The sequence below is a fragment of the Haliotis cracherodii genome, unplaced genomic scaffold, assembly GCF_022045235.1.
Source record: "Haliotis cracherodii isolate W230 unplaced genomic scaffold, xgHalCrac1.p SCAF_21, whole genome shotgun sequence".
NCBI lineage: Eukaryota > Metazoa > Mollusca > Gastropoda > Lepetellida > Haliotidae > Haliotis > Haliotis cracherodii.
In genome coordinates this window covers 14,908,937-14,981,025 of record NW_027266277.1, presented here as the reverse complement: position 1 = coordinate 14,981,025, position 72,089 = coordinate 14,908,937, and the positions used below count along the sequence as shown (strand labels likewise).

The 72,089-nt window shown below is 40.7% G+C and overlaps 5 protein-coding genes across 5 annotated transcripts in view; 2 read left to right on the top strand and 3 right to left on the bottom strand.

Moving 5' to 3' along the window:
- The window catches only part of LOC139470715 (protein lev-9-like), a 1,701-nt gene extending 165 nt beyond the window's left edge, over positions 1 to 1,536 (bottom strand). Inside the window, exon 1 of the mRNA XM_071252981.1 lies at positions 1 to 1,536. This exon is cut by the window's left edge and continues 165 nt beyond it. Within this exon, the coding sequence (XP_071109082.1) occupies positions 1 to 1,536 (1,536 nt within the window).
- Positions 1,537 to 25,641: 24,105 nt separating this feature from the next.
- Positions 25,642 to 27,342, bottom strand: LOC139470978 (complement component receptor 1-like protein). Its single transcript, XM_071253294.1, has one exon. The coding sequence runs from the start codon at positions 27,340 to 27,342 to the stop codon at positions 25,642 to 25,644; it is 1,701 nt and encodes a 566-aa protein (XP_071109395.1).
- A 12,207-nt stretch (positions 27,343 to 39,549) lies between these two features.
- LOC139470797 (uncharacterized) lies at positions 39,550 to 41,478 on the top strand. The gene has a single exon (XM_071253088.1). The coding sequence runs from the start codon at positions 39,550 to 39,552 to the stop codon at positions 41,476 to 41,478; it is 1,929 nt and encodes a 642-aa protein (XP_071109189.1).
- An 8,639-nt stretch (positions 41,479 to 50,117) lies between these two features.
- LOC139470696 (uncharacterized) lies at positions 50,118 to 50,711 on the top strand. The gene has a single exon (XM_071252938.1). The coding sequence runs from the start codon at positions 50,118 to 50,120 to the stop codon at positions 50,709 to 50,711; it is 594 nt and encodes a 197-aa protein (XP_071109039.1).
- An 11,850-nt stretch (positions 50,712 to 62,561) lies between these two features.
- LOC139470796 (ras-related protein Rap-2b-like) lies at positions 62,562 to 63,197 on the bottom strand. The gene has a single exon (XM_071253087.1). The coding sequence runs from the start codon at positions 63,195 to 63,197 to the stop codon at positions 62,562 to 62,564; it is 636 nt and encodes a 211-aa protein (XP_071109188.1).
- Between the last annotated feature and the right edge of the window lie 8,892 nt (positions 63,198 to 72,089).

Below are 72,089 nucleotides of genomic sequence, written 5' to 3'. Positions count from 1 at the left end.
ACTACCAGCCAACCACTTCTGGTTTGGGTGAACTATTACTCCAGTTCCTGTTGTATTGATCTTAAACCTACGGGCACTGACGCCAGAACAGCCACCCGAACAGTCGTACACCCAGCCCATTCTTATATCATCGCAGCTTGGTTGGTTGATAAATGTTGTATCCATTAGCTGTGGACTGAAACTCTTCATGTGCCATACATGTACTTTGGCTCTGTTGAATATTGTAGTTTTACATGCTTCAAATTCCATATGGCCTTTGTTCCGCTCACAGTTTGTGTTGGAGTAATCAACGGACGTCTCACCTGGTAAGGTGATGTATTCCTCTGGGGAGGAGGCCATTTGATGACAGTAGATTTTTACGGCCGTGGAGCCAAAGGCTGTAGGATACATCCAATATTCCCCATCTCCATATGATGAGCGACACGTTCTGACGTGTCCACAGTTTCGTATGGGATAACAGCTAGGTCTGCTCCACTGACCAGTGTCTAAACACTCGACCTTGTGCCCAATACCACCAAACTTGTAAAATATTTGATCGCATTTATAGTTGACGAGTGTTCCATTCAGCCACGGTCCTTCCCCGACATCAATAAAAGTTCCATTTCCTATGCTTGGAGGGTCCATACATACTTTAATACAGTCCATGGCTGACCATGTATAAGTTGATTGACATTTAACTTGACCACTGGCAATGTATCCACGAATGCAGCTGTAATCAACGACAGTTCCCACTGCAAACGTGGCAGATGAATCATTGATATTGGCATTTACAACCGACGGTGGATCAGTGCAACCCTGTTCACAGTGAACTGAGGACCAGGTACCGTTTGTTGTACAAACCAGACTACCACTTCCAAGATAACCTTCCGGGCAAGTATAGTTCACAAGTTTTCCTGAAGGGAAAGGAGGGCTGGCCTGGCTCGAAATGGTGATGTTTGGAATCATTGGTAAGGGACAAGCAGGTCCTTGAACACAGGAATAATTAGACCATGAACCATCAGACCGACAAACAGCTGATCCCATCTTTTCATATCCAGATGAACACGTGAAGTCGATGACGGAGTCAACATCATTTGATATAGTGGTCGTTGTGATTGCACCATTGGTCAGACTTGGCGGATCACTGCACTCAACTCGACATAAAGTAGTTTCATCAGTACGAACCTGACACACAGAGTTGATTGGGCATGAATGGTTCTGACAGGCTCCGGTTACCCTTCCTGGCCATTGGTCAATATCAATGACAACACTGTTCTGGACATTTACGATGCTGCTAGACACAGAAACGGAAGTAGATAACTCATTCAGTTCACATTCCGACTTGTTCAAGTCAAAGTTGAAGGACTTACAACGCCGTCGTGAAAGACACTCCTTAGCACACCCCATGAACCCTACATACCTGAAAACCCGAAACGTTGAAGACAAAAGCTTGGTGTCATGTTGCAGTCCAGAAATCCTCGAGATGTCTGTACATTTGTGTCCTTCACCAGCAACAACAAGTGATGCAACAAGGAAAACAAGTCCAGTAGCAGACATACCGTGCAACTCGCTTGGTCCACAATACACAGCCACAACTGTATTCCCAACATGCAACAGACTTGCAGTTCAAGTATAACTGCCTGCTCCACCACTACCGCTGTTCATGTGACGCTGCTGCCGTCTCCACAACGATTAACCTTCAGGGTAGTGCCAATCACATGCTGACGCATTAACGTTGCTATAGTTTCTGTATCTGTTTAGAGGTTCAACGAATAGCCATTCGAAGGACTTATTCATTAGAGACTATCTTTTTTAGGAATCGATTCTCGTCATCAAGCAAATCAATACAAGAAACAACACTATTGTATTCTGTTAGGGAGCAGTTTATAACTTCAGTGTTTGATATTCATCGTAAGTATTTAATCAATTAAAACGACGAAAGCATCATCACTTTTTTATTGTATTATGTCAGTTAAAATCTTCGAATCTCACCCGGCGTTATCTGTGACATACGTACACTCACATGCAGAAACAATGCAACATATGATATTAAAGATTTACACGGTACATTTTATGATAAAATATCGATCAGAAGTGACCGCAAACACAATAGATCTAGGGAAATGAAAAACACAGTTTGATGTTTTAAGAATGGAGATATGAAGACATTTACCCCAAACAAAGTAAAATGCACTCTGCCAAACCCGTGACCAATGACCGAAATCAAACGGGCAAAATATATCTCTTTTAAAGTGATAATATAATATGTTAATAATCTGCTATATCATTCTTGTGCCTATGGCCTATACTCATATAACAATGGGAGATCAACAGACAATTAAGTAGAGGACTGTATAACAAGAGGGATGACTTTCCAATAGTCGACTTTCTCTTTAAGTCGAGCAATATTACAGCTCCAGCATATGGTGTCTACATTTCACAACACAACACAACGATCGCAAAAACTGAACTGTAATATGGTGTTATATCAACTTTTGTCTCGACTCTAAAACCTGAAAACATGTCCATTCCTCATTTCTTCTGGATTCAACAGCTCCGTAAAAATCCGTACAATGAGAGATATATTGCTGTGTCCAGCAAAAGTGCCACCAAACCCCTGTCTTAAAGATGAACAATACTCCTTAATACAACCAAGAAAGGACTTTTTTATATTCACAGAAAGTGTTTGAGTGGAATCACTATCATGTGGATTCTAAAACAACTTAAAGGGTTTGCATGATTTTTACAATCTCAGAAAAGAACCAGGTTCAGTGTTTTCAAAACATTTGATTTATCAACTTTGTACACCACTATCCCAAATGACAAACTTTAGGAAAAACTTCATTCCTTGATCCATGGGGCTTTTTTTACTACACGTAGTGACCACAGATATAGTGTCTCCGTCACGCTATGAAGTGATGTATTGTAATCGCTCTGTAAAGCGCTGTATATGGTCATGAAGAAACACGAACAAAATAGTCAGAATCAATATTTAGAACCATGGATATCAGGACAGCCAAGCAATCTGATGTTACTTCCTTTCTTTCTTGGGTCATAGATATTGGAGACCACGGAGTAACACGAACACTTCTCATCTCCAGGTTGCCGTTCAAGCTGATGGAAAAAGTGTCTTTATAGATGTGAATACTTCAACTATTTGTTTAACGTCTCTCGAATATTCTGATAACCCTTTTGTCACACGCAGAAACAAAACTGTCATTGCTTTCACGCTCTTCTGGTACCCTGTATGGGATGAAATACTGGTGATGCAAATACACAGGGATGAAATACTGGTGATGAAAATACACAGGGATGAAATACATGTGATTAAAATACACAGGGATGAAATACGTGTGATGAAAATACACAAGGATGTAATACTGGTGATGCAAATACACAAGGATGTAATACTGGTGACGCAAATACAGAGGGATGAAATACATGTGATGAAAATACGCAGGGATGAAAAAACAGGTGACGAAAATACACAGGGATGAAATACATGTGATGAAAATGCACATGGATGAAATACATGTGATAAAAATACAGAGTGATAAAATACATGTGATCAAAATACAGAGGGATGAAATAAATGTGATCAAAATACAGAGGGATGAAAAACATGTGATCAAAATACAGAGGGATGAAATACATGTGATCAAAATACAGAGGTATTAAATACATGTGATCAAAATACACAGGGATGAAATACATGTGATCAAAATACAGAGGGATGAAATACATGTGATCAAAATACAGAGGGATGAAATACATGTGATCAAAATACAGAGGTATTAAATACATGTGATCAAAATACAGAGGGATGAAATACATGTGATGAAAAAGCAGAGGGATGAAATACATGTGATCAAAATACACAGGGATGAAATACATGTGATCAAAATACACAGGGATGAAATACATGTGATCAAAATACACAGGGATGAAAAACAGGTGACGAAAATACACATGGATGAAAAACATGTGATGAAAATAACCCAGTGGTGAAATACATGTGACGAAAATACACATGGATGAAATACATGTGATGAAAATACACATGGATGAAAAAACAGGTGACGAAAATACACATGGATGATAAAAATGTGATCAAAATACAGAGGTATTAAATACATGTGATGAAAATACACATGGATGAAATACATGTGATCAAAATACAGAGAGATGAAATACATGTGATGAAAAAGCAGAGGGACTAGATACATGTGACGAAAATACACAGAGATGAAATACATGTGATCAAAATACAGAGGGATGAAATACATGTGATGAAAATGCAGAGGTATTAAATACATGTGATGAAAATACACAGAGATGAAATACATGTGATGTAAATACACAGGGATGAAATACATGTGATCAAAATACACAGGGATGAAAAACAGGTGACGAAAATATACATGGATGAAAAACATGTGACGAAAATAACCCAGTGATGAAATACATGTGATGAAAATACACAAGGATGAAATACATGTGATGAAGATAACCAGGTCAGAAATACATGTAAGGATAATACACAGGGACGGAGTACGTTATGTAAATACACAGGGATGAAATACAGGTGATGAAAATACTCTCATATCACTTATCCTCATCCTATACAGTCACATGTCTCCCATCCCCATCCTACACATAGCCATCTGTCTTTCATCTCTTTCCTACACACAGTCACATTTCTGCCATCCCCATCTTACACTGTAGTATACCAGCAAAGGTAGCGTGTATGTCATCAGAGAACATTTTTGAAAACTTGTCTAGGTCGATCGGAAACACAGTCACGTGATCACCAATCCCCATCCTACACACAGTCACATGTCTCCCATCCCCTTCCAACACATAGTCACATGTCTCCCATCCCCATCCTACACACAGTCACATGTCTCCCATCTCCATCCTACACACAATCACATGTCTCACATCTCCATCCTACACACAGTCACATGTCTCCCATCTCCATCCTACACACAGTCACATGTCTCCCATCTCCATACTACACACAGTCACATGTCTCCAATCTCCATTCTACACACAGTAACTTGTCTCCCATCCCAAACCCTACACACAGTAACATGTCTCCCATCCCCAATCCTACACATAGTAACATGTCTCCCATCCCCGATCCTACACACAGTAACTTGTCTCCAATCCCCAATCCTACACACAATAAAATGTATGCCATTTCCATCCTCCACATAGTCACATGTCTCCCATACCCATCATTGACATAGTCACATGTCTCTCATCCCCATCCTACACCTAGTCCCTTCTCTTTCATCCCTTTCCTACACACAGTCACATGTCTCCCATCTCCATCCTACACACAGTCACATGTCTCCCATCTCCATCCTACACACAGTCACATGTCTCCAATCTCCATTCTATACACAGTAACTTGTCTCCCATCCCAAACCCTACACACAGTAACATGTCTCCCATCCCCAATCCTACACATAGTAACATGTCTCCCATCCCCGATCCTACACACAGTAACTTGTCTCCAATCCCCAATCCTACACACAATAACATGTATGCCATTTCCATCCTCCACATAGTCACATGTCTCCCATACCCATCATTGACACAGTCACATGTCTCCCATCCCCACACAACACACTCACGAGTCTCTGTAGGCTGTATACCATCACAACTACAAGTTGTATACAAGTCTTGGTAGGGTGTATACCATCACAACTACATGTTGTATACAAGTATTGGTAGGGTGTATACCATCACAACTACATGTTGTATACAAGTCTAGGTAGGGTGTATACTATCAAGGCTACATGTCGTATACAAGTCTTGGTAGGGTGTATACCATCACAACTACATGCTATATACAAGTCTAGGTAGGATGTATATCATCAGAGCTACATGTTGTATACAAGTCTTGGTAGGGTGTATACCATCACAACTACATGTTATATACAAGTCTAGGTGGGGTGAATACCATCACAACTACATGTTGTATACAACTCCGGGTAGGGTGTATATCATCACAACTATATGCTGTATACCAGTCTCGATAGGGTGTATACCATCACAACTACATGTTGTATGCAAGTCTATATAGCTAGGTAGGGTTTATACCAACACAACTGCATGCTATATACAAGTCTAGGTAGGGTGTATACCATCACAACTACATGTTATATACAATTCTAGGTAGGGTGTATACCATCACAACTATATGTTGTATACAAGTCTGGGGAAGGGTGTATACCATCACAACTACACGCCGTATACAAGTCTAGGTAGGGTGTATAACATCACAACTTCATGTTATATACAATTCTAGGACGGGTGTATACCATCAGGGCTACATGTTGTATACAATTCTAGGAAGGGTGTATGCCATCAGGGCTACATTTTGTATACAAGTCTAGATTGGGTGTTTATGGGGGCTACACGTGGTTTCCGTTCGGCGTATCCCATCCGGGTAATATGTTGTTTATACGTATCTAGGTCGACAAGGTAACATGTAGTTGTCTTGTCGATTCGGGTTGTGCAGTGCATGTCCGTTGGCTTGGATACAATTGATATTCAGTCCGGTTGATGGGTGTTGACGATTTGACACCTAGAAAGCACTTGCATGCCAATGTATGTATAGTTTCCATTTCATCAGTCTGGTGTAGACCCCAGACTCCGGAACCATAGAGCAAAATTGGGACTATTTTCGTATCAAATATTTTAAATCATAAGTCATATCGAAGAGGATGTAATTTTATCAATGACTTTAAAATTCTCAAACATTGCTTTTTTCCCCTGTAGACCAGCATTAGAAAAATGACTTGACCAGGACAGGCTTCTCGTAAAAGTAACGCCCGAATATTTATAGGAGGGCACACTCTCCAACTTTAGACCTTTATAGTACCAAATCTCTTTTCTTGACAACACTCCGCCTTTCTTAAAAACAACCACCTTGGATTTATCCAAATTTACATCTAGATCATAATCATTACAATATTTTTCTAGAACATCAATACGCTTCTGAAGTCCACCTATAGTATCTGCGATTAAAATAATATCGTCTGCAAATAATAACAGGAATAGCTCTGTAATATCAGGATGAAGTTGTATTCCTGGTCCAGAATTCTGTTCAACTTCAGCAGCTAGTTCGTTAATAAACATCGACAATAAAAGGGGGCTTAACACACAACCCTGACGTACTCCTTTTGGACACTGAAACATTTCAGAAAATGTATGTTTAAATTTAACACTGGCCTTAACAGCTGTATAAATATACCGTATAGCTTATATCATTTTGCCAGCGACACCTCTATTAGCTAGTACTGACCATAATTTCATCCGGTTTACACTGTCGAAGGCTTTTGCAAAATCGACAAACAAACCATATACCCTACCCTAACGCTTACTAATATATCTCTGGATAATAATACACTGTAATATAAAGATATTATCTTTGGTGTAGTAATCATAACGGAAACCGCCCGGGACTCTGCAATTTTACCATAGACCTCACACCAAGACGTGACCCTTCTGTTCAAAATAGAAACACACAACTTACTCAGTGCACTAAGGTCTGATATACCCCTATAGTTGGATGGGGGAATGGATGTCTCCGCGCTTATGTATCGGAACAATAATTCCCAAAGACCAAGATTCAGGAAAGTATGCATTATCAAACAACTTATTAAACAACACTGTAAGATACGGGACAAAAATATCATTCGCATATTTAAAGAATTCTGAAATGAGGTGGTCATTTCCTCCGGATTTATCAATTTTCAAAGAGTTGATGGCACAAAGCACCTCCTCCTGTGAAATGGGGGAGTCCAGAATATAGCAACTCATATCATCATGACTATCATTAATAGTCGTATCGGTGTTAACTATATCTTCATCTCTCGGATTGTCAAACACATCTTTAAAATGATCGACCCATTGTTCTAGTAATATGTTAGGTACACGAGTTGCCACACTCTGAGATAATCCTGTTATGGTAGACCAGAAACATTTACTATTTGGAAGACTAGATAAAACCTTATTACGCATATATTCATTATAACTTTTCTTTTTATCACCTAATAAACTTGTATAAGTATTTCTTGATTTTAAATAGCTAACTAAGGTGCTTTCATTTTTAAGATATCTATATATTCTGAGACACATCTCTCGCTCCCACCTGTAGTACCGACACACGCTATCAAACCAGGGTTGTGTGTGACTGTCGCGAGACGTACAAGTCCTTTTCATGCATTGAGCAGCTGTACAAATGGCGTCCGTGAATGAGTTAATAGCGCCATCTATATTAACTGGTAGTAACAGAGTACATTGTTCCAAACAATCAACCACATGTGGCAGTACAAGATTATCCCTGAACTGTTGTAGTTTCGCCATGTCCCACACATAGCGGTAGTTTTCACGAGGCGCACGTGCGGGCCCTGCTGTATCAACGGGAATCTCCAGGTCACGTGCTTGAAATGAACAAGATAGTGGAAGGTGTGAGGATTCTGCCCTCGACACAATATCAAATGTGTTACAGTGGAAGAATAGACTGTTGGATACAATAATGTAGTCAATTACACTGGAGCCTGAGTGACCGATGTAAGTATAATCACCTATACCTTAATCCATACCACAGCGACCATTTAGAATAGACATATCGAGAGCGGCACACATATTGACAAGATATTTTCCGGCATTGTTTATAATGTTATCACATGACACTCTATCTATGTTGATACTATCGGACATAACTGACCTATTCTCGTCACCTAAAACCTCGGCGATATCATCAACAATATGATCAGACAGTGTCCCAGTCCGGGCGTTGAAATCCCCGCCTATGAGAATGTGTATATCTCTGTTTAGTGACCCAATAACTTCTATAAGTGAGTTGAAGAATAAAGTCAAACCACACTTAGTTTGTCTGTTATTAAACCAACTTGTTCCTGGAGGATTGACATTTATCATATAATGGGTAGGTTTCTCAGCAGGATAAAGCCAACGGATAAAAACGATATCCGTTGGGGTCATATGCGGATAGAGATGCAAATATCAAAGGTCAAGTAGGACTACTTTCACTGTTTATAAACAAACATGGCGTCGCCCTCGTCATTCGGCAATCGAATCAGAATTAACCATCGGGAATCTGGATAAACTACAGAGATAACTTTTATCATTATCAAATGAACAGTCTGATATACTTAAAATCAGTGTCTAGCTGTGACGTGGCTAGGGCATTTTATAAGTTTAGGCAACTTTGGAGATATAAATTTCGAAACAATTTTGCGAGGGTACGAAGCCTAGCCAAGCGGGATCAATAGCCATATCTGTGCTTGTAGTCCTCTGCGGCTGGAAACCTCCACAAATTAAAATAGTTGGATTTGGTCGAAATATGTTTGAATTGTAACCTTGTTTCTTTTTGTCGCTGTGTGTACATCTGATTGCGCTTCTTAACGTTTTGACTGGACAGGCCGACTGTCAACAACGTCTGAACGTGGCCATGAAGTCTCATAAACTAGGGTTAGAGTAGCTTCCCTTTGACAAAGGGCAGTTACTCTAGCGGACAGACTGATGGATTGCCGCGAAATGCAAGTAAAAACCATTGTTGATTTGCGTATATGTTGCTTCGCCACTGTATAAAAAACAGATTTTAGTTGGAACTATATTGGCTACGGTCACTGTCCGACTGACACATCACTATCCCTGTGACGTAATAAATATTAATGCGCGCATTCCAGGAAAACTCGCAATGTTTCGGTAATGTTTGTGAGTGAGGGAAAGCGATTTTGAAGCACAGAATTAAAGAATGACATTATATGATAAAGAGGTTATCATGCTTGTGTGTTTGGGGATGGTAAATATCCTGTATTAGGAATAAACACTATGTATTTATACAATGTTTATTCCAAATGCGGGATATTTACCATCCCCAAACACACTCGCGTGATAACCTCTATATACACATCAAATAAGAATTGCTTTCTCAAGATTAAATGAACTTTTATCTAAAAGTAAAAATATAGCATTGTCTGCAATTCTGGACCATTTCACATAGACACTGATGGATTTTTTCACAATCACGGTTAAACCTCCCGAGAATCGTCCTCTGTCTGCTGTTTTAATTGCATTTAGGCTGTAGGCTGTAAAGTTGTGGAATATCTGGTCACAAGGGAAATCAATTGGTCATGTCTCTATTAATCCAACAAGATCTGCATTAGATAAAAAATGTATAAAGTTTACGTCGGAAACTTTATTTACCAAACCAGATATATTCCAGAAGAGAAGCTTAGTAGATAATACTTGTTTTGGACATCGACGAGAATTTGCTTTGACTGGACCACACCCCTATTTGCCAGCACTGGACGTGTTATGACCAGCTTGCTCGGTATCATCCGATCTCTCACAACCGTATGCAGCATATGCTGCGTCTTGGTTGGAGTCAGTAACAATAAGTTCGCCATTCTTGAAGTATCCTCGTTTGTTTTGTACACGTAGTTCTTGTAGCTTATTCCGCTGTCTCTGTGTGAGATCGCTGGCTATTCCATATCCTGAACTTTTGATGTCACTACGTCGACTAAGGCAACGTATTTTTCCAGTCGACAGTGAGGAATTGGATAATAATTGGCCTTGGCCGCTTTGAATGTGAAGAACGATGCCCAAGTCTGTGAGCTTCGGCAATGTCATGTGGACGTATCTCAACGATGTCATCTGTTGTATTACCTGAGTTTAGAATGTCACAAACAACATCTTTACAACTAGTTTTGTTTTCGTCACTGTTTTCCGAACCTCCAAATAAGAAAACCTTGTTCTTTCTGCTATATTGTCTTTCTTTACTTCGTTCTGTGACTGTATCACTGTAGCTGTGGGTTCTGCAGGTATACTGTGAGTCTGCTCTATTTGGTCCAAACATTCGTTTACTGCCTTAATATCTAAACGTACTATAGCCTGTTCACCCTTTAGGTCTTCCATATTTCGCTTAATATCTTCCACGGTAGCACTGAGTTTGCGAGTTTGGGTTTTAATGTCCCTAGTATCACGTGCAAGCTCACTTTTCATTGAACGAAGTTCCTGTATAATCTCTGACTTTAACGCAGTAAGTTCAGAACTGTCAACACCTTTACCATTAGGTCCAGGATTAGTTTCCACGTCCCCCGAAAGTAGAATATTATCCCAGCAGGTACTGATGATACAGCTCGCGTTGTACATACATGTCAGTAACACCCATGTAGCAAGGACCCGATAGCCCACGTCAACATACGGCGACCAATTCGAGTAAGGGGAGTAGGGCTCAAGATGGCCGATTTGAGTCCCTCGTGGTTGAGAGAAATTACCAATTCTCACCCTCCAAAGTTCCAAACAGATGCCCATTCTACAGCTGAACTGTTCAGCAACTTTGTGGAAACCAATTTGTATTGTTTGTTGTTACTTACAGCTTTTGGTTTCATTATTTATCTTAAAGTTGGGCTGCTCTGTGTACACACACGTCTTGCCTGTAGGGGCGGTAACTCTGATAATTGATAAAATAAATTCGAGTACATTTTATCGATCATAATACACTTACTGGGTGTGTTGATGGCCCTTTATAAACAAACATAGCCATGGTCAAGAACAAAAGTACTTTTGCTTGTGTATGATCGTATCTTTTAACGAAAAAAATACCAAATCACTCGTATGCAAATACTATATTTTGCTATTATCAACGATTTCTCAATGTCACCGTAGCAGAAGAATATATTCGTAAGTCTTCTGGGCCTTTGCAAGCTCAAAGCGAGGCGTCGAATCCGGCTTGCGCCAGACATTTGTCGTCATTTTTGTTTTATCTGTAAATTATATCATAAAACAGTTGTTTCGCCATCACCAAGTGGGATGTAACTAACAATGTAGTTTAAGTTGTCTTAAACTCAATTCAATTCAATTCGGTTTATTTCGTAAGTGTAGGCCATCGGCCCATAGTTACATTTGTATTACAATTGACGTGATGTACACAGCTGTTATTGTTGTGACAATAATGTACTACGAAGTGAGATCGCTTGATAGATGTAGATTTGTGATATGTTTGGGAAGGGGGATATGCTGTTTTGTAATATTCTTCAGTTCATTACTACCTAGGCCGTGTGTAGTTTTCTGGAGCTATAGATAGTGGTATGTGTGGGAAGGGGGAAATGCTGTTTTGTGATATGGTAAGGGTCATTCTTCAGTTTATTACTACCTAGACCGTTGACCAGGGTGCGATCCCCCCACTCGTGACGTCCTTCTTGATGTTCATATAGATATATGTACTGCTAAAAGCGGCCTCACACCCTCAGATGTATATTTTCTGTACAGTGCCTCCATCTGGATGATTGTACATCACCCTGTTAGTACAAACCTGATCGAGAACAATGTTTAAAAAACACGGCTGTTTAAATATCTGATACGCTGTTTTTGTTCATAATATTCGAAACTTTTTAAAATAAAAAATATAAATGAACTAGATTGTGTCATGTTGTCAACGTTAAAGGAAAACCAGGGATATTGGTCATCTGAGGCATCGCAATTGGCTGATGCGTGCATTCGCCGTACCAGGATGCGCTGATCGTGGGTTTGAATCCCAGATTCACCCTGATGACGATCCATGGTTTGTCAACACCTTCCGGTAAACCTCTTGAATATTCCCATTTATAATAAACGATAAACATTAACTCCCAACGTTATTTCCCTTATACGACGGAGATATTGTGCAATGTACCCATCTTCAATTAAGTATTCTTTTCATGTTAACAACTCACTTAAAATCAATTTCGGTCTCAAAACAAAACGCCTTTCCTCCAGACACGACATGCAAACAATATGAACACATCTACAGAAAAGGCACAGAACACGGTAACCAGCACATACAAACGACCTTTCAAGTATCTTTCATCATAACACTGAAAGGATGCACCTTTTGATGTGATATTTGCAGAGGCCCAAGCAAGTAAATTATGCCACAGGCCCATTCTCCACACGATGGCAAAAGTTCTCAAAGACAAACAAAATATTTTTTTTCATTCTAAAAGTTTCAGCGAGAGTGTGTAAAGTAAAACCAGAATACTAGGTACAGCTTATCTTAAATCAGTGGAAAAGAGATTTGAAAACCTCATGGGCACCGATTGTACTCCCCTCCTGGCTGATCTGTTTCTTTATTCATACGTGTCAGAATACTGCTCTAATGAGCAGAACAAATAATTGAAAGAAGTTCAACTTAAGCATAGGTATATCTACATTTTTCAACATTGGTGAAATAGTCAATTTCCTTCAAATGAATTACCCACCTGGACTAGAAATAAACGATACCAGTGAAATCTCCTCATCTGTTTTATATTCATAGATCTGTACTTACAGATGCAGAGTGACAATACAATATTCAAAAGGCTGTATGACCAGAGGGATTATTTAAACTTTCCAATAGTCAACTTTCCCTTCCTGTCGAGCAACATCGAGTATTTTTTGCATTGTACAATGAAGGATTTGTCTGTCATCTTGCATATCTAGACTCAGAATGTGCACATTTTAATTAAGAACGAGAATAATTGATTATCTTGAATAAATATTATGCAGTTAAAAGTAGCAGTTAAAATGAAAATGTATACACTTTAAGTCGACCTTGGAGAGCGAGTTGAATGGTCCAGGTCCATTGGAACGAAATGTAAAACGAAATGTAGAACGAAATGTAGAACGGGTGTATAAGTTTTTGAATTTGGTAAAATACATGTAGTTTTGTAAAACATGATTATAAATGTGAAATGTCCCAGCAATTGTAGATATATATTGTATCCTGCTTGTGTTGTATGTGTAGTACCCCAGCAATTATAGATATAATGAACCCTGCTTGTGTTGTATGTGAAATGTCCCTGCAATTGTAGATATATATTGTGTCCTGCATGTGTTGTATGTGAAGTGTCCCAGCAATTGTATATATATATATATATATATATATATATATATATATATATATATATATATATATATATATTGAACCCTGCATATGTTGTATGTGAAGTGTCCCAGGAATTGTAGATATATGTATATATATATATATATATATTGTACCCTGCATGTGTTGTATGTGAAGTGTCCCAGCAATCATAGATATATTGTACCCTTCATGTGTTCTATGTGAAGTGTCCCAGCAATTATAGATATTTGGTGTACCATGCATGTGTTGTATGTGAAATGTCCCAGCAATTGTAGATACATATTGTACCCTGCATGTGTTGTATGTGAAGTGTCCCAGCAATTGTAGATATATATTGTACCCTGCTTTTGTTGTATGTGAAGTGTCCCAGCAATTGTAGATATATATTGAACCATGCATGTGTTGTATGTGAAGTGTCCCAGCAATTGTAGATATATATTGTACCTTACATGTGTTGTACGCGAAGTCTCCCAGCAATTGTAGATATATACTGTATCCTACATATGTTGTACGCGAAGTCTACGAGCAATTGTAGTTATATATTGCATCCTACATGTGTTGTATATGAAATCCCCCAGCAATTGTAGATATATATTGTACCCTACATGTGTTGTACGTGAAGTCTTCCAGCAATTGTAGAAATATATTGTATTCTGCATGTGTTGTACGTGTAGTACCTTGGTAATTGTAGAGAAATGTTGTATCCTGCATGTGCCAGGCATAGTGCAGTACTTGAGAAAGAACAATATCTGTGTTTAATATGCCTGTAACTGCTGATGAGAATCTCTTGTAGAAGTTCGTTGACACAATGGATGAGAAGTTGGAAAACTTTGTGAAAGTACAGGGAGTCTGTTGGGGCAATACACAGGATCGCTCAAATTATAAAACTGTTATCAAAAATGAAAACAATTCGTGCAGGAAGACCAAAGCTTATGTTATGCTGATAAAAAAACTTAAAAAACAACCGTCGATCGAAAACTCGTGGTGTTGAATAGTTGGGTGTCTGGGCAAGACAGACTAGACAAGAGGTACACACCCATAGGACAACATCGATGCGGTGTTTTAAACAGATGAAACAAGCTCCATCGTGCTTCTTCTGACAACCAAGGACACTGCCAGAATTCGAAATGGACTTTCTCGCTGTCAGATAACAGTTTTCAGCTGTCACACTATGGCTTGATTATGCTATTGTTGCTGTTTCCCCTCATGAGGATCCAGACTAAACAAATATGTCGACGTGGGCGGTACCATGGTTAAAACATAATATGGTTTAACTCCGGGAAAACATACAGAATTGTACCCTTATTACGCTGCAAAAAAGGACATTAAAATGCATGTGTGTGCAACTGAAACATAAGTGTCTATATTGTATATGTTTATCTACAACTTCAAGGAAAAACGTCGCACAAGTCAATGCATGCTTTTTGTTGTCAGCCGTTTCGGTGACTATGGGATCATTAAAGCAAAACAGTTTCACTAGATAGAAGTCATTTGCTAAACCTAAGCCTCAGCGATGCAATTTTGTCAACAGAAAGCAGCAAGATTATGTAAAAACTGAATGGGGAAATGTTGATAGAACAATTCAACGACTGCTGAGGCAAATGTGTTGAATCAGTATGAAAATACACCACGTCGGTGTGAACTTGCAAATATATATTGTAGCGTGCTTCAATCACTTATAAACCAAATGCAACTCTTACTTTTTATCATGCAACTCCAGTGAACTTACCGACTATTAATATTATTATTTACAGATTAAAATGAAAAACGCAGCAAAGAGGGTGTGGATCATCCTGGCACAATCAGGCTGGGAAGGCTCGTCATCAGCTCAGGTCCTTGCCCCCTCTACACACAGCCGAGACAACGAATGGGATTTGTTCCACGAAGAGTTGCCTTGTCAAACCCACCCAGATATTTTCGAAGAATGTGATCTCCCCAAAACTGCAGCCTTCTGCATTATCCAGATTGTCAGAATGGCTGTATCCCTTGCAGCAAACCCGGGTACACTCCCAATGTCAGTCAACAGATTAGGAGGTACAAAACACATAGCACCGATAACAATGGGGTGTCGGACAACTTGGTACTTGGGAGGCAAGCGTGACATTTCGAAAGCAAGGTCTGCATATTTGCCACGTTTTTCCTGAATCTTGTCAATCACATTAGTGTGAAAAGGGACAGACAATGCAATGATATAAATGATTTGGATTTATCCAAAAGGACAAGATCAGGTTTGTTGGCCTGGATAGATGTGAGGCTGTATACGGGCCTATTCCAAAGAATTTCGTATTTATCATTTTCCATGACACCCTCTACATATTCCGGGTAGTACCATGGATGGACCTCTGTGTCAAAACCACAAATATGGAGAAGACGGTAATAAAATCATCGAGCTACGTCGTCATGTCGCTTAAGATACTGTGTTTGTGCCAAAGCTGGGTATCCACTGACAATGTGTTGGGCAGTCTCATGAAGTTCATTGCATAATCTACATTTCATATTTTATTTATATTTTGATGCAAAATCAAACATTGACGGTTTCGAGTGGGAAGTGACTGGTCTTGCGTCGCAAACAGAAAACCTTCCGTTTCACTTTTCAGGCCAGTCTACCTCATCCAAGCAAGGACTCCAAGCTGATGCACTCGGTCAATCAATCAATCAGGTTTTTTTCAGTACTTAAAAGGCACAGGCCTATAGTACAATGCGTATTAACATGTAGGTGACGTGGTTGTTAACTAACAATTCTGTTTCCATGTGACATCGCCTGATAAACATATATTGACATGTTACATAACATAGTATCATTAAATGAAGTTAAAAGATCTACAAACTTATGGACATTCGGGTGTACAGAGTAGAAAGATGGCAAATATTTATCCACGTAAATATTTGTAAGCTTGACATACCAGGAGAAAGTGAAACTCATCTTCAATTGAATTTGTGTTACACAATGTGCATATTCTGTCTCTTCTATCAGTGTGATTATATCTACCAGTCTCTATATACAGGTTGTGAGAGGAACATCTAAATCGTGCTAGTGCAATTCTAAAAAAAATATACTCAAGTTTACAGAGGTACGCTTCAATTTCAATATTACTTTTCATGATTCTTTAATATAAACATATGTTTGATTTGGACATTAATTCTAACCATTTCTGCAAATGCATATCTTTTAGTCTCTGGGTGAAGGACATTAAAAAGAGCGGTTCTGATTCTACACACTGATAATACCACACATAATTAAAACCTGTAATAAATCATAATTCTTTTACGTTTGTTACCCAATTTCGTTTTCCAGTACTGTCGTAGAGTTTTAACATAGCATAGCACTTCCTAGGGTTTCTATCATTAGTAATGTTTATCAAGCGAAGCCAGTATTTAATAACTTTTAAGTTGGATTAAATATACAGCTGATATCGTTCCGTTTCTCCATATACCATTATGCCGGACGTACTATTTTTAACTCCTAAATATTTCTTGCAAACAAACAAATGTACTTTTTCAGTTTGATCATGAATTTTTATGCCCCAGATTTCAGCACCATAGTGTGGTATTAGAATTATCTTTGCATCAAAATTTAAAAATATGATCTAAATGAGATGTCTCTTAGAAATGAAGACTGTCTAAATATACCAGTCCAAACCTTTTTAGCTTGTATAGCAGCTTGATTGACTTGAAATTGGCATGAAAGTTGATTTGTGAAATAAACACCAAGATATTTATAGGAAGAAGTGGTTTCCAAAATTTCTCCGTTGTGAAACCATTTTTCAGTTGATGCTAGATTTCCCCCATTTTTAAAGACTACAACTTTTGTTTTTTCTCTATTTACAACTAAGTTTGATTCTTTACAGAATTTTTCAAGTTCATTAATTTGCCTTTGCAAACCAATCACTGTCGTGGAGAAATGTATGACATCATCTGCGAACAGCAACAGAAATAATTCTGTAAGATCTGGATGTAACTGTATACCATGGGAGCAATTTTCTTGTATTTGAGTAGCTAATTCATTAATGAAAAAGGAAAATAGAAACGGACTCGTTATACAGCCTTGTCTAACACCTAAATCAATAGTAAAACTTTTTGATAGTTGGTTATTATGTTTCACGCAGGCTTTGACATTGGTGTATAATACTTCTCAAAAGATTACTCATTTTCAAGCTAATTTCGTGCGATTCTAACAGTGTCCATAGTTCTATCTACTCTCTCAAACGCCTTTGAAAAATCAACGAAAAGTGCATAAAATTTTCCATCTCTTTTACGAGGACATTTCTCTATTAGACTCTGTAGTGTAAAAATATTATCGATGGTAGAATATCCCTGTCGAAAACCAGCTTGTGCTTCACCAATTTTCCACATTATATCTGCCCAATTCTGAAATCTTTTATTTATAATGTATATGAACAATTTACTAAAGACGCTTAAAAGTGTTATACCTCGGTAGTTATTGGTATTGATAATATCACCATGTTTATGGATGGGGACAATTATGCCAACCGTCCATGATTCGGGGAAATTTCCACTCTGTAGAATATGATTAAAAACAAGTGATAAATATGGTATTATGATATCTGCACGGTGTTTGAAGAATACCGGTAGCATTTTGTCAATTCCTGGCGATTTATTGTTTTTCAAATTATCTATGCTATTCATTATTTCCTGTGAAGAAATTAGAGAATCTAAAATGTCAGTTACGACATCATCGGTTTCACGAATTCGTTCACACTCTGTAATAAGTACATGGTCCATATCCATATCATTACTATTTGATTCGAAAAGAGTTTTAAAGTGAGAAACCCATTCACCTATGCTGATATCATTGCCTTGGGGATATTTTCCTCTAAGTTTTCTTAATATTGACCAGAACTGAGTTGGGTCATCTATACTGTTTGCTAAGAGTATCCTTTGTTTTTGGAAGTAGTTATTTCGTTTTTGTCTACAAATGGCATTGTACTTATTTCTTGCTGCATTATAAAGTTGTAATGAATCCCTGTCTTTAAGTTGTCTAAACCTATTAAGGTACTTACACCTCTGTCGTTTCAATTCTTCGATCCACTCAACACACTGCATATAAACTCGATGCAGTGGTCGTTAAGATAGCCTCTCCTTGAAAGGCTGGGCCGATTAAATATTGTACTTCGCTTGGTTGACACTCATGTCTGTACCGCTCAGCAGTGCAGAACCATCAACCACATCAACTATTAACACTTTCGAGACCTATGCGCCAATTTACATATTTTATTTTTATACGCTTTCTCTTTCTCTTTCATTCCCTGTCTTTTCACCCCTCTCCTCTCATATTTTCAACACTCATGACCACTGTATGTCAGTCAAGCAGTTTCATCAGCCCAATGTATCTCGAGAGATATATACTCTCTAAACACTAGCTATCTTATCGATCAATGCCAGGGGTTTACAGTCAGATCGAATTAGCGAAGAGACATTTTCAATTTTATGCGGGGTATAAAGTCATAAATTATTTTTTGCAAGAGACACACAGCACAAGTAACGATGAACAAATATTGGAAGCAGAACGGGATTTTCGTTGTTATTTCTCCCATGGCAGCAGCAACGGAGAAGCCGTGATTATCTTGATTAAATATAACTTTAATGGGTAAGGAGGTTGAATTCAACAGGTATATGGAAAGTACTTGCCAAATCTATTACATTTCCCCATGGCGACAAAAATATATTTCACTTCCAAACATGTTACCTTCATAAAATCGCTAAAATGATTGATAACAAATTTTGGAAAGACGTGATCTCAAATTTTTACTTTGTTAATGAAGAAAACATCGATAATACTAATCAATTTTTAATGCTTTCTTCTTTGAATAACGTATTGTTGAAAGATATGAAGCTGGTTTAAACAAGGCATTCATACTATGATCCACCGTCTTAAACCGAACATGAACCTCAAACAAATGTAGAGTTACAAAGAGAATTTGCATTGCAAGTGAGTAATAGAACACATTCCGGGGAAATGGATCGACGCATTCAGGATACAACATGTACAAACATCGAAAATTGATCAATTACCTTATTACCGTCTTTGCGACACAGACGACTGTGAATGTGTATAGAAACTGTTTCAGAAAAAGGAGAGTTCAAATTTAAACTACCTAGGTTCAACATAGGAAACACAATTAGAAAACTACGTAACAAGTGAAAACTTATGCAGATGTTTCGAATGATTCGACATAAGCGCCCCGCCCTAATAAGCGCCCACGGCGATATTTGCTAATATAATGGCTAGTGAACAATCCCAATTAGCACCCCTTCCGATTGATCAATGTACACGAGACTTTTTTATTCGCGTATAATACGCACTCGTGTGTTATATGCACCTTAAATATACTACTCAAAATTTGATAAGGATCACTAGGTGATATGTGTGTAAGTTACCACAAACATAACAAAAGACATGACTCTGACTCAGAAACGTGTTTAATCATGTTATGAATGAAAATTCATGAACGGCATGAACTTGTATCAATATGGAATGTTTGAAATCTGCAAACACCAAAAGGCATTTCATTAAAAAATGTTAACAGCAAACAAGAGAAAGAATTACACAGTTATGAGGGATAGTCCATCATTACACTTAGTCGATGAAGTGACAATATCGAGTATGACCTCCCCTTGCATCAATGACGGCCTGACAACGTCGAGATATGCTGTCAATAAGCACCCGGATGTTCCCAATGGGAAGGTTGTTCCACTCTTCCACGAGGGCATGTCCGAGCTCTGCCAAAGTCGTGGGTTGTGCTCTACGGCGTGTAAGGGCAACCTGCAGCATGTTCCAGACATGCTCAATCGGGTTCAAGTCCGGCGAGCGGTACTGCTCAACCTCCCTGGCGCGATGAGGACGGGCGTTATCATCCATCAGGATGAACTCAAGGCCAACAGCACCAGCGTAGGGTCTGACGTACACATCGAGGATCTCATCCCGGTACCTCACCCCCGTCATTGTTCCTCTCTCCAGGACATGAAGATCTGTCCTTCCATCTCTGTTCATTCCACCCCAGACCATGATGGAACCACCACCATAACGGTCATGTTCACTGATGTTGGCATCATGGAAACGTTCACGTTGTCGTCGCCACACCCGCTGCCTCCTGTCTGTAAAGTCGAAACAATACCTGGACTCATCGGTGAACAGAACTGGAACCCAATCGTTCCGTGTCCAAGTGACATGATCTTCAGCCCATTCCAATCGCTCCCGCCGGTGTCGAACAGTCAGGGGGATTCGGACACATGCCCTTCTCGAGTAGAGAGACCTGCATTGTGAAGACGATTCCGTATCGTCTGAGTGGACATTCACCCCCGAGGCGTTCAGGAGGTCGTTACGTAGGCTGGTTGCTGTCCAGAAGGGATGACGTCGTGCCTGAAGAGCCACAAAATGATCTTGGCGTTGGGTTGTCGACCTCTGACGACCACCCCCATGTCGGTGTGCTGCTATACCAACATTTTGCTGTCGGGACCAGGCCCTGCTTACAACGCTCTGGCTGACGTTTAGTGCATTGGCAACGTCACGTTGTGAATAGCCAGCATGAAGCATTCCAATACATCTGCCCAGTTGTTCTGTTGTCAGGCGACGCCTTACACGTTGTGGGGGCATTGCGTAGATAAACGTAGTGTAAACACTCAATTGAGTTTACAGTTTCAGAATGAATCAGACACCGTTGCCTCATTGGAAATCGTGCAATGGTAGCAAAAGCATGAACAGTGATGTGAAACGCATTTCCCATGGCATGAAATGCACGTGCACGTGTGTTGGAGACGTTTTTGATTTCACTTGAACACAATATTGCCAGTTATGCAGTTATTTTGTTTTTTTATTAAGAAAAATATCTACGATCCTTATCAAATTTTGAGTAGTATATTAGCAATTAAATTCTGGAAAAATATATCTGTCGTATATAAACATTTCAGGCTGTCAGCATAAACAACGAAATTTATCTTTCAACTCTGTTTTTTTTTCACCAAAATAATATTCTAATAAGAGCCCCCATGTTTCTAATTTTGAGAGCGCCCTGGGCACTTATTATGTCAAATACGGTAAATCAAGAAGCAACCTGGGACGTAATATCAATGACTGGTCTGTCTGGTTCAGACTCGATCACTTACAGGGCACTGTCATATAGCTGAAATATTGCTGAGTGTTACGAGAAGGTTTCCAAATTGAAAGTGAGTGAGTTTGGTTTTACGCCGCTTTTAGTAATATTCCAGCAATATCACGGCGGGGGACACCAGAAATGGGCTTCACACATTGTACCCAAGTCGGAGAATTCGAACCCGGATCTTCGGCGTGACGAGCGAATGCTTTAACCACTAGGCTACCCGACCGCCCCCCAAATTCAAAGACAGATCTAGAGGTTGACCTAGAAGTCAATACACACAGATCTAAATTCAGTAATAATCAGTACATGAACACACAAGATCAATGAATAATCAAACGATTATATTGAAACACTCAGTTTTAGATTTACAATCAAAAGGCAAGGCAAATGGGTGGCAGAAGCTATACGCATTAGGCTCCAGAATTAATGTGATGACACCCACGATGTCTCAGGTCTTGAATCCCTAAGAGTGTTGGAAGCTGGCATGAATGATGTGTTTTCAAATAGGCATTCAAACTGCACTTGGCAAGAAAATAAAAAACAATTAAGATCGAAAAAGGCCTCGATTTGCCCTCGTGTCGCCGCTCTTATGTCGGTACAGCCAGCGTTTTAGAAACTTGTAAAGTGGTCACATCAGCCATGTTAATGTACACAACAAGGGGAGATAGTTCCAGTTCTGGTACAGTTTAACCATTCTGGAAATCTATACTAGCTGCTGTCAATCTCATTAAAATCAGACCTTAGCTCTCGCTACCGCTAAAGAAACATCTGAAGACATCCCATTCGGGGACACGTCAGAACGACCTTTCATCCGACCAATCAGTGCGTCGCTTACCAGATTATGAAAGTGACAGTCGGAATGTAATTTCTAATCATACAACCTCGAAAACTTCAACACGGGGTATTCCGAACGATAGTTACGGGTTTTAACGACTGAATCCTTACAATCTAGACCATCTATTAGCCATTCCAGAATGTTTTTTGTTCAGGTTTCAAATTTGTAATCGAGAATTTGTCAAAATATGTTTCGAAGCGTAGTCGCTAATTTGAAATTTGTGCCGTAATGCACGAGAAAGCTTCCTTCTGATTGGTCATTCCATTGGTCGGTCAAAGTTTGCGCGAGGTCGGTCTGACGTGACCCGTAATGGGATGTCCTCAGATCTTTGTTTAGCGGTAGCGAAAACTAATCTGATTTTAATGAGATTGAGCTGCTGTTGACTGCGGTTCAAATCGGACCACGACCATTTCATATCTTATACTTGCAGTTCAAGCAATTGATACCACTGACAATTAATACAAATATATTTACAACAGTTCATACCGCCACTAAATTTACCAGCACATAACACTGTGTGTGACGTTTAACAAAAAGTGAGTGAGTGAGTGAGTGAGTTTGGTTTTACACCGCTTTTAGCACTGTTCCACTAATATGAACACCAGAAGTAGGTTTTACACATTGTATCCATGAGGGGAAACCCCACCGCCCCTTCACCCCTTCAGCACAGGTGCATTCGTGATCAAAGGCGTCTCAAACTTGGTATCAGATGACCCAGGTGTATCTTGTTCTGATTGCATGGCAACGTGCCCCGGTGGCGTGCATCGCTGCTTGTATTTTCGGCCAAAGATTTGACAGGCCCAGATTCAAGTATTTTCAGGCAGTCCTGATACAGCAGGAATATTGTTAATGCGGCGTAAAACAAAAATCACCCACTCCCCCGTGATTCATACACCAGTGGCACGCATCACAAACACATGCAAAGACTTCTTCACCCGAAGAAACACATTAAATTAGGGAATTGCATCGGACATCATGTTTGTCAAATGATACGTCAAATTTGAAAATATCCTCAACATGTCTACCGTGAACATTGTTAAAGCTTTTCTAATGCATTGAACAGTGTAGCCCTGCATGATATATTAAACAACATTTAGGCAAGAGTCGTACGACGCTCTTTGAAATCTACTAAGACAGGGCATGCTTGATTGTACTTCAAAACTTGTGAAAAGGGGAATATTACTATGTAATGTTTAAACATTAAAGTCAAATATAACAATATACCTAACTTAATCCTGGAATTGCTTTTAGCAAATAATATGTTCCGAAAATGCTCGAAAAATGTTTCATGGGTCCAAATGTTCGATTGTGTCCCACACAGCTGGCTCAAATTCAGACTGATGGTTACATGTGCATTGACAGGCGTAATTCCGGTACACACATAAATCACCATGTCGTATACAGGGAGTTAACTATGGTACAATGGTGGTGAAAGCCGGATTGCAGCTCAATACTTACGAAATGGCATTAGACTCCAACTTGATGATGGTCTAAGGCGCCGCGATTCGCTGTGCAGAGTTGGGTCCCGGGGACACGCCAGAAACCTGTGAATGTGGGTTCGAATCCCGGTTTGCCCTTATTATGTTTCTAGGTTTGTCAGCACCATACCCGTGCTCGTGGGTTTCACCGAAGTGGTAAACGTCTGAGACCTGCATCACTTCGGGCTTTCCTCCCACATTAAGCTGACACGCCGTGATATAACTGGAATATTGTTAAAAGCGGCGTTAACCCGAACTCACTCACTCACTAATTGATGTTGATACTTTATATTCTTATTTATGCTTTAATGGCAGTAGTGTTATGGTAATTACCAAAGCAAACCATGCAATCCGTTCCTGCATCTCAGTCCAATGTAAATTATCCTTTGGATGTAATGACTTATCAACCTATAGAACTGCGAACTTTGCATCCTGGAAAGATTGACTGACTGATATCGTACTGCACATATCACTTATCGAGCCGGTGTCTGCATGAAGATTGTCAAAGATAAACCCCAAAGAGAAAGGAGTTAAAAGAACCCTGATATTATGTCAGTTATTAATAGGATTATTTTCACATTTCCATCAAGAAAGATTAAAGTGTTGGTGTTTTGCGTGTAGAATGACACGTGTCGTTATACTGACAGGGTTGGTGGGATATCCAAGTACATGTAGTTCATCACGCAAATACCGGGTTCGATTACAGACATGGAACAATACAGGAGCCATTGTTTCTGGTGTCTCCACGCCGTGATATTGCTGGATATGCCTTAGATATTGCAAGCAACAACGCTCCTAATGTCAAAAGTATTAATAATACAATTTAATAATAATAATATGAAAGTCAGTTTCCATAATGTGCATTCTATTGGTCAGAATATGTATTTCCATGTAGCTCCGGAAGAGGGATGTATACTCAGAGGGACCACTAATATTAGTTCGATATAAACGAAGTTCGTTATAAGCATACATACAAGAAATGGCCGGGACAAAAATTCAGTTTGATATAACCGTCAATTCATTATCAACTTGTTCATTATGTATGTCTAGAGATAGTGTGTGTGTGTGTGTGTGTGTGTGTGTGTGTGTGTGTGTGTGTGTGTGTGTGTGTGTGTGTGTGTGTGTGTGTGTGTGTGTGTGTGTGTGTGTGTGTGTGTGTGTGCGTGCGTGTGTGTGTACGTATTTAACCAATGTACGTCTGATATATGCACCAAACAAACTTTGGAGCATGTCAGGTTCCAAGCAAATGTTGTGTAAACATAATAGAAATAACCATTGTGTTGTGCGATTGAGGTCGGAAATGTCTCACCAAACACATTCTGGTTTTGTGGCAGATTCAGTCGGCGGGAGATACGCAGGATCTATGATGTATTTAATAGTGGAGTTGAGGGGAGTGCACCATCCACATTTCCTCTCGCAACTTCCCGAAACAACCCTGTTTGACGCTGTTCGTGTAGTAACAACCTGTCTGCTGCCAGCCAACCACTTCTGGTTTGGGTCTACTATCACTCCAGTTCCTGTTGTATTGATCTTAAACCTACGAGCACTGGCGCCAGAACAGCCACCCGAGCAGTCGTACACCCAGCCCATTCTTATATCATCACAGCTTGGTTGGTTGATAAATGTTGTATCCTTTAGCTGTTGACTGAAACTCTTCATGTGCCATACATGTACTTTGGCTCTGTTGAATATTGTAGTTTTACATGATTTAAATTCCAAATGGCCTTTGTTCCGCTCACAGTTTGTGTTGGAGTAATCAACGGATGTCTCTCCTGGTAAGGTGATGTATTCTTCTGGGGAGGAGGCCAATTGATGACAGTAGATTTTTACGGCCGTGGAGCCAAAGGCTGTAGGATACATCCAATATTCCCCATCTCCATATGATGAGCGACACGTTCTGACGTGGTCACATTTTCGTATGGGTCGACAGCTAGGGCTGCTCCACTGACCAGTGTCTAAACACACGACCTTGTGCCCAATACCATCAAACTTGTAAAATATTTGATCGCATTTATAGTTGACGAGTGTTCCATTCAGCCACGGTCCTTCCCCGACATCAATAAAAGTTCCATTTCCTATGCTTGGAGGGTCCATACATGCTTTAATACAGTCCATGGCTGACCATGTATAAGTTGATTGACATTTAACTTGACCACTGGCAATGTATCCACGAATGCAGCTGTAGTCAACGACAGTTCCCACTGCAAACGTGGCAGATGAATCATTGATATTGGCATTTACAACCGACGGTGGATCAGTGCAACCCTGTTCACAGTGAACTGAGGACCAGGTACCGTTTGTTGTACAAACCAGACTACCACTTCCAAGATGACCTTCCGGGCAAGTATAGTTCACAAGTGTTCCTGAAGGGAAAGGAGGGCTGGCCTGGCTCAAAATGGTGATGTTTGGAATCATTGGTAAGGAACAAGCAAGTCCTTGAACACAGGAATAATTAGACCATGAACCATCAGACCGACAAACAACTGATCCCATCTTTTCATATCCAGATGAACACGTGAAGTCGATGACGGAGTCAACATCATTTGATATAGTGGTCGTTGTGATTGCACCATTGGTCAGACTTGGCGGATCACTGCACTCAACTCGACATAAAGTAGTTTCATCAGTACGAACCTGACACACAGAGTTGATTGGGCATGAATGGTTCTGACAGGCTCCGGTTACCCTTCCTGGCCATTGGTCAATATCAATGACAACACTGTTCTTGACATTCACGATGCTGCTGGACACAGAAACTGAAGTAGACAACTCATTCAGTTCACATTCCGACTTGTTCAAGTCAAAGTTGAAGGACTTACAACGCCGTCGTGAAAGACACTCCTTAGCACACCCCATGAACCCTACATACCTGAAAACCCGAAACGTTGAAGACAAAAGCTTGGTGTCATGTTGCAGTCCAGAAATCCTCGAGATGTCTGTACATTTGTGTCCTTCACCAGCAACAACAAGTGATGCAACAAGGAAAACAAGTCCAGTAGCAGACATACCGTGCAATTCGCTTGGTCCACAATTCACAGCCACAACTGTATTCCCAACAAAGAAACAGACTTGCAGTTCAAGTATAACTGCCTGCTCAACCACTGCCGCTGTTCATGTGACGCTGCTGCCGTCTCCACAACGATTAACCTTCAGGGTAGTGCCAATCACATGCTGACGCATTAACGTTGCTATAGTTTCTGTATCGGTTTACAGTGTCAACGAATAACAATTCGAATGATCAATTCATTCTCATCATCAAGCAATTCAATATGAGCAACAACACTATTGTATTCTGTTAGGGTTTAGTTTGTGAGTTTGTTTGTTGTTTAACGCCGCACTCAGCAATATTCCAGCTATATGACGGCGGTCTGTAAAATAATCAAGTCTGGACCAGACAATCCAGTGATTGACATAATGAGCATCGATTTACGCAATTGGATTCGATGGCATGCATCAACCAAGTCAGCGAGCCTGACCACCCAATCCCGTTAGTCGCCCCTTACGACAAGCATAATCGCCTTTTACGGCAAGCATGGGTTGCTGAAGACCTATTCTACCCCGGATCTGTTAGGCAGCTGTTAAAAACTTCAATGTTTGATATTCATCATAATTCCTTATTCAATTAAAACGATGAAAGCATTATCACTTTCTGTTTGTATGCTGTTAGAGGAGGGCCAGTTAAAAAGTTCAATGTTGGACTAAAGAAACGCCTACAAATCCAGAACCGGATCATCTACCTTATCTCAGGTTCATAAACCGGCATAATATTAACCAAGAAAGGTACAAAATGAAAGCAAATGTCATCTCAGGAGAATACAGTATGTGAAATGCTTGAGTTCCTCATAGATGACAAGGGGCACGAGTGGCACAGTCGTCTAAGGCGCCGCGATTCGCCGTGCAGAGTTGCGTCCTTTGCGCGAGCCAGAAACCTATGATTATGGGTTCGAATCCCGGTTCGCCCCGATTATGTTTCTAGGTTTGTCAACACCATACCCGTGCTCGTGGGTTTCACCGAAGTGGTAAACGTCTGAAACCTTCATCACTTCGGGCTTTCCTCCCACATTAAGCTGACACGCCGTGATATAACTGGAATACTGTTAAAAGCGGCGTTAAACCCAACTCACCCACTCACTCATAGATGACATCTGTATGAAGTTAGGGGATCGGACATTAAGGCAGGAAGTGGGCATCCCCTTCAGCACCAAGTGTGCTCCCCTCCTTGCTGATCTGTTTCTTTCTGTATACAAGTCACAACTTTTGCTCGGATTGGCAATATCAAAACAAGAAAAATCTATACATCAGGTATGTCGATGATCTGATGTCATTTCATGATGGTCAAACAGACTGTTCCCTTCCACTGATGTACCACCTGAGACAGAAATAAAGAGGTCAGTGAAGCCTCCTCTTTTGTTTCTTATTTAGATCTATGAAAAACGATAATGTCTTCCTCAGCACTGTATGACAAGAGGGATGACGCGAACTTTCGAATAGTCGACTTTCTCTTTATGTCGAGCAATGTTACAGCTCCAGCCAATGGTTTCTACATGTCACTACATTTTAGGTACACTTGAGCATGCTTTTTTAACGACAATTTCAAAGGGTATACCGTATTCGACGTAATAAGCTCCCCGCTGTAATAAGAGCCCACGGCGATATTTGCTAATATATTGGCTAGTGAACGATCCCAATTAGCACCCCTTCCGATTCATCAATGTACACAAGACTTATTAATACGTGTGTTATATGCATCCTTAATTGTGGGAAATAAGATTCTTGAAAAATACATCTATCGTATATAAACATTTCAGGCTGTCAGCATAAACCACGAAATTTACGATCTTTTAACGCTGTTGTTTTTCACCACAATAATATTCTGATATGAGCCCCCTATTCCTAATTCTTAGAGCGCCCATGGCGCTTATTATGTCGAATAAGGTAATACGACTCTTGCTCAATACTTGCTTAATAAGAGTTGCAACATTAGTAAAACATTCAAAATGTTTCATTGTAACCATGTGGAGGGCGTTTTCAAATCTGACACATCAGTGACAAAAATGATGCAATTCCCTTTTTCACTTGTTCCCAATACGCCGTCTTGTCTTCAGTTGAACAATTGCCTTGCCTCTGGGTTTTATCGCTTTTATGTTAGCAATGTGAATTTTGTATGACTATCAGAAGTAATCACCGTCGTAGTTTCATACGCCCTTTTATACAAATATTTGATGCATCCTTATTTCTGCGTTGCATGTTGTGTGAATGGTCAATACTTGTAGGCAGGCTTGATACTACCATTGAATGTTGCCACCAGATCCATCTCTGTTTGCTTGCGGGGCGGTCGGGAAGCCTAGTGGTTAAAGCGTTCGCTCGTCACGCCGAAGACCCGGGTTCGATTCCCGACATGGGTACAATGTGTAAAGCCCATTTCTGGTGTCCCCCGCCGTGATATTGCTGGAATATTGCTAAAAGCGGCGTAAAACCATACTCACTCACTCTGTTTGCTTGCACATCCATACCGCATGGTAGAATCAAACTGAGTGAAAAAAGATAATAGAGATGTTTCGAATTGCCGTATTGTCGTAATGTGCACCGGTAAGGTGTATGTAATTACATGGAACTAAATAGAATGTTCACGATCGAAACAATAGAGCGGAAATGTGGTTTAATTAGCATTCAAGGTTATTGCACTCACATTGCGACGTGCATATATGTGTGTGGTTGTCTGCTTATACTATTCCAGATGTGTAGCATACCACAGTTTAACATGGATTCCCCACTCAGATGATGTGACGGTAAACGGTAACTTAATTACTCACTCATTATTTACACTCCGACGTCTTAATTTATAGCTGGAATATTGCTGGGTGAGGCATTAAACAAAAAACACAAAGACATAGGTACCTTCATGCGTTCTCTCACTACTTGATAGAAATGAATAGCAAATTAATATTGATCAAGCATTTGATCACACGCAGTGAAAGGTTGCACAACAAAGATGTACAACAATGCAGAAAGAGCGGTTAAGCTCTGAGGCGGTATTCACAAAGCTTCTTAGAATTGTCTTAAGCCTTACATAATAAGCATTCTTAAATCAACAAAGAAATCTTGGTTTCCCTAACAACCAACTTAAAATTGAAGTCATAGCTTCTTAGTGCTTAATTCTTTGCGTAAGATTAAGATACCTCATGAGTTCACTGAGGGGCACGCGTGGCCCAGTCGTATAAGGCGCCGCAATTTGCTGTGCAGTATTGCGTCCCTTGGGCACGCCAGAAACTTATAATTGTGGGTTCGAATCCCGGTTCGCCCAAATTATGTTTCTAGGTTTGTCAGCACCATATCCGTGCTCGTGGGTTTCACCGAAGTGGTAAACGTCTGAGACCTGCATCACTTCGGGCTTTCCTCCCACATTAAGCTGACACGCCGCGATATAACTGGAATATTGTTAAAAGCGTCGTTAAACCCAACTCACCCACTCACTCATAGATGACATCTGTATGAAGTTAGGGGATCACTCACTAATTGATGTTGATACTTTATATTCTTATTTATGTTTTAATGACAGTAGTGTAATGATAATTACCAAAGCAAACCATGCCATCCGTTCCTCACTCACTCATAAGCTCACTTAAGTCCTTAACTCTTGGTGCCTTGGGACCACATACAGTCCCGTGAAAATGTCGATTTTCAACTGTGAATTATGATGTCAAAATTATGAGTGCGAAAATTATAACCATCATCACCCCCAGTCATCTCACCTTTAACATCGTGTAACTCATAGTTTAAACCGTTCAACGGATTGCGAAATATGGTGAAATTAGAAAAGTGGTTACCGCGCTCCCTGGCCCTTTTCTGCCATGTTTGAACTTGAAGCGAATGACGGCGAATGTTGATTACGCAGCCATTCCATATACTCGTAACTATTTTAGTATCAGTGACAGCCAATTTGAAAAAGAAATCTAATCAGACTGGTCAGAAAGATTTACTTTTCCCCTTAGTGCAGTTATTGGCATAAGGCTACGTTTAGTCCGCTACGGAAGTGTTTTGTTCAAGTAAAGCATATTTTTCGACCGTGTGTCGTAGCGATTTAGCACGGCGCTAGACGAAACGATAGTGGAGATTGTCGTTCTGTTTATGATGCTGATTGACAGAAAATATTCAAAGCTAAGAGTCTTAGAACCTTCTAAAAGGATGACAGTAATACCCTTTCGATTTGAGTTAACCGGTTATGGATACGACGAGCTTTAAAGTTCGATTTCGATTTGGTTTTTTTTAATGAGAATATTATATAGGTTCTTTTTCACTGAGTTGCGAACATAAAACTAGCAAAATCGACAATAATTTTTTTTTTCAGTATTTATATTTGTGTTATACTTTTGCCTACCTAAACTAGAGCATAGAAGGAACATATATGATTCTGAGTAAACACAAAAATGCATTTACCTTGATCCTTGACAAGATATATTATTTTACAAATTTTATTTCAGAATAGGTGCTACAAAATAAATTAATATGACGAAAATACGTATGTGAATCACGTGGCATTGGTCGAACTATTTGATGATATATATTATGCATATATATATATATATATATATATATATATATATATATATATATATAATGTATACTCATAAAAACATAAAAACATATTCACGTTTACAATTAAAAATCAATTTTCCATATTGTGTGTAGTTACAATTACTGGGTTATGTATTGAACCATTCGAGATTAATACGCGTAGCCATATTATTAAAACGGCTGTTTAATGTTATACCCATTTTGACAACTTCATCACTGCATTTCTTACGCTTACTCAACAATATATACATAAGAGTCTTGGAATATCACGCCTTGAAACAGATATGTCAACATACGAGGGGATATAAAAAAGTTTTGAGCCTGACACAGTATTCCTGGTCTAATGGTATAATGCGCTACACCTGATGTACATGAATGTCTTAGCTACTGATGCTATGTAGAAACATATTGCTGGCTGCAATTATATTTCTGAGTACAGAGCGGTGATAAAGTTCCTTGTCCTAGAGGGTCAATCTGCCAAACATGTGGAAGAGCGATTGACTGCAGTTTATGGAGAGTCTTCCTCATCGTCTGCAACTTTCAAACGATGGATGAAGGAATTTCAGCGTGGCAGAGAGAGCTTAGAAGATGATGCCCGGTCCGGACGGCCATCAACCAGTACCAGCCCTGAAAACACTGACACTGTACACAAACTAGTGATGGAAAACCGCCGTATTACTCTCCATGAGCTAGAAGAAACAACAGGCCTATCATATGGATCCATACATAATATAATTCATGGCAAACTCCACATGTCCAAAGTGTGTGCCAGATGGGTCCCGAGAATGCTTACAGATGACAAGAAGCTATCAAGGGTCACCATAATTGGAGCCTTGCTAACTCGGTACAACGCCAACCCAGATGATTTTCATTTTAGGATTGTAACACTTTTGTTGAAACCCGGGTTTATCATTATGATCCGGAGAGATAACAGGAGTCGATAGAATGGAAACACGCCACTTCTCCAAAGACAAAGAAGTTCAAAGCCACCAGATCCACCAAGAAGGTTATGATGACCATCTTCTGGGACTGCAAAGGAGTGATTCACATCGATTACCTGCCCCATGGCACCACAATGAATGGGGAGTATTACGCCAAGTTATTGAAGCAGGTACGCCAATCCATCAAGGTGAAACGCCGTGGAAAAATCCGTAGTGGGATTCTGTTTCACCAGGACAACGCACCAGTCCACACGAGTCGTGTTGCAATGACAGCTGTGCAAGAGTGTGGCTACGAACTCCTGCCTCGCCCACCCTATTCTCCAGACCTAGCCCCCAGTGACTTCCACCTCTTTCCCAGGCTGAAAAAACACCTCCAGGGCCGAAGATTTGAAGATGACGATGAGAGCTAACTGCTGCAGTGGAGGGTTGGTTAGGGGACCAGAATGTTGACTTCTACCGATCGGTCATCAGTGACTGGCAAACTAGGTGGAACAAGTGTGTGGAGTTGGGAGGGGACTATGTTGAAAAATAAAGTAGTAACAATCCAATTCTTTTACTTTTTCTGTGTGAGGCTCAAAACCTTTTGATATCCCATCGTACCAAACATAAAGCAAAACCACACTGTTGAAATGATAATCGTCTCGAGTTAAATGTTATACCAGTTGGTCACACTCGTACTGTGAGAAGAAATAGGAACGTGGTAATTATAACACTTTCCACACAATGTGTATGCTTAAGAAACCACAGTAAAAAATATATTCTGATAAAGAACTAAATATGATAACTTTGATCCAGAGGATCGACACGGCGCAAATAATTGTGTAGCATACCTCCCTTTTGATTATAAGGTCACATTTGTATCCCAAAAGACATAACAAATTGTAATTTACATGAGGTACTTTCAGAATCAGGAATGAGACTATGGCACGTTTCAGTGTAAATATTTATGCAACATACAATTAGAAAACAAACATATTATGAAAACCAAACTTGTTATGTGTTCCACAAAAATGACTTCCTGAAACATGTGTTATTGTTTTTTAAGGAACATGGGTATGAAGTTGACACATTCATAGTGGTATACATGATACTGTTGACATTGATATATATCTACAGTGGTAAAGTTATTAATATTTTTTCAGGATTAATCTTTTATTCACACCTTCAAAGGGGCTAATATCTCGCTAAACGGAAACAGGGTGAACGTTTCCTCATAGCAATATCAGATACCATATGCCGATATGGACTCTGGCGATATGCTATAAGCCTGTTCCCGACCCTCTCGACAGGCAGATCTCGCTACACGGAAATAGGTCAACGTCTCCCGCATAGCGATATGCCGTAATCATGTCTCCATTCCTCCCGACAGACAGACCCGCTTCATGGAAATGGGGAAACATTTCACAGCAGAGAAACGCTGTATGTGGAGATAGTTCGGATAGAGCAAGACTGGTACCCTGCTTCTCGCCTCCTAGCGGCTGCAGGCGAGGAGCGCAAGTGCCCTAGGAGAGGAAAACCAGTCAAGGACAGGACGTGGCTCACTGTTATGATTGTTGTTGAGTAACATAAATAATTTACAGTTAGGAATGTTTCAAAAATATTTTTAGAATTATTTACGTAGTTCGTATGTACGCATCTCACTTTTCACATGTGAGACAAAGATAAGGTTTCTTTTAAAAGTTTAGTTACATCTTCCCTAAGATCACTCTTCCCCATGGCCCATGCCAGAGATGAGCTTCATTATTCATGTTTAAGTCTCCTGTCAGAACTGTTTTCCCCATTCCCGTTGGAAGTGAAGATATAGCTTCATCCAACGTACACTACGTTAACACCCTGAGTGACCACCCTCAGTTGTAAATAATTTCACACTATTTTAAAACAATTCCAAATTCCAAATTTATCAAATAATGCTACTGCTTTTAAAAAAATTGAAAATTAAACCAGCATTGATATTTATAGAAAGATTCTTTAAATAATGATATTTTGATAATAGGTATCCCTTGTGAGAGGACCCGTGAAGATCCGGGATAGAATAGGTCTTCAGCAACCCATGCTTGCCGTAAAAGGCAGCTAATGGGATCGGGTGGTCAGGCTCGCTAACTTGGTTGATGCATGTCATCGATCCCAATCGCGTGGATCGATGTTCATGCTGTAAATCACTTGATTGTCTGGTCCAGAATCGATTATTTACAGACTGGAATATTGCTGAGTGTGGCGTAAAACAAAAAAAACAAAACTAAATCACTCACCACTCACCGAAGGCGGACGTCATATATATGTTGTTTGAACGACACATTGTGCCAGCCAGATGTCACCTTCTTGCAGATAGTGGCTACCCCTGCAGAAACTGGCTGCTTGCTCCGACTTACATTGGCTGAGACCAAATCCTGGCTCACAAAGCTCCTCAATCGGTAATATTTTACTCCATCATAAACACGCATTCGTAAAGAAAGTTATCCCTCTTCAAAATTACGAAAGTGAGAGTTGGCTCCTGTGAAAAGTTCAAATGTGAAAACATATTTGATTTTTTTTTCATATTAAACGAAAGAACACAGAACAAATTACCCATAGAATATAGTATTATATTTAATGACAGAAGATCTAACAATACTAAATTCAATTACATGTACCTTTTTTAAAAATCCAAACAATGTTAATATACATGTAATTATAGACCCACAGCAAGTTGGTTGGTTTGTTTGTTTGTTGTTTTCCGCCGCACTCAGCAATTTTCCAGCTTTATGACGGCGGTCTGTAAATAATCGAGTCTGGACCAGACAATCCAGTGATTGATATCATGAGCATCGATCGACGCAATTGGGATCGATGACATGCATCAACCAAGTCAGCGAGCCTGACCACCCGATCCCGTTAGTCGCATTTTACGACAAGCACAGTCTCCTTTTACGGCAAGCATGGGTTGCTGAAGACCTATTCTACCACGGAATCTTCACGGGTCTCCACAGCAAGTGACCATATTAGGATTAAGGTAACATGTAGATATAACATATTAGTTTCAGCCATAGCTTATAGATAAATACTAGCCTAAGGTAATTGTAGTGCATTATGCACACCCCAACTTGCAATAGTGAGTCATAATTCTTTTTGTTGTTTTAATTTTAGTTAAATAGATCGCAAACATATTTTTAGGCTGTAGGGGATTATCCAACGAAGGGTAGCTCTTACCCAAATACACGGAATTTCGAATCATGAAATGCAATGATGCCGTGAGAAGTAGTAAAATACGAGATAATGGTTGAATGACAAATATTAAAATTCTGAAATGTTATCAAATTATTTATTGACAAATGACATTTTGCCCATTGTTACCTCACATATTATCCAATATTGTCATATTGACACTAACTTTAAACCGGTGATGAGGAGTATGGTTCTGTCAAAAAATAACTATTTTGGAAGTCAGGTTTCAGGTCTGTCTATTTGACATAATCTTATACAATAGTATATACATCCTTGAGTCGCGGGGCGAAAGCGTGGTTAAAGCGTTCGCTCGTCACGCGGAAGACCCGGGTTCGATTCCCGACATGTTTACAATGTGTGAAGCCCATTTCTGGTGTCCCGCGCTGTGATATTGCTAAAAGCGGCGTAAAGCCATACTTACTCACTCACTCACTCCTTGAGTCGCCTGGCAATAGTAGCGGTTCCGTTTTCGCTCGGTGACGTTTTGCTGAGGTGCCGTTTTAACCCTAACCCGAGGAACTGCAGTTAATCATTTCACAAGTGTTAATACTTCCATCCGAAGTTTGAGTTAATTGTTGTCTTTGCTGGGGTATTAAGCTGTTGGCTCATCAGATGAGCTGCAGCGCTGTGGCACTTTTTGTCTATTCTCATATGGATTAGACCAGATATGTATTTGGCATCACCAACATTCGATATCCGATCAAATTGTTCATGTCAAACAACGGCGAAAGTGCCTTCCCTCTCTACTTGATAGAGTTGAGTAACAAATTAACATTGATCAAGCAATTGATCCACGTTTAACGCAATACAAAGTAACATGCATGACAAAGCATGTTACTTTGGACTTTTGTTTCCTTTGCGCTTCAGATCAAGCCACTAAATTCTCTCATATGTCATATGAATTTTTTAAATTTTTTTGGACCTGTTTTACCTCTGCACTCTAGATCATGCTTGTCCTTACTCTACAGCTTCATCTCTTCAGAAACTACAGGACCGATGAAGTTGACATTTCTCATGTTTTTTCCCAATTATAATTATAGGTAATAAAAATACGTATGGCCATTATTCGCTATTCTTTTTCAAAATGTACTTTCATTTTCTCAAAAAAATATTTTGACATCTCTGCAGTTGCAAAAATGAGGACGCTGAACTTAGGCATTTTCTGTTTATTCTTGTGAAGTCAATATTGTGTTCAAGAAGGTATGTTAGCCTCAGAGTTGAAGGTTTATGCAAACAAAATATAGCTGTTGTTTTGAAATAACAATGTTATACAATAGTCATTTGTTCCATATTTGTTAATGCATTACTCCTCAATATCTTTACAGGAATTATTTGAATAACAATGTTGACAGCAGTTACGTTTCGGTCTTTTCGGACATGTTAAACTGATAGCTACATAATCAGGTGAGCTACAGTGCCATGGCACTATTTTCCATACGTATATGGATCAGTTCTCAGTACCAAGAGCGCAGCTCAAACGTTCGATATCAGATAAAAGTGTACATGTTTTCCATCTGACTAAATCAACTTTCTCAAAACTTAAGAAATTGAGTTTCATCGTACTTTGGACTTCAAAATGTTTGGGTTTTGGGTTGTTGTTTTTTCTTGTTTAACGCCTCACTCAGCAATATTCAAGCTATATGTCGGCGGTCTGTAAATAATCGAGTCTGGGCCAGAAAATCCAGCGATATAATGAGCACGCAATTGGGATACGATGACACGCATCAACCAAGTCAGCGAGCCTGACCACCAGCTCCGTTAGTCGCCTCTTTAGACAAGCATAGTCGCCTTTTACGGCAAGCATGGGTTATTCTGCCCCGGATCTTCACGGGTACTTCCGAATGTATCTCAATCCAATAAATATATATGCATTGAATAGTATTGGTTATGTTTTATTACATGTTGTTTATTCTCGACAGAATCTGTTTTTTTATAACTGATCTTTTTCTGTTAACGTGTTAAAACACATTTTTAACGCACAAGATAGTTTGCAAACCTTCAATATACTATTCTCTTGTTGAAAATTCTGTTTGTTTCATCAACCAAACATGTATTTATTTTGGTAAGCCAACCAAATTGAATATTTATATAAAAAACATATTTTATGAATAATTGAAAATTGTTTCCTTTGTATGTCTTAACGTAACAGTGAGATAGATAGTACAATATGAGAGTTCGGATAAGCAAGGAACGATTGTATAGACGTCGCTATGTAAGTGCAATAATCTTGGACGCGACGTTAAACCCCATTTCACCTCACCTCACCTCACCTCACCTCACCTCACCTCACCTCACCTCACCTCTGATTGTATAGTGTAATATCTGTGCAAGGCGAGTTTTTGTGCCAAATGCTGAAATAATGCCGATGCGACGTTAAAGTTTAACCAAAAGTTAAGAACCTTTCTCAGAGCTTCTGGTTTTTTGGTAAGTTTGTTAAATTGTTGTTTTTCTGATGGTTCTACAGCTACCATGGAAGTGGTATATTTTTAAAGTTTTCAAAGCTAACCATATAACATGAAAACCATAAACAAGTATATTTTCTATGAAAACAAGGATTTAAAAACATATATATATATATATATATATATATATATATATATATATATATATATTTACCCTTGATGTTTTAACCAAACAAAGGTTGCTACAAGGTGAGGTGAGGTTAAATGGGGTTTAACGTCGCGTCAATATCAACACAGCGGCAGGTTTCCATACCGTTATGTCACAGAATGTGGGTTATATAGTGAGGGGCAATAGAAACTTTACATCTCAGTTAACTTATCATATCTTTGATTTCAATTGGAAATATCTTATAAGCGATATTATATACCCAAAAATGATTTTTTTACTGGCGCTTAGTCACCACTCAAAGAACACTTCTACATGGTTTTACTTTAAAAATATAATTTGGTTTCATGCTTAAAAAATCGCATACTATACAACCGATGGTGATTATCATCGTATCTTCGAAAATCAGTAAATTTGCATTTTTCGGCACAAAGTTGCAACATTTCAAACATGGTAGGGGAAATGAGGTTGCTAATTCATTTTTTACCCTAGTCTTCGCTGAACCAATTTTATTTTTTTTAAACAAATGTCCCAGCCACAGATTATTTTTCACAACCTTTTTCAGGAATGAGTGATAGATAACATAATCAAACTTACAACAGTTGTTTCAATTTTCAATTACGTAAACAACAACCTCGGTATACTTTCATTGGCCCCTCATTGTATGGTGCATTATGATACAAGTGCTCCCTATAAATGGCATCGTAAATGCATTGATCCCGTCACAAAATTCCTTTTTGTTGCCACCGTCAATCTAGTCACTGAGTCAGGTTAATATAGTGTGCATTCCTTTGGATATATATATACCGTGACGGGTGCCATCAGTGGGGCAGGATGCGTTCAGCTTCTCACGAAGACCTAGTACAATTACTATTGTATTGTGATTCATAAACACATGATTCTGAAATAGTCGGAATCGTAATTTCTTATGGCAAGTTGTAATTCTACCATCTACCCAGCAAGTTGTGCTCCTACCATCTACCAAGCAAGTTGTGCTCCTACCATCTACCCAGCAAGTTGTTCTCCGACCATCTACCCAACAAATTGTGCTCCTACCATCTACCCAGCAAGTTGTGCTCCTACCATCTACCCAGCAAGTTGTGCTCCTACCATCTACCCAGCAAGTTGTGCTCCTGCCATCTACCCAGCAAGTTGTGCTCCTGCCATCTACCCAGCAAGTTGTGCTCCTACCATCTACCCAGCAAGTTGTCCTCCTACCATCTACCCAGTAAGTTGTGCTCTTAATATCTACCCTGCAAGTTGTGCTTCTACCATCTACCCAGCAAGTTATACTCTAACCATCTACCCAGTAAGTTGTGTTCTTACCATCTACCCAGCAAGTTGTGCTTCTACCATCTACCCAGCAAGTTATACTCCTACCATCTACCCAACAAGTTGTGCTCCTACCATCTACCCAGCAAGTTGTGCTCCGACCATCTACCCAACAAGTTGTGCTCCTACCATCTACCCAACAAGTTGTGCTCCTACCATCTTCCCAGCAAGTTGTGCTCTTACCATCTACCCAGCAAGTTGTGCTCCTACCATCTGCCCAACAAGTTGTGCTCCTACCGTCTACCCAGCAAGTTGTGCTCCTACCATCTACCCAGCAAGTTGTGCTCCTACCATCTACCCAGCAAGTTGTGCTCCTACCGTCTACCCAGCAAGTTGTGCTCCTACCATCTACCCAGCAAGTTATACTCCTACCATCTACCCAGCAAGTTGTACTCCTACCATCTACCCAGCAAGTCGTGCTCCTACCATCTACCCAGTAAGTTGTGCTCCTCCCATCTACCCAGCAAGTTGTGCTCTTACCATCTACCGAGCAAGTTGTCTTCCTACCATCTACCCAGCAAGTTGTGCTCCTACCATCTACCCAGCATGTTGTGCTCTACCATCTACCCAGCAAGTTGTCTTCCTACCATCTACCCAGCAAGTTGTGCTCCTACTATCTACCCAGCATGTTGTGCTCTACCATCTACCCAGCAAGTTGTCTTCCTACCATCTACCCAGCAAATTGTGCTCCTACCATCTACCCAGCAAGTTGTGCTCCTACAATCTACCCAGCAAGTTGTCTTCCTACCATCTACCCAGCAAGTTGTGCTCCTACCATCTACCCAGCAAGTTGTTATCTGACCATCTACCCAGCATGCTGTGCTCCTACCATCTACCCAGCAAGTTGTGCTCCTACCATCTACCCAGCAAGCTGTGCTCCTACCATCTACACAGCAAGTTGTGCTCCTACCATCTACCCAGCAAGATGTGCTCCTACCATCTACCCAGCAAGTTGTGCTCCTACCGTCTACCCAGCAAGTTGTGCTCTTACCATCTACCCAGCAAGCTATGCTCCTACCATCTACCCAGCAAGATGTGCTCCTACCATCTACCCAGCAAGTTGTGCTCCTACCATCTACCCAGCAGATGCTCCTACCATCTACCCAGCAAGATGTGCTCCTACATGTACCTAGCAAGTTGTGCTCCTACCATCTACCCAGCAAGTTGTGCTCCTACCATCTACCCAGCAAGATGTGCTCCTACCATCTACCCAGCAAGTTGTGCTCCAACCATCTACCCAGCAAGATGTGCTCCTACCATCTACCCAGCAAGATGTGCTCCTACCATCTACCCAGCAAGATGTGCTCCTACCATCTACCCAGCAAGATGTGCTCCTACCATCTACCCAGCAAGTTGTGCTCCAACCATCTACCCAGCAAGATGTGCTCCTACCATCTACCCAGCAAGATGTGCTCCTACCATCTACCCAGCAGATGCTCCTACCATCTACCCAGCAGATGCTCCTACCATCTACCCAGCAGATGCTCCTACCATCTACCCAGCAGATGCTCCTACATGTACGTAGCGAGTTGTGCATCTCACTAAGTACCCTTCACCATGTATCCAGCAAGTTCTCTCAACTGCAGACCCCAATAACATACTTTTATTTACTAAAACGGTAAAAGTGCGTGTTGATTTAAGTAGTAAAGATCACTTCACTCCGGGGTAGAATAGCAACCCATGCTTGTCGAAAGATGTGACTAAGAATGGCCGTAAGAGGCAAAATAGCGGTGGCGATTATATGAATGGATAACTGAATATCCAGGTGTTTGCGGAAAGGTAGGCATGTCCTTCTCGAAGACAAGTGTGGAAACATTTAGGGCGGCGAGGGGAAAATACTGAGATCTTTTTTGTGAATTGCGTCCGAAAGTGAAATTTGCCTAAGTACATGTAAATTTTACTTTAAAACATCTTGTGTTTGGTTAACCAAAACATTCCATTTTAAATGTTAATTGGGGTCAAAAGATTCAGAATAATACTTTTTGCACTGTTCATGGTTGAACAGCAGCCTCAGCATATTTCCTTCCTACTTATGACACTACTCTGCTCTAATCACTCGTTTGTACTGTGTGGGGTTTTCAAGAAGGATCATTGTTCGAAACAGAAATAACAGTTTAAAACATATTTTAATTTAAAATGTAATTCTTATTTAAAATATGAAATAATAGAGAGAAAAACACTTTAAAGTTTATATTTATAATAGACGCGTCAGGAAAAAAACAGTGGTTTCATTTTAAGTTTGCTAAAGTTTACATCGTCGGGCCCTTAGACAAGCCTAGCAAGCTTAACGCTACGATGATCGGATGTATGGGACTTACGGTTGTGTTAGAGCTACATCGGGCTGTTGATCAGGTCCCAGGTGATGAATAACCCGTCTTAAGAATAACAGGTCAAAAGGAGTTGCCAACTCAAAATAAACCAACAAATCGTGTATTGTATATTGAGACGGTCCCTTATTAGGTCAATTGACTTTTCGTAGGAAATCAGCTTATGGAATAACTGCCATTGACGTATTAACCTGTATAGTCCTGTAAGAAGCTTTGTCGTCGTTTTCCCCGCTATTGAAGACAGGAGAAGTAGGGTTGTGTTCTCAGCATCTGTGCTGCTTTTTCTCGGACTAGGATGCCCTCGCCGCGAGCACCTGTCGGCAAAATGTACGTATTTCCATATCTTTGTGTTGTGCTAGTTCCTGTTCTGCTTGATGCAACACAGAGTTAGCGAAATTCAACGCCGTTTTCACCAGGGAGTATTTCAGTTATATCACGGCGTCAGTCGTCTGTCGTAAAGGATTACACTGAAACTGGCGAGCACGGTAGAGTGAGTGAGTGAGTTGGGTTCAACGCCGCTTTTACCAGTATTTCAGTTATATCGTGGCGTCAGCTTGGTTTGGGAGGAAAGCTCAGTGTGTATCTGTTTATCAATGTTTATCAATGTTTATCCGTTTACCAGTGTGTATCTGCATATCAATGTGTATCTGTTTATCAGTGTGTATCTGTTTATCAATGTTTATCTGTTTATCAGTGTGTATCTGCTTATCAATGTTTATCGGTTTATCAGTGTGTAACTGTTTATCAATGTTTATCTGTTTATCAGTGTGTATCTGCATATCAATGTGTATCTGTTTATCAGTGTGTATCTGTTTATCAATGTATATATGTTTATCAGTATGTATCTGCTTATCAATGTTTATCTGTTTATCAGTGTGTATCTGTTTATCAATGTTTTTCAATGTGTTTCTGTTTATCAGTGTGTATCTGCTTATCAATGTTTATCGGTTTATCAGTGTGTATATGTTTATCAATGTTTATATGTTTATCAGTGTATATCTGCTTATCCATGTTTATCTGTTTATCAGCGTGTATCTGTTTATCAATGTTTGTCAATGTGTTTTTGTTTAATATGTTTATCAGCGTTTATCTATCATCAAGTGTGTATCTGTTGATCATGATCAGTGTGTGTCTGTTTAACAGTGTTTGTCCGAGTTACTGGAGTAGATAGAACTTATAATTATTAAAAAGGAGATCCAGGTACAGACATTTGAAATGTCGGTCGCCTTTGGATAACCTTGAAATTGACAGAAATTTAAGGTTGGACTGTATTGTGCTTTCAAAGGATATTAAATACGCAGAAATAGTTTTTCGCAGTTATTCACCTGGACCGCGTCCCGTTGCTCTCACCGCATTGAAAGTAAGAAATGTTATCAGTACGGGTGGTATAAAATCACAAACAATCGTGTTTGAATGATTGATATTCACCCCACGCCGTCACATGATACAGCGATTGAAGCGTACCGTATTTCCCGTTAGCAACACAACTCATGTGATCAGGGCCACGTTCCTCAAAGCGATCTTAGCACTAAGGTGATCGTAAGTCCCATACTTTAACAGAGGCTTACGATCATCGCCGCGCTAAGACCGCTTTGAGGAACGGGACCAGACCGACTAAAGGGAAAAACTTAGGTGTATTCAAAAACATACAAATGTGTATGCTATTTGTCTACTCTGCACACTAAAATATCGACTGGCAGGGTTTTGAGTATATTTTAATATACTATACTATATACAAATACTATTTACTTAGTTGAGTCGGAGTATTCACAAAACGACGGTGCGCAATCCAGAAAATCGTCGTTTTCTGAATATACTATGACTTCTTCTCGCTTTGGTCGACTATGGCTAGAGGAATGTTTCGGGAGGATAACAACGCATTTTGTTGCAGGGGGCACGGGTGGCCCAGTCTTCTAAGGCGCCGCGATTCGCTGTGCAGAGTTGCGTCCCTTGGGCACGCCAGAAACCTATGATTGCGGGTTCGAATCCCGGTTTGACCCGATTATGTTTCTAGGTTTGTCAGCACCATACACGTGCTCGTGGGTTTCACCGAAGTGGTAAACGTCTGAGACCTGCATCACTTCGGGCTTTCCTCCCACATTAAGCTGACACGCCGTGATATAACTGGAATACTGTTAAAAGCGGCGTTAAGCCAAACTCACTCACTCACTCACTCATTTTGTTGCATGAAAATTCATTGATACACTTTGCGCTTAAGTGAGCAATCAGGAACATCAATAATCGAATTTAAAAAGCATATTAGTCGCTTTATGGCTGAAATAATGCCGATGAGACGTTAAATTTAAACTCACTCACTCACTCATATTAGACCATAGTTACTAACATTAGTTTAATATTTGGTTTTGTATTGTTCATTATCCTAAACAGTTACGTTTTATAAAGAAAAATTAGTTTTATTCTTATTTTTAGCGTCAGATTATTTGAGTAATTACGATATGCACTGGTCGAGACGGGGTTTTTCTCTGCACGTGGGTTTGCAAATCTACCATCATGTAGATTGCGACACGATTGTGTTCCCGTTTATCAACCTCATCAATAGTATATATTTCTCTCCTAACTAACAACTACGGCGGCCTGTTGACATTGGAACCATTCTCAATCTAGATTATCAGCAGATTAACCTTTGTTATGGTGACAACATTTATCATTTGACATCACATTTAACGTTTAGAGTTTTCAGCTTGATCGGGGCAGAATATGTCGCCTTCTGGCCCAAACTATGAATTTGAATCAGTAACATTCGTGGGCTCTGCGGTTATTGGTGGTATAAGAATTAACGTTTGACGATATGGACCCATGTTGGTTGACTACTGAAGGTGTATCTGTTTTGTGAAATAAGGGGTTGACATTGAAGGTAAGTTCAAAAACAGGAATTACACACAATACGAACTGACATTTATTGTTTCATGACTATCAAAATAACTTCATATACAAAGGAGTGTCACCAAAGTTGCTGTTATCAGGATAGGCATACGGGCATGTTAACATACTTTCATTGAATACGAATTGTAAACGGGGTTTGTTTGATAAGGTACATTTTACCATCATTCAATATTTTCGAAATAGTAGTCTTTAATACGTCATGTATTAGTGACAACGATCACCTTTCACCAACACCTGGTATCATTACTGTTTGGTAGTGATTGATTAACACGTGCTCATGATATGGTCGGAATCGCAAAATCAACTGTGTTTCGTGCAGTGTGAGGGTGCACGGGTGGCCCAGTCGTCTAAGGCGCCACGATTCGCTGTGCAGAGTTGCGTCCCTTGGGCACGCCAGAAATCTACGATTGCGGGTTTGAATCCCGGTTTGCCCAAATTATGTTTCTAGGTTTGTCAGCACCATACCCGTGCTCCTGGGTTTCACATAAGTGGTAAACGTCTGAAACCTGCATCACTTCGGGCTTTCCTCCCACATTTAGCTGACACGCCGTGATATAACTGGAATACTGTTAAAAGCAGCGTTAAACCAAACTCACTCACTCACTCGTGCAGGGTGAGATTTTCTGAAAATAATGAATCCCGGTTCGCCCCGATTATGTTTCTAGGTCTGTCACCACCGTACCAGTGCTCAAGGGTTTCACTGAAGTGGTAAACTTTTGAGACCTACATCATTTCGAGCTTTCCTCCCACATGAAATTTGCATTTGATCAAAACATTACAAACGTTAATATCAAAATGTTACGAGGCTGGAAACAGGTCCAAAACACAGCTATGATACCCGTATCAAATACATCACATGACAAACATGGTGTACTGGTTACCTATCTGAACGGGGAGACAAACATGATGTACTGGTTACCTATCTGAACGGGGAGACAAACATGGTGTACTGGTTACCTATCTGAACGGGGAGACAAACATGGTGTACTGGTTACCTATCTGAACGGGGAGACAAACATGATGTACTGGTTACCTATCTGAACGGGGAGACAAACATGATGTACTGGTTACCTATCTGAACGGGGAGACAAACATGATGTACTGGTTACCTATCTGAACGGGGAGACAAACATGATGTACTGGTTACCTATCTGAACGGGGAGACAAACATGATGTACTGGTTACCTATCTGAACGGGGAGACAAACATGGTGTTACTGGGGACCTATCGTGGCCAAGCATCCCATGGAAGAAAAGATATTGCGTTATTGTGTTCGATCCCGACGGGGCTTAAACATAGGGTCCTGTTGAGAACTTCTACCGTGGTAACCCCAGGTGTTTGAATACACCTGTGAATAAAGCATGACGGTTAAATACACATAGTAGTTTATTTGCTATTTGTAATGTTTTTCATGTCTCCTTCTGCACGTCCGTCTACTTGAGATCGTTCCGATAACACAACGCCGACAAGGCAGGTAAAAACAACACCTGTAGGTATTAATTCATCAGAGAAACGTAACGGTATATTCGGCCGGATGTTATGATGATCACGTTCTAGTCATATCGGCTCGTGGCTAGCCGTTTGTGTGTTTGTGTTTTTGTGTGTGTGTGGTTTTTTTTAACTTATAATTAAGTCATATACAGTCATATTAGGGATATTCTTACCTCACAGTCCAGCAATATCATGACGGCATACAGTGTAAATGGGCAGTACACGTCGTACCCACGTGGGAACTGAACCCCGGTCTCAGGATTGACGAACAATCGCTAAACCAGGGGGCTACGCTCCAACCCCGTCATCTCATGCATCTCATCTATCCGCATATACTACAATCCTTATCCGTGACTAATCGATCCTGTTACCCAACACAAGTGAGTGATCACATCAGTACCTATTGGAGAATTTGTGTCTGTGTGTCGGGATCTGTGTGTCGGGATCTGTGTGTGTGTGTGTGTGTGTGTGTGTGTGTGTGTGTGTGTGTGTGTGTGTGTGTGTGTCTGTCTGTCTGTCTGTCTGTCTGTCTGTCTGTCTGTCTGTGTCGGTGTCTGTGTGTCAGTGTCTGTCTCTGTGTCGGTGTGTCGGTGTCTGTCTCTGTGTCGGTGTGTTGTCGGTTTCTGTGTGTCAGGGTGTGGCGGTGCGTCACACAAACATATATATTCCAGGTACATGACGATCGCCTGTAAAGAAATCGAGTCCAGGCCACACAATAAAGTGTTGAATATTCTGACACCGTCTCGATACGATGAAGCGCAATCAACCAAGTCGCCGTGTCGGACCACCTTTTCAATTGAATCTCTTTACTCCGTTGTCGGTAATGCTGTACATGATGGAGTCATGGCTGGGGGCACCAGGGGCGCGGGGAGGGGGTGTCAAAGCATGAAGGACAGGTAACACATTGTGACCACCCGATACTCAGTTGGGTCGGCTCTTAACACAGTCACGTGATACTATATAGATCGATCAACGCATTTTAAAGAGGGTGTAGAGGGCACGGGTGGCCCAGTCGTCTAAGGCGCCGCGATTACCCATGCAGAGTTGCGGACCTTAGGCACGCCAGAAACCTATGATTGTGTTTCTAGGTTTGCCAACACCTTACCCGTGCTCGTGGGTTTCACCGAAGTGGTAAACGTCTGAGACCTGCATCACTCTGGGCTTTCCTCTAAAATTAAGCTGACACACCGTGATATAACTGGAATACTGTTAAAAGCGGCGTTAAACCCAACTCACTCACATACACCAAAATGGAGTAAGTTATTGCTTTACGTCGCTGTATAAAGACCTTCTGTTAATAACATTGAGTGGACAGACAAAGCAATGGCTGGTAGCACGAACAACGACACATTCTGCTGGGTAGCCTACACACGTCAGATAATAAATAGCTGGAAATAACGTAAATAAGTCAATAAACCACAGAAAGGTACAAAAACGAAACACTGTTGACATAAACACGTTAGGTTGAGTTGTTCCCTTCGGATTTCAAAATATTTTTTAGATATTTATTTTAAAAACGACTGCCTCCAGTCTGCATACAGATATGCCACTTATCTTAGACCTCAATCTATACACTTTAACAAATGTACACAAATGACGTCAAACGCGGACGATCTTAGTTCACTTTTGAAGTACGTTATAGGTTATAACAGCAAAACTCAATTTCCGTAATGGATGAAACTAACACGTATGTGATATCAAATACCCCGTTATTTGCCGCATGGTCATTGCGAACTAGAGATATTCAGACTCTTTCCATTCACTTCGCAAACCCCGCGCAGTCCAGGATACGGACTCCCATCGTGACGACCCCTAAAGTAAGACAGTATGAGATTTTTTTAAATTCACAAATAAGTTGTGGTAATAGTTTTTAAATTTTACTTTTTAGAAATAACGTTGCCCTGTATTGACATACATATGTATCCCTGAAGTGAAAGACTGACAGGCTAGTTGTACGTATATCTGAGCTTATCCCCCCTACCCATAATCCTGTTGGGATTTATGGAGCTCAAGTGGTTGTAAATAAGTCTACATTTTCAAAAGGTTGTATTTCTTTCATTCGATGCTGGCTAATACGCTAAAAAGCCTCTCCACGGGGCTCTCCCACAACGCAGTAAAATCTGAAAGACGTATGTGAGATAGTTGAGTTTAACGTCGCTTTGAAACGTCTCAGTTGGGCACCAGCTAAAGAAAGTACTAGTATTCATTTGAAAATTGGATTTGACCAATAAACATCCGTTATCAGAACGATAGTAGGCTGTTTACAGTCGCCGAAACACTGCAGACTTAAGCTCCTAAACACAACTATGGTGACCGAGTTGAATACATTATCATCGAATAACCATTTCTTGGTTGTTTCGGGGGCACCGGTGGCCCAGTCGTCTAAGGCGCCGCGATTCGTTGTGCAGAGTTGCGTCCCTTGGGTACGCCAGAAACCTATGATTGTGGGTTCGAATCCCGGTTCGCCCCGATTATGTTTCTAGGTTTGTTAGCACCATACCCGTGCTCGTGGGTTTCACCGAAGTGGTAAACGTCTGAGACCTGCATGCCTTCTGGCTTTCCTCCCACATTAAGCTGACACGCCGTGATATAACTGGAATACTGTTAAAAGCGGCGCTAAACTCAACTCACTCACTCTTGTTTATTTCATTTTAGCCACCATCAAACATGGGTGTATGCTTCTTTTGTCCGACGAATTTGTTCACCTGTCTGTATATCAACAATCCATATACCCTACGCTTTCTTTAGTTCCAGACCACCTGACAGTCCAGTTATGAATTACCGTATTCGACGTAATAAGCGCCCCGCTCTAATAAGCGCCCACGGCGATATTAGTTAATATATTGGCTAGTGAACAATCCAAATTAGCACCCCTTCCGATTGATCAATGTACACAAGATTTATTTATTCGTGTATAATACGCACTCGTGTGTTATATGCACAGTTAATTATGGGCAATTAAACTCTGGAAAAATATATCTGTCGTATATAAACATTTTAGGCTGTCAGCATAAACAACAAAATTTACGACAAGATAGACACAATTTTTATGGATAACAACTTCTTTAATACTGTAAAAAAGCGACGTTTCGGTATAGATCCTTATACCGTTGTCAAGCAAGACTTGAATTAAAGAAGTTGTTATCCATAAAAATTGTGTCTATCTTGTCATCCGTCAACTTCTAAGTAATGCCTATCAAACAAGTTCACGAAATTTATGTCGTTTTCTGTTGTTTTTTAACCAAAATATTATTCTAAGAGAGACCCATATTTCTAATTTTGAGAGCGCCCTGGGCGCATATTACCTCGAATACGGTATGTCATTCAAAACTCACTCCATTATCGGTCCTGTGACTATGTGTTTCACACAGGTTATGTTTTGTATTGTGTTAATCTGTTCTACGTGTTTGGTTATTCCAGGCTTCTGCCACTCCCAGGAACCATGCCCCAGGCGACCAACAGAAGTCTCCTGCGGGACAAGTACAGCTGCCCCATGGGCCAGGGCACGGTGTACTCCGCTCTCCTCGACATCAGCGCCACCACGCGGGAAAGAGCGGCGAAGGCAAACGAAGGGGAGATAAAACGGTTACAAAAATTAACACGGTTCATCGACAAGGGTTGCAGAACTGCTGAAAGCACCCAGTCTCGCGTCATAGACAGGATGTCCAAGCACTTAAAAGAACTTCAGGCTTTCAAGAAAGTCGTGCAGGATGATTACAAAATTTCGAAATTTCAGACACTCCGAAACTCTGATCCCGATCTGGTCCCAACTCGGCGTCTCACCGTAGAGACGCGGTATTATCACTCGGGGTTCGATATGAAATCTCTCAAACCAGAAATTACTCGGAAGATGAAGTTGATGGATCCTGAGAGGAAGAGGAGAAAGATGAAGCAGCAAATACTGGAAGCGAGCAGGCGAGAGACGAGCATGTTATCCAAGACTCACCTCACGACGTCCGCCATGTTGAATAACCTCCGGGCCAGGCGTTGTCAAGAGGACCTAGATTTTGATAACCTTCCTATAATATGTAAATGAATCTGGTGTATGTTATTGCCATAAACTCGGTTTATTCGAACCCCAGGACGCAGTTCTTGGATTAAACGCCCCCAGACTCACCTCACGACGTCAACCATGTTGAATAACCTCCAATCTCATTAAAATCAAATTTTTGTTCCCGCTACCGCTAAACAAAGAACTTTGACCGACCAATGGAATGACCAATCAGAGGGAAGCTTTCTCGTGATTTACGGCACAAATTTCAAATTGGCGACTACGCTTCGAAACATATTTTGACAAATTCTCGATTACAAATTTGAAACCTGAACAAAAAAACATGCTGGAATGGCTAATAGATGGTCTAGATTGTATGGATTCAGTGGTTAAACCCGTAACTATCGTTCGGAATACCCGATGTTAAAGTTTTCGAGATTGCATGATTAGAAATCACATTCCGACTGTCACTTTCATAATCTGGTAAACGACGCACTCATTGGTCGGATGAAAGGTCGTTCTGACGTGCCCCCTAATGGAATGTCTTCAAATGTTTGTTTAGCGGTAGCGAGAACTAAGGTCTGAATTCAATGAGAAGGAATAACCTCCTACTCCGGGCAAGGCGTTTTTGAGGGGACCTAGACTTTGATAATCTTCCAATGACATAAACTCGGTTTATACGAACCTCAGAACGCAGTTCCTGGATCAGGCGTTTCATACGAATAGACGTTTCTGTGTACAGATTGTTATCATACAGATTGGTGAACTTTGTAATATGAAGGAAGACAAAAAAATCTATAGCTACTCCGGGCCAGTTGTTGTTGAGGGGACCTAGACTTTGAAAATTTGCCAATGCCATAAACTCGGTTTATACGAACCCCAGAACGCTGTTCCTGGATCAGGCGTTTCATACGAATATACGATTCCGTGTACAGATTGTTATCATACAGATAGGTGAACTTTGTAATATTGAGGCAGACAAAAAATCTATAGATATTAATTAACAACTTCTTTACTTTACTTAAACAGCGACGGTTTTGTATGGATCTTTGTTCCGTTGCCACGCAATGCTATTTGACAGTATGAGGATCTATACCGAAACGTCTCTATTACAGTATAATAAAGTTGGTATCCATAAATCTTTTGTCTACTTTCTCATATGTCAACTTCTAAGAAATGCCTTTCAAACAATTCAACTTTGGGATGTATTTATACAACCAAGATGTACGTACGTTTGCATTTGGAACGTGATTATCACAATATGGTGATATTGTGTCACTCTTGATCATCGCACAGTTTGTCGATACAATATATTCATAATACATCATAAATACCACCTGAAACTCATAATGGTAATGATAATCAATGTAGAGAATAAATAATGTGCAGATGGCCGAAACAATGTTCATATCACATCTCGCAGACAGCGAACACAGTGGTTTTTTTTGGTTTTTGTTTTGCTGTACGTCCCATGAAGATCCGGGGTGGAATAGGTCATCAGAAACCCATGCTTGTCGTAAATAGCGACTAACGGGATCGGGTGGTCAGGCTTGGCTGATGCATGTCATCGTATCCCAGTTGCGAGGATCGATGCTTATGACGTCAGTCAATGGATTGTCTGGTCCAGAGTCGATTATTTACAGACTGACGTCATATACCGGGAATATTGCTGAGAGCGACGTTAAACAAAAAATAAACAAACCACATGGCCACTGTTAGCCCTCTTCGACCATGGTTAGATGCGGTGAGGTAAAATGGGTTTTAACGTCGCATTCAAGATAATTGCACTTATATGGATGGTGGTGTTGACTTTAACTCGGATGAAATGACTGCCAGTATCCTTGATTCACCCATTACCGCAGACGAAATTTATGATTATATTTATATATTACAAAACACGAAGGCACCTGGCGAGCAGAATTAAATTCCGGATTTTTGTAAACATTCCATGGATGTATTGGTACCAAATACTGAATTGTTCTTTAACATATTATTTGATTCCTCTCATTGTCCAGATATTTTGAATACCAGTATCATATTAAGATTGTTTAATATGGAAATCACTAAAGATTCAAACAACAGAGGCATATCTGTTTTAAGCACTTTTAGTAAGCTGTACCCATCCATACTCAGAGTGAGTGAGTGAGTGAGTGAGTGGATGGGTGGGTGGGTGGGTGGGTGAGTGAGTCAGTCAGTCAGTGAGTCAGTGAGTCAGTGAGTGAGTTTGGTGTAACGCCGCTTTTAACAGTATTCCAGTTATATCGTGCGTGTCAGCTTCATGTGGGAGGAAATCCAGAAGGGATGCAGAACTCAGACGTTTACCACTTCGGTGAAACCCACGAGCACAGGTATGGTGATGACAAACCTAGAAACATAATCGGGGCGATCCGGGAATCGAACCCACAATCATAGGTTCCCGACGTGTCCGAGGGACGCAACTCTGCACAGCGAATCGCGGCGCCACCCGTGCCCCATTTTGTTTTGTTTTATCACGGCGGGGGACACAAGAAATGGGCTTCACACATAGTAGCCATGTCGGGAATCGAACAAGGGTATTCGGCGTGACGATCGAACGATTTATCCACTAGGCTACCGGACCGCCCCCCTGTTTTAAGGAACGGTTGTAGCACAATCGATAACATATTTATATTATATAGAGAATCTCTCCCGAGTGTCAAGTGATATCAAATATATCAACACCAGTCGATAAAAGTGGAAAAACAACGAGACTTGCCGAAGAGGTTTTTTCAGCTTTAATCGACGAGTGTTTATATGTTTGATAGCAAAAGACACGAGGGTGAGATTTTATTTATCATCCAACATTATGCTTCCAACCTTTTCAGCATTGTCTAAAGTTTAAAAAATACTGCTAACAGCTTCAGTGGCAGAGCCATTAATGATGTCATTTGATTGTGACGTCATGGTAACCAATAACGCCACAATGGTCTGCAAAGCATTGTGATGCAATTTCATTGCAGCGATATCTCCAATGTAGATATCGCTTGATATCACTCAAGTGATATCTCCCGTGGGAGCCAGTTTTGGATGATAAAGTCTCTTATTCAACGCTTCCTGTCAAGAAGTGGGATAAACTGTATGGAATATTTGTTGATTTTAGAAAATCATCAGATCTTGTCCATGGCTCAATTATGGTTTATGTTAAAGCGTAAGGGCATTTCCCCCGTAATGTTGAATGCACTCAAATCCAACGTCGTGTTAGAGACAATAATTGACTCAGACTTATTCAACTGCCCACTTGTCCTAAGGCAAGGATGTGTGCTTAGCCCATTACTATTTTCACTTTTTAAATAGCCTACGAAGTTGAGTCGTCATGTGTACCTGGTATACAATTACATCCTGATCTGATAGAGTACAACTGTTTCTCCTATTATTCGTCGATGATATTGTACTTTTTGCCGTCACTGTTTATGGTGAGTGTGTGTGTGTGTGTGTGGGGGGGGGGGGGGGGGGGGGGGGGGGGTGTGTGTGTGTGTGTGTGTGTGTGTGGTGAGTGAGTATGGTTTTACGCCGCTTTTATTTATCTGTAAAACTAGACAAAACTAAAAATGTTGCATTAAAAAATGGTGGCGTGTTATCAAAGCATGAAAAATGGTATTTCAATGACGTACAACTTGAATGTGTCACGTTTTATAAATATCTTGGGGGGAGGGGGTATTTTCAAGATCACTGCCATGGACTCCTCACGTAGCAAAAACATACTTTCTGGTGTTGTTAGATCTAAACACATATTCAAGCCATATCCACAGGAGTTATTTCTAAAAATATTTCATAATAAAATTAGCCCAATTTTATTGTCAGGTTCAGATATTGGAGGCGTTGAAAACCGTGAAGAAATCGAAACTGTTCATATGTTTGCATGCAAGTGCTTTTTGTGTATAAAGAAATAATCAATAAACCATATGCATGAAGTTAGAGGTGAGTGTACAAAGTACCAAGTGTATTCACTTGTAAGAGGGCTATCAAATACTGGTGCAACATTAGTAATATGCCGTGATCGGTAGGTCAGGCTCGCTGACTTGGCTGATGCATGTCATCGTATCCCAATTGCGTGGATCGATGCTCATGATATCAATCTTACAGACAGACTTACCTCCCTTGACATACGGGTGTGTTTCAAATTCAGAGAGGAATCTAATTTGAAAAAAATTAACTTTGTGGTGTAGATATACATCAAGAAGAACATCCAGCACTATGGGAATATCTGTAGAAGCATGGAGAGCTCGGGTCGGCATGTTTGTGCACCCTAGAGGTCACAGGCAAGTAGAAAAGATTTTACCCTACACCCCTGTATCAGACTGGACGGGGGGCACAATAATGGCGTACAGGATTTTGTTGTGTACAACTGCTCTTGTCACAATATGGACTGTGGGATCGATCACTGCATCATCTATGGAATATGCGATGTCTACATTGGATTTTGTGCCGCCAACGTGTTTCAAAGGTGGTGAGATATGTATGAATGTACAGGACAAGGCAACCTTGTTTACAGAACTATAACTGGACAGTATCCACGAAGTTAGGAGACACCCGTTTGTTTCACTGCTACTGGTTGCCGGTGACATAGAATCGAACCCGGGACCTACTGGTGGGGACTTCGCAGGATTGGAATCAGCCATTATAAATCAGATTAAGGAATCTGAAGACAGACTACCAAGAGACATACGATCGTTAAGAGAAGAAGTTCATTCGATCAAGGCAGAGGTATGTGAACTGAGAACAGAAGTCAGTGTGAATAGAGAAGAACAGGCTATTCTCAGACTAGATATTGAGGAAGTATCCAACAAAGTAGATGAACTGTATTACTGGTCTGACAGTATTAGTGACCTAGAGTCTAGAGAAGAACATCAGGAAAGACAGAGCAGACGAAATAATTTGATTGTATATGGGGTACCAGAAGGAAGAGAAGAATCTTATAAAGTGTGCAAGGAAAAGATACTAGACATGTTTAATAGAGCCAGAAATAAGAATCCTACATATGAGGAACTTGCTGATAGAGACATAGAACGTGTACACAGGATATCCAGCAAAACAACAAATAAACCCCGCCCTCTGATAGTGAAAATGGCACACTGGGATGATAAAATCCAAACACTTGGATTCAGGGATACCCTGTGAGAAATGGGATATGGTGTGGCTAATGACCTAACATATTTCCATCGACAAGAGCTAGGCAGTTTACGACGTGATAACCCAGATAAGAGGGTTTTTTGATAAAGGCGGCAAACTTGTCGAGGATGTGAAGAAGGATGGTGAGATGAGAGACAGCAAAGGGACACCAGAGAGAACTACAGCACACAGACGGGAGAGAAGGGACTGCCAGGACATCAGAACATCACCCTCACAAGGACATAGGCGGGGAGGTTCACACACAGGACCAAGACTTCTGAATTCTCGCTCTAAGGCCTGGGACAGGAGAGCAACCTGCTAGGGGTGCGACGAGACCGAGCGTGATTGTAGGACGCCTCATGTAGATACCACAGATGATGTCGATGATTGTAAATTTGAGAACAGAACATTTGTTTTCTGGAATGTATCAGTACTTAATTCGAAATTAACTGATCAGGACTTCACCGATTATTTAAACTCATTTGACTTCATCGGCATAACAGAAACATGGATGAAAGATATAGACATAAGTCTGATATTTCCAGGATTCAAGCTATGGATCAAACAAGCTGAAAAGGTTTCCAGCTTTGGTTTCTGGTGGTATTGTCATATTAGTTAGACCACAACTTGTTAAATATGTAAAATGGTCTAAAGTTTACGACAGTGACATCTTCATGCTGTTTTGATAAAACCGTATTTGGCTTTAAAAAGGATTTGCTATATGCATGTTCACCCTGAATGTTCGACTTGGTACACAAACCCTTTGAGGTAATGCAAAAATGGCATTCATATATTACAAGATGACTTACTTGATATACTAGCACATTGTGATGACGTTTATTTGATGATTGGGGGATACTAAATATACATATTATGAGTGGAAGGTGCGGGTCAGACGCCGGGGTAGAAGATTTTACTTTTATAGGAGACCAGGGTGCGAGTGTGGTGGATTATGTTATTGCCTCGCCCGAGTTGTTTTATATGTGTCATAGCTTTGACAAACCGTCTCGAGCCGAGGCATCACACCTTCCTGTCACGACTAGTTTACGTACGCTTCTAGTAAGTGACCCTATAGCACGCAATACACGTAACAATGCTTCCTTCAAATTTGTATCGGTTGAAAAGAAGGCTGAACAGTTTAGAATAAACCTTATTTCTGGGACTGCCCGTGATTTACTGGAGAAGGCTGTAGATGTAGCATTTGTTAACGTTGAAGAAAGTATTGGGTATATTACTGAAGCTGTTATTATTGCTGCATCTGATCTGAAGCAAATGAATAAGGGCTGTAAATATGATCAACAATGGTTTGATAGCGAATGCAAGCTACTTAAAAAGGAACGATGTAGACGTTTAAATAATTTCAGAAAGAATAAGGGCAGAGGATCACTAACCGACTATAATAGTGTAAGAAATCAGTACAATTATATTTGAAAGGAAAAAAAGACAGAATATTTCGAACAAAAACAGAAACTGTTGGAATCAAGCATAGATAATTCTAAAACATTTTGGTCAGCCAATAAACCAAATGGATTTTGCAAAAATGACATTGATATTCAAGCCTGGTTTGAGCATTTCCAGGAACTGTTTTCAATTCCATTTAGCCATGACGATAACAATTTATTTGACATGGAATTCAACGAAGATTAAGTTGACAGTGTAACAGATGATATTCTTGAATGTCCAATATCTTAAGAGGAAAATATTGACAGCATATCAAATCTTCAAGATAATAAGGCATCTGGAAATGATAATGTGATATCAGATTTTTAAAAACATTCCTCAGATAGTTTTATACCATATTTGGAACTCATTTTTAATATCCTTTTAGAGAGATCATATTTTCCAGATAATTGGACAGTTGGCATTATTGTTCTCCCTCACAATCAGGGCGCAACCAGCGATGTTAATAATTATAGAGGCATAACTCTCCTAAGTACATTCAGTAAAATATTTACTTCAATATATACTAAGAGACTTGTTTTCTGGGCGGATTCTTTGGATAAAATAAGTGAGTCAAAAGCATGTTTTAGAAAAGGAAACTCCACCACTGACAATGCTTTTATCCTATATTTTATAATTCAGAGATATCTATCAGTGAAACGAGGGAAGCTATATGCTGTATTCGTAGATTTTGCAAAAGCTTTTGACTCTGTGAAAAGAGATAACTTTTGGTCACTCTTTCAAAGACATGGGCTAAGTAGCAAAATTGGAAAGTTATTAGGCTCTCTATATAAAAATGTGCAGGTGTGTGTCCGGAACAATGGCGCTGATACTTTTGTAAGTAGCATGGGTGTCCGACAAAGGTGTATATCAAGTCCCCTCTTATTTTCCTTTTTCATAAATGATTTAGCATATCAAATCCAAAAACATTGCACTGAAGGAACATAACTTCACCCCGAAACTATTAAATTCTGCTTCTTTTCGCTGACAGATATAGTTATGTTCTCGAGCACAATACCTGGCTTGCAAAAGCAAATACATGTATGAGAGAGTTATTGTGACGGGTCAAAACTTACTGTGAATATGGATAAAACCAAACTTGTAGTTTTTAAAAATGGTGGTAACATATCCAGAAAAGAAAAATGGCTTTACAGAGGGAATCCTGTAGAAGTTGTTCCATTTTATAAATACTTAGGCTTGTGTTATACAAGTAGATTAACTTTGTTAAGGAATGCACATAACATTTCAATGCAAGCCAAGAAACTTTTTGTAGGCATATTAAAAAGTCTTAGAGTTCTGGACAATATTACATATGATGTTTATTGTAAAATATTTGATACAAAAATAAGCCCGATTCTATTGTATGGATCAGAAATTTGGGGCCTAAAACATTTGGATGTTATTGAGAAAAAACATTTATATGCATGTAAAAGGTTCTTGGGGGTAAAATCTAGCACAGAAAACGCAAGGGTATGTGGTGAATGCAGACGGTTTCCCATGTATATCAATAGTTATTTAAAGGTTATTAAATACTGGGTCAGGCTATTAAATATGCCATCTTCAAGATACCCGAGAAAATGTTATAATATGATGCTTCTCTACGACAGCCATGGGAAACAAAATTGGGCATCAAAAGTTAAAAACATGTTATACGAATGTGGATGTGGTTATATTTGGTTACAGCAACATGTAGATATTTCTTCACAACATTTCTTCTCCCGTTTGACACAGACTTAAACAGATATGTACATTCAAAAATGGCATGGTTCTTTGTCCAGTTCTAGAAAAGCAAATTACTACACTACATTTAAGACTACTATTATTCTAGAACCTTATCTAGTAAGTGTAAATTTACATCAGTTTAGAACAGCTCTTTCTCGATTTCGTTGTGGCTCTCAAGATCTATTTATTAAAACAGGCAGATATGAAGGTATTGCAAGAGAACATAGACTTTGTAGGATTTGTAAAACTGATTGTATTGAAGATGAATATCACTTTTTATGTGTCTGTCCACTGTATAGAGATTTAAGAGCAAAATATCTAAATAACTATTTCTACTTCCACCCAAACGGTAAAACATTTTGTAAATTAATGACTTGTGATTGTACAGAAACTATTAGAAATTTGTCAATGTTCATTTATCATGCAATGAAACTAAGAAAATGTATGAATTTGTAACACGCCCCAGACAATGTACTATAGGCCTTTGGCCTCATAAGTACCATGAATAAAGATTGATTGATTGATATCAATCACTGGATTGTCTGGTTCAGACTCGATTTTTTTACAGACCGTCGTCATGTAGCTGGAATATTGCTGAGTGCGGCGTTTAACAACAAACAAACAAAACAAGTAATGTGCCACAATCCGGATTTTTTAGGACATGCTATAATTTATTGTTATTAAATTGTGAAATTGGAAAAACATTCAATTTTCTTTGGGATTTGGCTATATTTGGAAGCAGCAGTGTGTAAATAATGTTTCAAACTCTTTTGTCGGAATTTCATTTTAGACTTGAGTGTTCATATGAACAGGATTGACATGAGCCTTGGCATCAAGCTCTAATTTGCTGTCATATATTCAATTCATATTTAGGGGTTGCACTTGATCAGTTGAGATGCTGCTGACACCAGCTAAGAATTGAGACTGGCACATATAATACAGCTCCTAAAGCAGACAGATTGTGTTTAATCTGCAAACGTGAATATATCGAGGCTGAATATCTTTTTTATTCTAGTATGCAATGTATATGATAATATGAGATATAAGTACATACCTCAGACATTCTATGTTAATCAATTCCAACATAATTTTAATATGTTAATGTTTTCAGTGAAAGTACCTACCCTTCAAGACTTAGTCACTTGTGTCTATAGAGCTCTGCGCCTTAGATCGTCATTTATACATATATGGTTAGTTTGTCCTATTGTACGGAAGCCTTTTAGGGCCAATTGTTTTTTTAGGTTTTTTTCGATACTATCTTGAAATTTCAAGATACTAAGTTGAACTTTCAAGATAGTATCTTGTATTCCAAGATAGTATCTTGAAATTTCAACTTAGAGTCTTGAAATTTCAACTTAGAATCTTGAAATTTCAACTTCTTGAAATTGAAGTATAGTATCTTGAAACTTCAACTTAGTTTCTTGAAATTTCCACTAAGTATCTTGAAATTTCAAGATAGTATCGAAAAAAATATTAAAAAACACATGGCCCTAAAAAGCTTCCGTACTATTGTGTGAATATACCGTTTTCATTTTTGTAGTCACTTTGGTGTAGCATTGGCCTATGGCCTACACTAGCCACTGAATAAATAAAATAGTTCATATATGACACCACATGTCCATGCTTCTGCGACCCTTGAAGATTCCGGGGTAGAATAGGTCGTCAGCAACCCATGCTTGCCGTAAAAAGTCGACTAACGGAATCGGGTGGTCAGGCTCGCTGACTTGGTTGATACATGTCATCGGTCCCAATTGCGTGGATCGATGCTCATGATATTAATCACTGGATTGTCTGGTCCAGACTCAATTATTTTCAGACCGCCGTCATATAGCTGGAATATTGCTGAGTGCGGCGTTAAACAACAAACCAACCAACCAACCATGTTTCTGCGCTACTGCTTGAAAGTGCATAGAGTAATATAGCGTCGTCCATGCACACGACCATTCACTAGTCAGGACTAGTGATGATTTTATAGCGCTAGCCTATTGAGATACCATGTCGCAGTTAAAAATGGATACCCCACTCAGACACAGGGTACTGGCTCAGATACGACGAGTCATTATCATATCCCTTTAATTTTGAGTGCCAAGCAGGGAAACAACAAGTATCATCTTTTAACGTCTTTTGATTCGACACGGTCGGGCATCGACCCACCAACGTTTAGCTCCCGAGGCAGACGCTCAATCCACTGCAATACAAAGGTATAGCAGGGCGTATATTTACCTTATTCCAAGTATGCTGCCGTTGGGTTGTTTGATTCAGCGGCGTAAACCCATACTCACTCACTACCAGGTTGACCATGCTTGTCGTAAGAGGCGACTAACGGGATCGGTTGGTCAGGCTCGTTGACTTGGTTGATGCATATCATCGTATCCCAACTGTGTTGATGGATGCTCATGATGTCAATCACTGGACTGTCTGGTCCAGACTCGATTATTTACAGACCGCCGTCATATAGCTGGAATATTGCTGAGTGCGGCGTTAAACAAGCGATCGAGTATCCATACAACAAGAGGAAGGTGGCGCAAGTTTTATGCCTTTCCCACCTGGGCGAAATCCGTGAACATGGGTATTGTGCTGCTAAACATAAAAACATAGTCACGGTGAAGGTGAGATGAGGTGAGGTGAGGTGGTCAGCTGTAGGCCTATGTTATATATACTGCTCAACAGCAGTTAAGTGTGTGAGTTGGTTTGAACGCTGCTTTAACATATTCCAGTTATATCACGGCGTGTCATGTGCAGATCTCAGACGTTTTATACTTTGGTGAAAACCACGAGCACGAAAATGGCCCTCGGCCAAAATATTTCTTTTATAGCTGACTCAGTATAAACGATAAAATACCACAAAGCTCAAGCTGAAACTCAGGAACGTCAGTCCATCAGCAGATTCATCCATCCAGAGATGAACGGATCGCGAATATCCGGTGAAACAGATTCCATGTGTCATAAAAGGCGTACTGAAAAATCAGTGATAACACAAAATGTTCGGGAATACGGTGACGTGAAGTGAAATGGGTTTAACGTCGCGTCCAAGATTATTGCACTTATATACCGACGTGCATGTACGTGTGTGTATGTGTGTGGCTTCTTGTATGCCGATTCATAGTGCAAACTCACTGAGATACCATGCCGCAGTTTAACATGAATACCCCACTCAGACTTAGTATACTGTCTCCGAGCCGACCAGTCCTTGTTTTAGCCCCTTAATGCCAAGGGCCAGACAGGGTCACAACAAGAACCATCTCTTAACGTCTTTTGGTATACGGGCTCTACGGGCGGACGCTCTACCGCTAGACCACGGAGGCGTACGGGAATATGGTAAGCATGCCCTGACCTACCGGTAGCACCCACACTCCCTCAATAGCATAAATAATGTATGCGTTTGCTGACTCACACCACACAGTCCTTCTTCTGCCAAGCGACAGCTGCATATAGAATAATCAGATAATCAGGTGATGGAATAGAAATCCAGTCACAAGATATCGCATGTACTGAAAAGACACAACAGAATTATAGTAATAGATTTATTAGGTTGATTATCAAGTCATACAGCATGAAGTATTTAATTATGCACCAAAATAACAATTTATTCAACAAATGAAATAACTATGCAACAGAACTTCGTCTCTCACCAATGGACCTAAGTTTTTGCTTCACGCTTCCAGGGAAGGTAAACCTTTGCGTTTCCCTTTGTTCATGGGAGTTTAGTTCGACCTTAATCTTTGCCAGTTTGAGCAGCTTCTGAAACACCCGTGTGACACTGCTGTTGTCCTTGCCACAGGCCTCAACGTATTTGGTTTTCCATTCTTTCTTGGCAAAAAGTTCTGCACCAGTTTGCCCCGTGATTCTTTTATTATCCTCAATGTCAGTCTTGTTTCCTACCAAAAGGATCGGAACTTTCCTCTTCCCCTTGATACGAAGGATATCCTCCCTGATCATGGCTGTTGTCTCAAACGAGCATTCATCTTCCAAAGAGAATACAAGAATAAATGCATCACCCGACTCAATTGCAAACCTTCTTCTTGCCCCAAAGCAGTATCCACCCGGAGTGTCCACGATCTCGAGGGAGACTTGGCGTCCTTCCTTACCGATCAAAGTTGTCTGTTGTTCCAGCTCGATGGTGAACCAGTGTAACTCAATGAACTTCTGGTGCAGGAACTGGGAGATGATGGTGCTCTTCCCAACTCTGGGAGCACCCAGGACAACGACCTTGAAGGTTTTGTTGGAATGAGCAGCTGTCATTGCCGAGACTATACCTACAAAGCGTTCTTGTACTATTATAGAACTACCAGGAGCTTCTGTTCCGAGTCCAGGAACCAAACTAATCGAATGGATTCTTCTACAGAGATAACGTTGCATAGTGTGTTGTCGGCTTTTATAGGGAGCTTTTACAGTTGAAGCATGGAGGCCATCGGAGAGGATTGTGATTTGTCACACCTCCAACTGTGCTGACGTTCTTTCTCCACCAATGGGCAACGCTTGAGACAGTCCGTGCGCAACTAGTTCGTCACTCCTTTCCAATTTTCGCCACGTTTGACCATCTGTGTCCGCGGTGTTGTCCTGTCTGACATCAGTAATATCTGGTTGATCCCATAGCAACCAGCTACCATCGATACAATAACACCAAGGGGAAGGTGATGTTTACTTCAACCTATCTCAAAAAATTTCCATCTTGTGCATTTTCACGTTTCAGCACCTCTTCAATTACCATCCAGAGTTCAAACGAATTTCTAAATAACAAGGAGCCATGGGTGAACTTTGAATGAGGACCCCCATGTCGAAAATATAAAGGGAAATGCTAGAAAAAATGCTTTTTGCACGTTTAAAAAAAAGGACAAACGTTTTTACAGACTGTTGCTTTTGATCTAACTATTTGTGGTTTGAAATATACTGAACCGCAAAAGAAACGTCACCCCAAGTAACATTGCATGAAAAGTTGTCAGTTAAATATGCCCCCAATTCCTAAACAACTAGGAGCCATGGATGAACTTTGAATGAGGACCCCCATGTCGAAAATATAAAGGGAAATGCTAGAAAAAATGCTTTTTGCACGTTTAAAAAAAAGGACAAACGTTTTTACAGACTGTTGCTTTTGATCTAACTATTTGTGGTTTGAAATATACTGAACCGCAAAAGAAACGTCACCCCAAGTAACATTGCATGAAAAGTTGTCAGTTAAATATGCCCCCAATTCCTAAACAACTAGGAGCCATGGATGAACTTTGAATGAGGACCCCCATGTCGAAAATATAAACGGAAATGCTAGAAAAAAATGCATCTTGCCCATTAAGGAAAAAGGACAAACATTTTTGCAGACTGTTGCTATTGATCTAACTATCTGTGGTTTAAAATATACTGAACCGCAAAAGAAACGTCACCCCAAGTAACATTGCATGAAAAGTTGTCAGTTAGATATCTGGGTGATTTTATCAAAGTTTCTAAAATTTAACATTACATTGTCCGGAGAAATGAAATTTGATGATAAAAAAACAAAGCAAACGACAATAAAACCGATCGCCCAAACGCATCACGGCAACGGCCATGGTAACCCTATGCACGTGCGTTCCGAGCAAACTGAAATGCGCATGCGTTCCTCCATTTCTCCCCCTATACAAATCCCCCCGGATCGGATAACATTCATTCGTTATTAAATTGCTACCATATGCCAAAATTGACACGAAATCAGCGAGACCAAGCCCTTGGATGATTGCAAGCTGGACAAACTGCCCGGCAAGTAGCCAATGCATTTCAAGTCCACGTAAGGACCATATACAGGCTCCAGACCACCAACACTACTGATGGCCGACCACGCAGTGGAAGACCAAGGTCACCACCTGACTTCAGGATCGTCAGATTGTGCGACAGCATCTTCAAGATCGCTTTGTTACTGCTGCAGAAACTGTTCGACAGACCATGGGGACACCAGCGACACATGACGATCAGACACCTCCACTGTCACAGGCCACACCGAGGACCAATTCTGACACCACGTCTCGCTGGAACCGCCTTCAGTGGGGAACACAGCATTTGCGTCACTAGCAGTGGAGAAGAGTCCTCTTCTGAGACGAGAGCCGTTACTGTATCTCAAAAGCAGAGAGAGACAGAGAGAGAGAGAGAGAGAGAGAGACATCGTGGGGAACGTCATTCGAATGCTTGTGTTGTTGAAAGAGACTCGTGGGGTGGTCCTAGACTAACATTTAGTCTCTGAAATCTTATATTACACAATATCCTTCTTAACTCTAAAAATAAAATGAAAATTCCCTATGCTAGCTTGTGCTGGCTAGACTTCCTTTTGCATTTCTAGATTATTTGTTTTTCATCAAATAAATATATTCCACGGTCATGGTGCAGGAATAGGGTGGTCCGAGCATCATGATGTGAGGTGGAATTGGTCTTGCACAGAGGGTCGGCCCATTGGTCTTCCAGTAACGGTCAAGTCTTAAAACCGCACGCCGTACCTCATTTGGCATGTCGCCGCAACCACGAATTTCAGCATGATAACGCCCATGCCCACCCTGCGAGAGCAACAAGAGACTTCCTCCAGCAGAATGGCATCAGAACCATGCAGTGGTCTGCCCTCAGTCCCGATTGAAATCCTATTGAGCAACTGTGGGACGAGATTCAAAGACGACTGAATGGCGTCCGACAATGGCTGACAACTGCAGCTGAACTGCGTCAGGCGTTCCTCAGAGTGTGAGCTCAAGAGCCTATTGCTTTCATCAACCGCTTCATCCATTCCATATATCGACGTTGCATGGCAGTCTTCAATGCACATGCGGACTCAAGAAATTCTGCCATTTTCTCAGAGACTAGTGTTGTGTTTCATTTTAAGAACATTTGACGCTTTAATTTCAACCTTGATTATCAGTTTTGCCAAGTTTCATCTTTTTAATATGTCACAAAGTATGTTTACAGTGTTTGGACAAATAAGGTTTCTTCTGTGGTCTTCCAGAACATCGGTCCAGGGACAGACAATGGTGTCACAGCAGCTCGGTACTTTGATCAAGTCTTGAGATCACACGCCATACCTCATTTGGCATGTCGCCGCAACCACGAGTTTCAGCATGATAACGCCCGTGCGGGAGCAACAAGAGACTTCCTCCAGCAGAATGGCATCAGAACCATGCAGTGGTCTGCCCTCAGTCCCGATTGAAATCCTATTGAGCAACTGTGGGACGAGATTCAAAGACGACTGAATGGCGTCCGAATAATGGCTGACAACTGCAGCTGAACTGCGTCAGGCGTTCCTCAGAGTGTGAGCTCAAGTGCCTATTGCTTTCATCAACCGCCTCATCCATTCCATGTATCGACGTTGCACGGCAGTCACCAATGCACATGCAGACTCAAGAGATACTAACTTGTGATGCCATTTTCTCAGAGACTGCTGTTGTGTTTCATTTTAAGAACATTTGACCCTTTAATTTTAACCTTGATGATCAGTTTTGCCAAGTTTCATCTTTTTAACATGTCACAAAGTATGTTTACAGTGTTTGGACAAATAAGGTTTCTTATATATCTATCCATGGTGACGTTTCTTTTGCGGTTCAGAATATTCTAGTCACAGGAAGTCCAATCGACAAATTTACATTAGAAAAAATCGAACGAAAACAGCAAGTTCAGATTTAGAACAGTGAGGGAAGTTTGAAATAGACTATAGATATATCCGCATTTGACTCCGTAATAATAATACTCATTGTTCTCGGTACCTTAGGTTTGGTACCTCCCAGTCTGTTGACTGGCATTGGGAGAGTACCCGGGTTTGCTACCAGGATTACAGCCCTTCTGACAACCTGGGCAATGCAGAAGGCTGCAGTGTTGGGGAGTATTCACATTCTCCGAAAAGGTCTGGGTGAGTTTGACCAGGCAACGCTTCCTGGGAGAAGTCCCATTCGCTGTCAGGGCTGCGTGTTTTGGGGGCAAGGGCCTTGAGCTGATGATGAGCCTAACCAGCCTGACCTGGTTACTGATCACCCAAACCTTCCTTTGCTGCATTTCTGTATTTTAATCTGTACATCATCATCATCATCATCATCATCATCACCATTACATCATCATAATCATCATCATAATAATAATTATGTCCCATGATGCATTTTGCATTACACTTGCATAGACATACATGTAGCCATGGTACACGACACTGAGTCTGTAGTAGGAAATGTATACAAGTACTTTTCACTTGAAAGAGAAACTATTTAGTAGTTTTGATAGGATGTATCACCCAACTACCGAACCGAATTACCCGGACTTTCATACCAACAAGTCTACTGTTTGATAAATATAACAAAGAATGTAGAGGTTGTCCAAAGACCCATCCAGGACTTTATTAACATATGGAAATGAATAGTTTTCATAGACTGGTTGGAACAACAGCTACTGCCCGGTCCGAACAACCCAGCTGTCACTGTCATGGAGACCCCCAGTGATCATAACCTCCGGGAACCAGATACTGTCGTGCCAACCATGAGTAATCTGAAGACCATGCAGTAATATCTGACGTCTTGCAATGTCCACTTCAGACCATCTGAAATGAAAGTTCAACTCATGGAGAAAATTCGCCTGAATAAGAAACCAGTAAACTATAAAGACGGTCAAGTTATCTTACGTACGCCAGTCAGACGTTGTGGGCTCAACCCTATTTATCCTATCTGGGCAAACTGTTAAGGGTTCATGGCTAAGACATAAAGCAACATTCAAACTTACACATGTCAAAGGCTTGATCAACTCAGGCTTTGCTAGAATTACACCAGCAAAAGGCTGAAAATCACGTTTTGAGTGAGTGAGTGAGTTGGGTTTAACGTCGCTTTAAAAAGTATTCCAGTTATATCGCAGCGTGACAGCTTAATGTGGGAGGAACGCCCGAAGTGATGCAGGTCTCAGACGTTTACCACTTCGGTGAAACCCACGAGCACGGGTATGGTGCTGACAAACCTAGAAACATGATCGGGGCGAACCGGGAATCGAACCCACAATGATAGGTTTCTGGTGTGCCCAAGGGACTCAACTCTGGACAGCGAATCGCGGCGCCTTAGACGACTGGGCCACCGGTACCCCCCACGTTTTGACATAGTACGTCATTTTCGCCAAGGTGACGGAGCAGATGTCAACCTATGTTGCACTAGTTATCACACCATTTAATGATATTCCTGATTCAGATTCATAACAATCAGCAGTGCAGGTGTGTCGGAGCCGTGTTATAAACTAAAAACACTCTCTACGTGATTCATTCGTTTAATTGAACGAGCAAAACGATGGTTAAACAATAATCAACGACACTACTAATTGAGTGAGTGAGTGAGTTGGGTTTAACGCCGCTTTTAGCAATATTCCAGCAATGTCACGGCGTGTCATCTTAATGTGATAGGAAAGCCCAGAGTGATGCAAAGAGTGATGCAAAAGGCTGAAAATCACGTTTTGAGTTAGTGAGTGAGTTGGGTTTAACGCCGCTTTTAACAGTATTCTAGTTATATCGCAGCGTGACAGCTTAATGTGGGAGGAACGCCCGAAGTGATGCAGGTCTCAGACGTTTACCACTTCGGATTAAACCCACGAGCATGGGTATGGTGCTGATAAAACCTAGAAACATATTCGGCACGAACCGGGATTCGAACCCACAATCATAGGTTCTGGCGTGCCTAAGGTGCAACTCTGCACAGGTAATCGCGGCACTTTAGACGACTGGGCCACCCGTGCCCAGAAATGGGCTTCACACATTGTACCCATGTCGGGAATCGAACCCGGGTCCATAGCGTGACGAGGGAACGCTTTAACCACTAGGATACCCGACCGCCCCCAATTCCTAAACAACAAGGAGCCATGGATGAACTTTGAAAGAGGACCCCCATGTCGAAAATATAAACGGAAATGCTAGAAAAAAAGATTTTTCCCCCTTTAAAAAAAGGACAAACCTTTTTACAGACTGTTGCTATTGATCTAACTATCTGTGGTTTATAATATACTGAACCGCAAAAGAAACGTCACCCCAAGTAACATTGCATGAAAAGTTGTCACTTTAACATCTTGGTAATTTTTATCAAAGTTTCTAAATTTTAACATTACCTTGTCCGGGAAAATGACATTTGATGATAAAATAACAAAGCAAATGACAATAAAACCGATCGCCCAAATGCATCACGGCAACGGCCATGGTAACCCTATACACGTGAGTTCCGTACAAATTGAAATGCGCATGCGTTCCTCCATTTCTCCCCCTATACAAATCCCCCCGGATCGGATAACATTCATTCGTTATTAAATTGCTACCACATGCCCAGATTGACACGAAATCAGCGACACCAAGCCTTTGGACGATTGCAAGCTGGACAGAACGCCCGGCAAGTACCCAATGCATTTCAAGCCCACGTAAGGACCATATACAGGCTCCAGATCACCAACACTACAGATGACCGACCACGTAGCGGAAGAACAAGGTCACCACCTGACGTCAGGATCGTCAGATTGTGCGACAGCATCTTCAAGATCGCTTCCACTGTCACAGGCCTCACTGTCGAGGACCCATTCTGACACCACGTCATCGCTGGGACCGTCTTCAGTGGGCAACACAGCACCAGCATTGGCGTCGCCAACAGTGGAGAAGAGTCCTCTTCTCAGACGAGAGTCTTTGCTGTATCTCAAAAGCAGATGGCAGAGACAGAGAGAGGGTCTGGCGACTTCGTGGGGAACGTCATTCGGATGCTTGTGTTGTTGAAAGAGACTCGTGGGGTGGTCCTAGCATCATGCTGTGGGTATGGAATTGTTTTTCACAGAGGGTGGGCCCTGTGGTCTTCCAGAACATTGGTCCAGGGACAGGCAATGGTGTCACAGCAGCTCGGTACTTTGATCAAGTCTTGAGATCACACGCCATACCTCATTTGGTACGTCGCCGCAACCACGAGTTTCAGCATAACGCCCATGCCCACACTGCGAGAGCAACAAGAGACTTCCTCCAGCAGAATGTCATTAGAACCATGCAGTGGTCTAGATCTGCCCTCAGTCCCGATTGAAATCCTATTGAGCAACTGTGGGACGAGATTCAAAGACGACTGAATGGCGTCCGACCAAAGCCGCCAACTGCAGCTGAAATGCGTCAGGCATTCCTCAGAGTGTGGGCTCAAGTGCCTATGGCCATCAACTGCTTCATCCATTCCATATATCGACGTTGCATGGCAGTCTTCAATGCACATGCGGACTCAAGAAATTCTGCCATTTTCTCAGAGACTAGTGTTGTGTTTCATTTTAAGAACATTTGACCCTTTAATTTCAACCTTGATTATCAGTTTTGCCAAGTTTCATCTTTTTAATATGTCTCAAAGTATGTTTACAGTGTTTGGACAAATAAGGTTTCTTCTGTGGTCTTCCAGAACATCAGTCCAGGGACAGACAATGGTGTCACAGCAGCTCGGTACTTTGATCAAGTCTTGAGATCACACGCCATACCTCATTTGGCATGTCGCCGCAACCACGAGTTTTAGCATGATAACGCCCGTGCGGGAGCAACAAGAGACTTCCTCCAGCAGAATGGCATCAGAACCATGCAGTGGTCTGCCCTCAGTCCCGATTGAAATCCTATTGAGCAACTGTGGGACGAGATTCAAAGACGTCTGAATGACGTCCGACAATGGCTGACAACTGCAGCTGAACTGCGTCAGGCGTTCCTCAGAGTGTGAGCTCAAGTGCCTATTGCTTTCATCAACCGCCTCATCCATTCCATGTATCGACGTTGCACGGCAGTCACCAATGCACATGCAGACTCAAGAGATACTTACTTGTGATGCCATTTTCTGAGACTGCTGTTGTGTTTCATTTTAAGAACATTTGACCCTTTAATTTTAACCTTGATGATCAGTTTTGCCAAGTTTCGTCTTTTTAACATGTCACAAAGTATGTTTACAGTGTTTGGACAAATAAGGTTTCTTATATATCTATCCATGGTGACGTTTCTGTTGCGGTTCAGAATATTCTAGTCACAGGAAGTCCAATCGACAAATTTACATTAGAAAAAATCGAACGAAAACAGCAAGTTCAGATTTAGAACAGTGAGGGAAGTTTGAAATAGACTATAGATATATCCGCATTTGACTCTGTAATAATAATACTCATTGTTCTCGGTACCTTAGGTTTGGTACCTCCCAGTCTGTTGACTGGCATTGGGAGAGTACCCGGGTTTGCTACCAGGGATACAGCCCTTCTGACAACCTGGGCAATGCAGAAGGCTGCAGTGTTGGGGAGTATTCACATTCTCCGAAAAGGTCTGGGTGAGTTTGACCAGGCAGCGCTTCCTGGGAGAAGTCCCATTCGCTGTCAGGGCTGCGTGTTTTGGGGGCAAGGGCCCTGAGCTGATGATGAGCCTAACCAGCCTGACCTGGTTACTGAACACCCAGTCATCATCATCATCATCATCATCATCATCATCATCATCATCAGGGGGCACGGGTGGCCCAGTCGTCTAAGGCGCCGCGATTTGCTGTGCAGAGTTGCGTCTCTTGGGCACGCCAGAAACCTATGATTGTGAGTTCGAATCCCGGTTCGACCCAATTATGTTTCTAGGTTTGTCAGCACCATACCCGTGCTCGTGGGTTTCACCGAAGTGGTAAACGTCTAAGACCTGCATCACTTCGGGCTTTCCTACCACATTAAGCTGACACGCTGCAATATAACTGGAATACTGTTAAAAGCGGTGTTAAACCAAACATAATAATAATGATTTCCAATGATGCATGTTGCATGACACTTGCATAGACAAAGTCATAGTACACGACACTCAGTCTGTAGTAGGAAATGATTACAAGTCCTTCACACTTGAGAGAGAAACTATTAGTAGTTTAGATAGGATGTATCACCGACCTACCAAACCGAATTACCCGGACTTTCATACCAACAAGTCTACTGTTTGACAAATATAACAAAGAATGTAGAGGTTGTCCAAAGACACATCCGGGACTTTATTAACATATGGAAATGAATAGTTTTCATAGACTGGTTGGAACAACAGCTACTGCCCGGTCCGAACAACCCCGGTGTCACTGTCATGGAGACCCCCAGTGATCATAATCTCCGGGAACCAGATACTGTCGTGCCAACCATGAGTAGTCTGAAGACCATGCAGTAATATCTGACGTCTTGCAATGTCCGCTT

What these genes read in the sequence shown, in the direction of transcription:
- LOC139470978 (XM_071253294.1), bottom strand. Translation starts at nt 27,342, where the DNA reads ATGTCTGCTACTGGACTTGTTTTCCTTGTTGCATCACTTGTTGTTGCT.
- LOC139470797 (XM_071253088.1), top strand. Translation starts at nt 39,550, where the DNA reads ATGGCAAGTTGTAATTCTACCATCTACCCAGCAAGTTGTGCTCCTACC.
- LOC139470696 (XM_071252938.1), top strand. Translation starts at nt 50,118, where the DNA reads ATGCCCCAGGCGACCAACAGAAGTCTCCTGCGGGACAAGTACAGCTGC.
- LOC139470796 (XM_071253087.1), bottom strand. Translation starts at nt 63,197, where the DNA reads ATGACAGCTGCTCATTCCAACAAAACCTTCAAGGTCGTTGTCCTGGGT.